The sequence below is a fragment of the Stegostoma tigrinum genome, chromosome 5, assembly GCF_030684315.1.
Source record: "Stegostoma tigrinum isolate sSteTig4 chromosome 5, sSteTig4.hap1, whole genome shotgun sequence".
In the NCBI taxonomy this organism is placed as follows: Eukaryota; Metazoa; Chordata; class Chondrichthyes; order Orectolobiformes; family Stegostomatidae; genus Stegostoma; species Stegostoma tigrinum.
In genome coordinates this window covers 87,304,785-87,376,873 of record NC_081358.1, presented here as the reverse complement: position 1 = coordinate 87,376,873, position 72,089 = coordinate 87,304,785, and the positions used below count along the sequence as shown (strand labels likewise).

Below are 72,089 nucleotides of genomic sequence, written 5' to 3'. Positions count from 1 at the left end.
CTTTGTAACAGATGGTACAACTGATATAATGTTGAAGCTTGACAGCTGCTGAAAAGAGAGACATTTTGCAGAAGGTTTTAGAATCGTAGCATCCATACAGTGTAGAAGCAGGCCATTCAGCCCATCTAGTCCACACTAACCTACTAAAGAGCATCCCACACAAACCTAATCCCCTACCTATAATCCTGAATTTCCCATGGCTAACCCACCTAGCATGCACATCCCTGGATGCTATGGGCGATTTTGCATGGCCAATCCACCTAACCTACACATCTTTGGATAGTGGGAGGCAACCAGAGCACCCTGAGGAAACCCACGTTGATACAAGGAGAATGTACAAACTCCACTCAGATAGGGGCCTGATGGTGGAATTAAACCTAGGTTGCTGATGCTGTGAGGCAGCAATGCTAACCACTGAGCCACCATGCCACCCCTTTAGGCTTGTACCCATCAGGACAAACACAAGAATGCCACATTCTAATCACAGAAAACTATGCAGATTAATTGGCAATTAGTGAGTTTAATTATCCAAGGTATTTGCATAGAGAAGACAACCGGGAATCAGTCATGTATCATATCTAAAATGGACATTTTGTTTTGGATTTTGTGAATTTGGGCCAATGAAGTCCACACTGCCTATAACAAACAAGCAAAGGAAAATGAAATTTGATTCAATCAGTTAATCATTTGGATGTACTGCTAACATATCTGACACTGCACCATCTACCTGTTAAATGTGATACTGGGATTGGAAAGTACTTGCTGAGCAATCCTGAATATATTAATGACGATACAAACAATAAATTTAAGCTAATCAGATGAGGTCATGATGTGGCTCATTTATGCTCACCAGAAGTGACAGCAAGGTGAATATGTTAAAAGTGAGGAAGTTAGACAGCTATGAAGACAAGGCTAGAGAGTGGAACCAGTTGGGTACCTCTTTTGGAAGCCAGTGCAGAATCAATGGATCACATTCTGTACTTCAAAATACAAAAAATCCATGATTATGGTCAATCATGTGCCCTTTGAGTTACCCTGGCACTTGAAGCCTATCATTTCTTTTTGTTTATTCCACAGAAAGTGAAACTTAGCATCCTTGCATTTGAGAGACATATGCGAGATTAAAAAAAAATTAACCACATATTTCTCTGTTTAGTGAGTTCCATACCACCAAGCAAATAGAGTCACAGAGATATGTAGCACAGAAACAGATCCTTCAGTCCAACTGGACCATGCCAACCAGATATCCAGAACTTACCTGGTCCCATTGCCAGCATTTGGTCCATATCCGTCTAAATCCTTCTTATTCATATAGCCACCTAGATGCTTTTTAAATGATGTAATTGTACCCAATTCCATCACCTCCGATGGCAGCTCATTTCATTTATGCATCATCCTCTGCATGAAAAAGTTGCCCCTCAAATCCTTTTAAATCTTTTACATCTCACCTTAAACCTGCCCCCTCTTGTTTTGGATTCTGCCACCCTGGAGAAAGGACCTTGGCTGTTCACCCTATCCATGTCCTTCATGATTTTATAAACCTCTATAAGGTCACCCCTCAGCCTCAGATGCTACGCGTTTTGGGGTGGGGGGGGGTGGTGGTCGTTGTACAAAAGGCCCAGCCTATTCAGCTGCTCCCTATAGCTCTAATCCTACAATCCCAGAAATGTCCTTGCAAATCTTTTCTAAACCCTTTCAAGTTTAACAAAATCTTTCCTAAAGCAGAACTGAATTCAGAATTCTAAAAGTGGCCTCACCAATGTCCTGCACAGCTGCAACTTGACATCCCATGCCTATACACAATGCACTGACCAATGAAGACAAGTGTGCCAAATGCCACCTTTAGCACCCTGTCTCCCTGTGACTTCACTTTCAAGGAACTATGCATCTGCACCCTCTGGGTCTCTTTGTTCAGCCACACCCCCCCCCCAGGGCCCTACCAGTCAATACAAAAGACCCGCCTTGATTTGCTTTACCAAAATGCAAACCTCACATTTTTCAAAATCAAGCTCCATGCGCCACTCCTCGGTCTATTGGCCCATCTGCTCAAGGTCCAGCTGTGCTCTGAGGTAACCTTCCTCACTGTCCACTGTACCATCATTTTTGGTGTCATCTGCAAACTTACTAACTATACCTCCAGTATTCACATCAAAATAATTTATATGGATGATGAAAAGCTGTGGACCCAGCACTAATCCTTGCAGCACAACACTGGTCACAGGCCTTCAGTCAGAAGAACAACCCTCCACCACTACCCTTTTGTCTCCTACCTTCAAGCCAATTTTGTATCTAATTGGCTAGCTCCCCCCGGATTCCATATGTTCTAATCTTACTAGCCAGCTGACCATGCAGAAACTTATTGAATGCCTTGCTAAAGTCCATATAGACAACAATCTGCCACTCTGCCTTCATCAGCCTTCTTTGTCACTTCTTTCACAAACTCAAGTTAGTGAGACATGATTTCCCACACACAGCCATGTTGACTATGCCCAGTCAGTCCTTGCCTTTCCAAATGTGTGTAAATCCTGTCCCCTAGAATCCCCTCCAACAACTTACCCACCCTTGACTTTTGTTCATCTATCTATAGTTCCCTGGTTTTTCCTTACCATCTTTCTTAAATAATGACACCACATTAGCCAATCTCCAGTTTTTCAGCATCTCGCCCATGGCTATTGATGATGCATATAACTCAGCTAGGGGCCCAACAATCTCTTCCCTAGCTTCCCGCACAGTTCTGGGATACAACAGTTCAGGTCCGGGGATTTATCCACCTCTATGCATTTTAAGACGTCTAGCACCACCTCTTCTGTGTACGGACACTTTTCAAGATATCATTATTTATTTCCCTAAGTTTTCTAGGTTCCATGTCCTCCACTGTAAATACTGATGTGAAATAATGATTTAGTAACTTACCAATCCCTTGTGATTTCACAAGTAGATATCCTTGTTGATCTTTAAGGGACCTTTTTCTCTCCCTAGTTACTCTTTTGACCTTAACATATTTGTAGAATCTCTTTGCATTCTCCTTAACCCTATTTGTCAAAGCTATCTCATGTTCTGTTTTTGCCCTCCTGATTTCTCTTGTAAGTGTACTCCTACTGCCATTATACTCCTCTAGGGATTCAATTGATCCCATCTGTCTGTATCTGACATATGCCTCCTTCTTTTTCTTGATGAGAGTCTCAATTTCTCAAGTCATCCAGCATTCCCTACACCTACCTGCCTTGCCCTTCAGATTACCAGGAACATACTGTCTATGAAATCTTGTTATCTTACTTTTGAAGGCCTCCCACTTTTCAGCCATCTCTTTACCTACAAACAGCCTCTTCCAATCAACTTTTGAAAGTTCATGCCAAATACCGTCAAAATTGGTTTTACTTCAATTTCGGACTTCAACTTTTAGATCAGGTCTATCCTTTTCCATAACTATCTTAAAACCAACCGAATTATGATCACTCACCCCAAAGTGAACCCCTACCATTGACACCTGAGTCACTTGCCCTGCCTTATTTCCCAAGAGAAGTCAAGTATTGCTCCTTTTCGCGTCAGTACATTCACATATTGAGTAAAAGAGTTTTCTTGTACACACTTAACACATTTCTCTCCATCCAAGCCCTTAACACTATGGCAGTCCCAGCCTATATTTGTAGAGTTAAAATCCTCTACCATTACAACCCTATTATTCTTACAGATATCTGAGATCTCCTTACACATTTGCTTCTCAATTTCCTGCTCACTACTCATCCCAATAAGGTGATGGTCATTTCTCAGTTCTACCAATATAACTTCACTGGATGCTCTTCCAGGAATATCTTCCCTAAGTACAACCATAGTGTTATCCCTAATCAAAAAAAGCCACTCCCCCTCCTCTCTTGCCAGCAAAGCCCCCCAACCTGTTTCTGTCTTTCCTGTAGCATGTAAACTCCGGAACATCAAGTTGCCAGTCCCTCCCTTCTCCAAATAACAATTCTGTAATGCCTATGATATCCCATTCCCACATTCCCAATCATGCCCTGAGTTCATCTGCCTTACCTGTCAGGCCTCATGCACTGAAATAAATGCAGCGTAACTTATCCATCTTACCTCATTCTCTGCCATGCTCTTACCTGCCTTGATTATTTAACTTGCTCCTCTTCTCTGCTGTAACATCATTAGACTTATATCTTCTCATTATCTCTTTGAGTCCCATTAAATTATCTTACAATCTGGCTGGGGACAAGTAACTTCTGTTTAAAATAGTTAAAGTTTGAAAGTCCAAGTATTGACCAAGAGAATAAAGTCACAAGTTTCCAAGAGTTTATAAACATGCATAATACACTTTATTGTATACAGTTAGAAAAGTAGAACAATCTACAAACATAAACAACACACATCTGGACTTGACATGAAGTATGTATTGGTTAACAGCCAAACTGACGTCAGACGTCTCGCAGATTACGTCAAATAGCAGATGTGGTCCATTCAGATCTCAGATTTCTTTGCAACCTTGCCAGATGTTGGTGACACTGTGGATTATCTGATCTCATTAAAACCTCAACTCTCTTATAAGTTATCATTTCTTTATCTTTGAGTATCCAACCTTTTGAACTCCTGCAAAGCTATTCATAGTACCTCAATGATTATTCACCCTTGCCCGCTGTGCACTGACCCTTGATATCAGGCAGGAACATCTTGTATCTTGAATTTCATAGTTTTCCAACTTACAGAGCCATATGCATGCAAAAATCATGGATTTTATTGCAAGTGTGAAAATACCATATCTACAGACTGATCGGAAGTGACCATAATTCCTCAAGCTGTGGCAAGTTTTGACAGTTATTAACCCTAAAAGTAGGAGAAGAACAGCATCTCATACAGCTCATTTTAGGCAGTTCAGAGAACCACTGGCAATACTTGAGACAATGTTCTCATTACTTTTTAGTAATCAGGTGGGGTGAACAATGATTTGAGTCACATAGTCTTACAGCACAGAAACAGGCCTAAGCAGTCTATGCCGAACTCAAAACTAGAGATAATAGGAACTGCTGTTGCTGAAGAATCTGAGATAACACGGTGCGAAGCTGGATGAACACAGCAGGCAAGCAGCATCAGAGGAGCAGGAAAGTTTGACGTTTCTGAAGAAGGGTCTTGACCCAAAACGTCAAACTTTCTTGCTCCCCTGATGCTGCTTGGCCTGCTGTGTTCATCCAGCTTCATACTGTGTAATCTCAAACTAACCTAGTTCCACCTGCCTGCCCCTGGCCCATATCCCTCTAAACCTTTTCTGTTCATGTACTTATATAAGTGATTTTTAAATGTTGTAACTGCTCCCACAGCCACCACTTCCTCAAGAAGTTCATTCCACATGGAAACCACCCTCTGTGGCAAAAAAAGCCCAACATATCTTTTACAAATCTCTCTCCTCTCAGTTTAAAATATGTCCCCTAGACTTGAAATCTCCCATCCTAGGGAAAAGACACCTAACATTAACCCTGCCTATACCCCTCATGATTTTATAATCTTTTATAACATCACCTCTCAACCTCCTACATTCCAGTGAAAAAGGTCCCAGCCTACCCAGCCTTTTTTTACAGCTGAAACCTTCCATGCCCAGCATCCTGGTAAATCTCATCTGAACCCTCTCCGGCTTAATAATCTCCTTTCTATAATGGGGCTGAACCAGAAATGAAGACAGTACTCCAGAAGAGACTTCACCTCAACAATCTCAACATGACTTCCCAACTCCTACATCAAAGGAATGAGCAATGAAGGCAACCATGCTAAACCTTTTTTTTTACCCACCCTGTCTATATGTGATGCAAACTTCAAAGAATTATGTACTTGAATCCCTAGGTCCCTCTGCTCTCCAGTACTGAATGAGGCCCTACGTTTAATATAAATTCTGTCTTTGTTCATTGTACCAAAATGCAATGTCTCACACTTATCCAAATTGGACTCTCTCTGCCATTCCTTTGAAATTCCTTAAAGCCCCTCACTAGAAAATGTCACAATAGTTGTTTGTAGCTACATTAATTGGATGTTTTTTTTACCATAGGGTTATTGTTACAAAAAGAAGGTAGCTCTGCTGTATTTCCGCTTTGTGGAGGAGTTTTTAATTTAGAAGCTTTAAAGGTTTTTAAAAGAAACAATTACAACTAAAACAAAATAGTAAAATTACATCTGTTAAAATCATGAAATGCACAGTCAATCATTCAAAATGCACAATTACATTTTGAGTGCGCACTCTTTCTTATTAACTTGCTTCAAGCTTGAGGTAGGTGCCAAGCTACTTTTAAACAAATGGTCCATGTGACATCTTCAATCTCGGTACAGTAACTGAAATCAGGCAATCCAAAAACCTGACATCTGAAAACCGAAACGACTTGTTGGTCTAGTTATGATGATTGCTGGTCATTTTTAGTTTCAAGCTCTGTGTTATCATTCTTTTTTTCTGTCTAAATCCTTCAGATTGTGTTCAGAGAGTGAGTTCCTGGTATGAAGCAGAATTATTTTCCCAATCTTCCTGGGGAATTCTTACTTTGGGCTTTCCTCAATCTTGCTTTCCGACAATGAAGTACTGGTCAAATGTGAGTTAGCAGATGGAAATGGGGGCTAAAAGAAACACAGGAAAGCTGAAGAGAATACAATGTGGCTCTGTCAACCTCAGGGTTAGTATTCGCATCTGCAGAAAGAGCCATTAAGCTCCTGGGACTGCTTCTTCATTTGCAATATGACATCTCTGATGAGGTCTGTCCTGGGTCCAAGAGAGCATAAGACATCAGCATTTGCTCTCGGTTTAACTTAAATCCCTGGTATTTGCTTCAGGATCTTTACTATTTTTAGACACTGTCCTAATAGGATATACAAAGCATGAAAAATCTGAATTCTACCTTCAACCACGAGATTGCCAGATTTAGCGTACTGCAAGACCCATGAGATGTAAGAGCAGAAGTATGACATTCTGCACATCGAATCTGTTCCATCTTTCAGTGAGACAATGGCTGATCTGAATTCTCAACTTCGCTTTCTTGTCTTATCCCCAGACCCGTGGATTCCCTTACTGATTAAAACTCTGTCTTTCTTAGCCTTGAATAGACTCAATGGCTCAGTCTCCAAAAAACCTTCTACAGTAAACAATTCTGCAGATTCAACACATTCTGAGAGAAGAATGTCTTAATTGGGTGACTTTTCACTCTATTTGTGCCATCTGGTCTTGGACACTCTCACAAGGAAAAATAAAACTTCTCTGCATTAATTCATTCAAGCCCCATAAGAACCTCCTGTGATTCAATATGGTCATCTCTCATTCTTCAAAATTCTAATGTATGCAAGGCCAATCAACTCAACTTCTCTTCATATGAAAATGCCCCTCTAAATGAAATAAACTTAGTGTTTTTTTGTGGATGCCTCGAGTGCCAATACAATTCTCCCTGAATAAGGTAACCAAAACCATAACACGTGATCTGGCCAGTGCCTTGGGTATTTTTAACATAACCCCTTTATTAGTATACTTTATTCCCTTGTAAATGAAAGCTAACATTCCATCTGCCTTCCACATTACCAGGTGAAGTTTGTAATTCACACACAAGGATCCCCAAATCCTGGTACTGCTGCCTTCTGCAGAACTTCCCTACTTAAATAATTTTCAGGTCTTCTATTCTTCCTGGAAAAGTACATAACCTCACAATTTCCCACATTATATCCTATCTGCCAAGTTTCTTCCCACTTACCCAACATGTTTGTATCCCTCAGTAGGTACTCGTGTCATCCTAAGTATCTGCCTTCCTACTTCTTTGTGTCATCCACAAACTTGGTAACATATCATTCACCTCAGTCATCCAAATCGGTAACATAATGTAAATAATTGTGACCAACCACTTATTCCTGTAGCACTCCACTACTTACAGGTTGTCATTCTGAATATGCTTACTTTATTCTAATTCTGTCATCTACTAGTTAGCCAATCTGCGACCCATGCTAATATACTACCTCCAACACGTTGGCTACTCATTCTATCACATAGCTTTATCAGCTGTATCTTATCAAATGCCTTTTGGAAATTCAACTATATTGCATAAACTAGTTTCTCTTTATCTAACCTGAATCTTACCTCCTCAAATAATAATGGCATGATTTCCCTCTCTTGGAGCCATGTTGACTCTGCTTCATTACTTTACATATTTCTAAATGCTCTGCTTATACATCCTTCAAATAGACTTTAAAATTTTCCACATGACATGTGTAAGCTTAATTATGCACTTTATTTATGCCACACATCATGAGAAATCTAGAACTAGTGCACACAAATTCAAAAAGGCAGTTTCTCATTCAAGATGGAGATGAGGATTTCTTCTTTCAGAGGATCATTAGTGTTTGGAATAGACAACTCCAGAAAACATTGGAGGTTAGATCATTGAATATATTCAATGGCGAGCTGGAGAGATTTTTGATCAACAGAGAGTCAAATGTGATAGGGTCAGACAGGAAAGGGCAGATTAAACCACAGTCAGATCAGCCATGATCTTATACAAAAGCAGAGTAAAGTTAAAAGGTCTTGCTAACAATTATCGAAATCCAACAGCCGTTGTTGAATGGTTTAGGAGGTGATGCAAGAACTGTTGCTTGTTTCGCTGTCACTTTGAAATTTCCAAGAAAATGATCAGAATAGCCTAACTTATTCAAAAACTTAAAAACCCCAACATTTATGGAAGTTATCTGCAAAAGAATGTCTTAAGATGTAGAATGTAATTGAAAAATTAATTACAAAGATTTCCATAGTAGTACCTCAATTTATTATTATTTATTTGAAGATCTTTTGCTAAATTGCCTCCAAGTAGATCTAAATGCCCCACAGCTCTACTACTGTGACACATCCCTGCAATTAAAATACAATTAAGGTAAGCATTCATCTTTGATCCACATTTTCCTCCTTGTTATGGTTACATTATCCCCTTGTGTAGCTCCTAAGGCAACTGTGATAAACCCATTATTACATCAAACCAGAAAGGTGAGTCCAGTTCAGTTTTGGGTGTGTGTGTGTAATTCACCTAGAATAATCATTTACCACTTTCAAAAGGCTTTTGACAAGGTCCCATACAAGAAATTAGTAAGCGAAATTAAGGCTCGCGTTATCAAAGGTAATATGTTGACATGGATAGAGAACTGGTTAGCAGGCAGGAAGCAGAGAGCTGGAATAAACGGGTCCTTTTCAGATTAGCAGGCAGGGGTGCTGCAGGGTTCAGTGCTAGGATTCCAGCTGTTCACAATATACATTGACAACTTGGACAAAGGAATTAAATGTAATGTCTCCAAATTTGCAGACTAAGCTGGGTGGCAGGGTGTGGGCTGTGAAGAGTCTGCAGGGTGGCTTGGACAGACTGGATGAGGGGGTAAATACTTGGCAAATGCAATATTATGTGAATAGAGTGAGGTTATCCACTTTGGTGGCAAAAACAGGAAGGCAGATTATCATCTGAGCGGTGCAATGAGACCCTCAGTGTCATGGTGGAAAAGTCACTGAAGGTGCAGCAAACTCCAAGGAAAGCTAATTGTACGCTGGCCTTCATAGTGAGAGGATTTGAGTATGTCTTGGGATATTGTGCTGCAGTTATACAGGGCCTTGGTGAGGCCATACCTTGAACACAGTATGCAGTTTTGGTCTGTATGAGGAAGAACATTCTTGCTATTGAGGGAGTCCAGCAAACATTCACCAGACTGATTCCTGGGACGGCAGGACTAACATATGAGAAAAGATTTGGATTGACTGGGCTCATACTCACTGGAAATTTGGAAGAATAAAGTGTGAGAGGGGAAATCTCAGAAACATAAAAAAACCCTGATGGGACTGGACAGGCTAGATGTGGGAAGAATGTTCCCGATGCTGGGGAAGCCCAAAACTAGGGGTCACAGTCTAAGAATAAGGGATGAGCCATTCAGGACAGAGAAGAATTTCTTCACTCCGAATTGTGAACCTGTGGAATTCTCTGCTACAGAGATCTATTGCAGCCAGTTTGTTAGATATATTCAAGAGGGAGCTGGATGTGGCCCCATGGGCTAAACGGATGAAAAGGCATGGAGAAAAAGTTGGAATGGGATTCTGAAATTGCATGATTAACCATGATCCTATCGAATGGTGGTGAATGCTCATAAGGGCCAAATAGCCTACTCCTGCACATAATTTCTTTGTTACTAAATACAATCAAATGACAAATCAGCATTTATATTGCTTAACAGGAACACTGGGGCCAAATCTGTCATTAGTTCCATGAAACTCAGTGTTAAAATTATCAAGATTTTGGGAAAGTCAGGTTTTCTAACATATACTGATTATTGCTGAGTTTTACATTGCACTCCATATCCTGGTTTCACTTCCTTGGCTCACTAAACTGAACTTTGACATAGTACACAAACCCAATGAAACAAATTACATCTGTGGGCACCCTGCATTTAGCACTTCCTCTATGATCAATTTCATAGAATCCGTACGGCGAGGAAATAGGCCCTTCAGCCCAACAAGTCCACATTGACCATTATTAGTGCAAAGCCTAACAAGACAATTGTGGAGCAGTGTGTTTCATGATAGCAGCAGGAAAATACTCAAATCCATTATTAGCTAACTTGAGTAAACAGTTTTCCAACATGGAATGAGCAGTATTTCCTCCAGTTTTTTTAAAATTCAGTTATGGGACATTGCTGTTGCTGGCTGGACTGTCATTTATTGCCCATTCCTAGTTGTTCAGAGGGCAGTTAACAGTGTTAGCTGAGGACTGATTTGGATTAGCTGTCTATCTCTGCATTCCTGATACTGTAAAATTAAACCAAAAACCCCAAATGATTACCCCAAGCAGCTCCTAATCTGTTTTAGGCATAATTGGTTTCAGAAACTGCTCTGTATCTCAAACAAAGAATTCACTATTTATTTATTACACAATAGCTTTAGCAGAGGAAAAATGAAACATTAAGTTATAGCTGATTAACATCTATTCTTTAAACCTGAAATTTTGTTTTCAGTCCCTAGTCGCACAAAGACAGGCTAATAAACACAATTAATGGACAAATAAACAAAGTGGCAAGATTACTTCAATAGATTTCATGATATGCTGTTTCACAGACAAAAGATGTGGGCTCCTTGGTCCCTCTTCTGAAATATTGATCAGGGTCACCTTCTCACATCATCTAGGCAAAGGCAGCAATACTTCTAATTGAGCTTTCTACTCATTGTGCTGTGGAAGCTGGTGTAACAGATTCAGCAGGGAACTTTCAAATCTTCAGGTTGTCTTGGCAACAGCCATAAACCATCATCTTTGAAAACACAGATCAAGAAATCAACTTCAATTTTGGTTTCACTCTGATAGGCTAATAATCTCTTCCAGAAATCTTAATGACCATTCAATCACTGCCAGCTGCTTGAACCTAGGATCTCTTCAACACTCACCAGGACCAATTCCCAGGTACTGATCTTGTTAATAAGAAACCCCTGATTCCTGTTTAAACACAATACTCTTACCGGGGCCACTGTGTCTGTTAGAACTCTTTTAACCAAGATTTAGCCTACAATTACTTTTCAGGCCTGGCCTCACAAACAAGCAAAGCCTGTTTGCTCTGTTCTTTTGTAAGTTGTGAGCAGAAGGTCACCATGCCTCAAGCAAGGGGAAAGGTTGAGATGTCAAACCTCCAGGGTGTCCTCAGTCAGTATGGGAAGTAAAGCTGTGCTGTTGGCACTACTCTGCCTCTCAAGTCAATCGTCCATCCCACTGAGCTGACTGAGCAACAAATTTCTGTCTATTTTGAAAGCTTCCCCTGCACTAATTGAGTATCTGGTCCAAAAAATCTTGAACTTTAAAATCAAATATTTTTAAACAGATAATAAATAGCATTCTATTGTTATACCGAAGAACAATTTTCAATGTATACACTTAAGTTCTTCCTGTCGTGCCTTGACATGAGGAGCACATTGATCACAAAGTACAGCATCAAGCAAGAACCTATGCATGGAGTTCCTTTTAATATGAGGGTGCACTGTAGCTACTGCTCAGTTCTGAATCAGAAGACTCTCATCCTTGCTGTCTATCATGGGAATGATTTGAACACTGTGTAACCACAACTTGAGCACAGCTTTTATGACATTTTAGTCCTGGAATGGACATCAACCCAGTGCTTCTGTCACAAACCCTTCATTACATTTGAATGAACTGTAACAAAACAGGATACGTGTTACTCTGCAACACTTCTGGTCTTCTTTACTGTGGTAGTGGCAGAGTCCAGATTTCCCTCTGAACGTCAAAACTCCCTATTGTGCAACAGTCTAAGAATGAAAATAAGTAGCATTCCCAACATATTTTTTAGAAATTGAATTTGTTGAAATGAAAAATTGGATAAGTTAGCTTAAAAATTGCTCTCACTCCCTTATTTCAAGCCTATCAACTTTAAGGACAGTGGTCAAAATCAGAATTTAGGATCAATTTGGAAAATGGATACATGAAAACTGATCAAAATTGAGATGGCCAAATTGGCAAGTATCCCAATTTATTTTATTTTAGATACCCACTAGGAACAAATAAAGCTGTTGTAAAAGGTATGCTTCATCACACATTAGAGGGCTCACTTGCAAGTTAGGTAACTGGAATATAGCATTGAAGATTCCATAAATCACATTGATAAGTACAGTATTGGCAAAGGGTCCTAGTTTGTTATATTATCAAAATACACTTCTCCATCAAGCACTGGCAGACCTATTGTGGGCCTATTGACGTAGAAAGCTAACCATTCAGTATTTATCTTCCAGGTGCTAAGCGGATGTTCAATATTTCTGTAGTGAGCTTAAAGCATATTGTAAGCAAGAAATGTGCTGCCTGCTATATGGCAGAAAACAAAAAAACGATCAGCTAAACTTCTTGCATATAGGAAAATGAGGCTTTCAGGCAGCCTAAACTTCCTCAGGATATCTTGCTCTTTTGTCCAACTGACAGTATATTTTAGTTAAGTATGGAAGTACATTCTTTGTTTCTATTCATTTGTGGGATGTGGGTGTCGCTGACTAACCAGCATTTCTTGCCCATCCCTAGTTGTCCTTGAGAAGGTGGTGGTGAGTTGCCTTCTTGAACTGCTGTAGTCCTCCTGCCGTGGGTTGATCCACAATGCCATTAAGGTGGGAATTCCAGGATTTTGACCGAGAAAAAGTGAAGGAATGGCGATATATTTCCAAGTTAGGATGGTAAGTGACTTGGAGGGGATCTTGGAGGTGGTGGTGATCCCATTTGTCTGATGCCCTTCTCCTTTTCAATGAAAGTGGTTGTGGTTTTGGAAGGAGCTGTCTGAGGATCTTTGGTGAATTTCTGCAGTGCATCTTGTTGATAGTACACACTGCTGCTACTGAGCTTCGGTGGTGGAGGGTGGATGCTTGTGGATGCAGTGTCAATCAAGCGAGTTGCTTTGTCCTGGATGGTATCAAGCTTCTTGAGTGTTGTTGGGGCTGCACTCATCCAGGCAAGTGGGGAGTATTCCATCACACTCCTGACTTATGCCTTGTAGACAGTGGACAGGCTTTGAGGTGTTAGGAGGTGAGATACTTGCCGCAGTATTCCTAGCTTCTGGCCTGCTCTTGTTGCCACTGTGCTAATGTGGTGAGTCCAGTTGAGCTTTTGGTCAATGGTAACCCACAGGAAGTTGATAGTGTGGGATTCAGTGACGGTAACACCATTGAATGTCAAGGGATGGTGGTTAGATTGTCTCTTCCTGGTGATGGTCATAGCCTGGCATTTGTGTGGCACAAATGTCATTTGCCACTTGTCAGCCCAAGCCTGGATATTGTCCAGATCTTGTTGCATGTGAACATGGACTGCTTCAGTATTTGAGCAGTCATGTATGGTGCTGAATATTGCACAATAATCAGTGTACATCCCCACTTCTGATTTTATGATGGAGGGAAGGTCATTGATGAAACCTCATGGATGCCCAGTCTTGAGTTTCTAGATCTGGGAGATGTCTGTCTGTCCCATTTAGCACAGTGATAGTGCCACTCAACACGATGGAGGTTGTTCTCAATGTGAAGGCAGGACTTTGTCTCCACAAGGACTGTGTGATGGTCACTCTTACTGACACTGTTATGGACAGATGCAACTGCAGCTGGCAGATTAGTAAGGATGAAGTCAAGTATGTTTTTCCTTCTTGTTGGTTCCCTCACCACCTGCCACAGATCCAGTGTAGCTGCTATGTCCTTTAGGACCCAACCAGCTCGATCAGTATTGCTGCTGCTGAGTCACTTTCGGTGGTGGACATTGAAATCCACCCCCAAGAGGGCATTTTGTGCCCTTGCCATCCTCAGTGCTTCCTCTGAGTGTTGTTCAACATGGAGGAGTACAGATTCACCAGCTGAGGGAGGACGGTATGTGGTAATCAGCAGGAGGGTTCTTTGCCCATGTTTAACCTGAAGCCATGAGACCTCATGGGGTCTGGAGTCAATGTTGAGGCCTCCTACAGCAACACCCTCACGACTGTGTACCACTGCGCCGTCCCCTCTGCTGGGCCTGTCCTGCTGGTGAGACAGGACATATCCAGGGCTGGTGATGGTGGTGCCTGGGAGACTGTCTATAAAATATGATTCTGTGAGTACGACAATGTCAGGCTGTTGCTTAACTAGTCTGTGAGGCAGCTCTCCCTGAGTTGGCATAACCCCCAGATGTTAGTGTGAAGAGCTTTGCAGGGTTGACAGGCTTTTGTGCTGTTGTCTTTTCCGGTGCCTAGGTTGATGCCAGGTCATCAATCCAGTTTCATTTACTTTGTCGTGATTGGTACAGCTTAGTGGCTTGCCAAGCCATTTTAGAGGGGAGTTGAGAGTCAACCACGTTTCTGTGGGTCTGGAGTCACAAGTAGGCCAGACCAAGTGAGGATGGCAGATTTCCTCCCCTGAAGGCCATTAGTGAACCAGTGGGGTTTTATGACAATGGGCAATGATTTCATGATGACTAGTGGATTTTTAATTTGCATCATGCCTACCGTCTGGCAGGAGGAGCAGCCATCGTTGGAGAGGCGTCGCTCAGGAATCCGCACTTCCACAATTGTGGGTTGGAGTGGCTGGTCGGGGCAAGGGCTCCAGCTGCGTGGGTGACGAAGCTGGGGGACATGCTGGGTGACAGGGCCCTGGGCTGGATGCTGCCGTAAGAACTGGCACACAGGGTGGCAGTAAACATCCGCTCACAACCACAGTCACCCAATGCCTTAAAATGGCGGTGCTCAGACCTGACATTGTGCTCTCGTTAGAGGATGCAGTGCAATCCCGTCTGAGCATAGCCCTGCTTGGACAGAATTTCACATTGGCCCCAGGATCCCATACCTCCCCCCGGAAGCCTGTGCCCCACAACCTTAACCACCTCCAGGACATATTGTGTATGGACTTTAGAGGGCCGATGGCGGGCCCTGCACACCATCCATTTCTTGTCCTTCACCCGCTGCACAGACACACTGTGTCCCCAGTGGAGGGCTTTCTACATGGGGGAAAACAGAGGGCATTGCACACAGCAGTCCTGTGCAACTGCAGGTTGTGGTGGTTCACGGACTCCCAGCCTGTTTGTTTGTTTTGTGTCGCTGTGGATCATGTGTATTTTTGGGTGTGGGCATTTGTACCCCCTGTTTGATATCTCAAAGACCTTCTCTTCTGCTTTTGGCTGGACTTCATCCCTACGGTCCTGATCTTCAGGCAGCCAACGCAGAGGGGAGCAGCCAAGTCAGAGGATCTACTTGTGGGTCTGCACCTGGGCCTGGCTAAGTTGGCCATTAACTAATCCAGGCAGCGGGCTGTGTTTCCCCTTCAAATTCTATTTTGATTTGATCCCTACCCTCCCCTTCACACTTTTTGTATAAGATTTGCTCGTTACTGGTTCACTAGCCACATGAGCATTTTCCTGGAAATGTTGTCGAAAATTATATTGCACTTGGCGTTCTACTTCCTCTCGCACTTACACACACACACATACAACATGGGTGCTGTGGGGAAAACATAAGCTCTACTGCTGTAATACAGTAACTGTAGGGGTATGAAAACAAAATATAACCAAAGAGTTGGAATCTCTGCAGTTCAAGCGACTGACTCCAAGCTCGCTGGCCACAGCCTATGTACTGGGCGCAAAATTTAAAGGGTGACTTGGTGCTGGGGTACCAGCCTCTCTGCAGTTACTTCAAGCAGCTTCACAAAGATCAAGATAGTTTGGGAGACAAAGCGTATGGAACTAAGTTTCTAAAGGCAGCTTAGTTGTATCATTACATTTAGACTATACTTCATTTTTAAAAAAAAAGTAGTTACATATAAAACACTAGTTCCTAAATTTTCCATTTAACATTATTACAGCAGTATTCAACTCAGAGCACTACTGGTATCAAAGTCGGGAAATCTAGGTTTTTTTTGAGTGATCCTTGTGTGTGAATTGAGCGGAATGAGGTTCTTAAGTAAAGTCCAACTAAACTCTCTATGTAGTGTGATTTATTAGTAAGGCTTTCTTTACTGATATTACAGCAGTGTTGCAAATCATGCCAGCATGAATTGACTAATAAATAATTAAACCACTATGAAATAGAAGGTCAAACAAACAATTTATGGAATTCATGTTCTCGGTTTATATGAATCAGTAGAACCAAGATGTGGGCAAGTTTGAAATAAAACGTCTTGCAGGTTTTTAAACCAAATTCTAAAGCTGTAAAAGAACATCTTTCATAAAATCATAAAACAATTTCTATGACAAAAAGTGCATTCAAATCACTTTACAGATTTTACATTACATACAAAACTGGCACTCGCTCAGTGGATAGTTAACATAGTCTGTAATGTAAAAATCCAGAGTATCAATACAGCTTTGTAATCATTATTTGTTTTAGCTTGGTTGAATTGTTCCCAGATTAGAGCAACTGAAGAGATTACAACAGAAGCTTTGGTGATAGGAACAGTGAAAAAAACCAGTATGTTAAGAAATACATAGCTTAGTGGCAAGAAATCTATCCCACTTACAGCAAAGAACTTCACCCTAAATCCTTCTTTTAATAAAAACACTGTAGCATATCAAGTTATAATTCTCTTAAAGCATCACCCTTTAAGTACTTATCTAAATTAATAAATAAAAATGCTTAATAGATTACATTTTAACAGTGCAAACTACAAATCTCTTTCAGGCTCATGAAGGGATTAGCAGCTCTCATCACTATAGAAAAATATTGAAAAAAGATCACACCGCAATGCAAACACTTCAGGATTTAATTAAGGGATAAGTCCAGTGTCAATCATGAAGCTGTTCAACCTCTAAAAGGAAACAGAATAGAGGAAGATACTTAAACATAGCCAAATTTGTACTTACAGTCTACTGAGTTTCTGTTTTACTAATCAAATCCCAGATACCCTCTCCTCACCACAAGACTACACATTTTTTCAACTTAGAAAGTCAAGGGAGGCTATTCAAGGTCTCATTCACATGTGTTCAAAGTTTTTTTTTCTGTTTCCAGCACAATTAATATTGCCGTCTCTGATTGGAATTCCCTTTTGAGGAGCTCGGAGAAAAGGAGGGTCAACAGATGGATACCGAGTTATCGAAGAGATGGTTTATTCTATTATACTCAGCCACTTCTGCAAGCAACTTCTTTTTCTGCAAGCAACTTCTTTCTCTGACAAGCCATTAATTTGGGCAGAGATCTTGGGATCTGGCACCATGGATCCAAGTCACCACTAAGGTATATTACTGCCTGAATAGCATAATATTGGGTCCCGTGACAAAACATACTCTTTCTCTGTTCTCTTTCAGCTCCATTCACATCACTAGGTCCGGGATGAAGGAAACTTAAACAGAATTATACATGGAATCAAAATATCAGTTCTGCTTGAGCTAAACGAAATGTCCTTCATAAATACAAAGGTTGATTCAAAGTGTCAACCTGCCAGTGTTGTTATATTCAATGAGAAACACTTCTGCTATTGCCTGGGATTGTCTATAGCCAAAATTAATGAATGTTGAACAAAAAATAGAAATGGCTGGGAAAGCTCAGCAGGTCTGCCAGCATCTGTGGAGAGAAATCAGAATTAATATTTCAGGTCGAGTGACCTTCGGGTCAGAATGAGGAAGGGTCACTTGACCCAAAACGTTAACTGATTTCGCCCCACATATGCTGCCAGGCCTGCTGAGCTTTTCCAGCAATTTCTGTTTTTGTTTCTGATTTACAGCCATTCTTTCTGTGTTTTGTTAATTAATGTTGTTTGTTCTAATGAAATAAATTAGTTGCTTTTGTTTCAGGTGCATTGCCAAGCCACAAATCGATACATGAATACCAGTCTCCAAATCTGACTGATTACTCTGTTTGAGGATTCAAATAGCTGGAGAGGGCCATTGATTGTCTGAAGTCCACTAGGTCAAACAGTCAGGGGGAATCTTTGCCTCTTACAGAACTACAGTCCAGTTACAGTACTGAAGAGGTGTCAGGTGCAGAGTAAGACTGCACAGAACATCCATTCCTGGGCTACACCGCTGTGCAAAATCTAAACATTGTGAAACATTATAAATGTCCCTCTAACTCTAACCCTGTTGTAGCTCCTCTTGCACCATGCTCACCTGTTCCACTTCATGTCCTGTAACCACATCTGGGCACTCAGGCGCTCCATGCCAATCAATGCCCCCCTACTCACCTCCATAACCCTTCACGTCAACCTATGACCTTGTACCCACTCTGTAATCTCTTATAGCCTTCATGTCAACCAACTTCCCGGACGCATCCATTATGCCCTCTATAACATTTACTGCCAACACTTGGCAACATGTGTCTCACCCATTAATCTTTGATCAAATACCTGCATCAACTTACCCTTGAGTCATCAAGGGCAGAGCTCAGGATTCATATACAGATGAGACAAATAATTATCTTATAGAGGGTGCCAGCTATGAAGAACGGTTGAGGAGATAAGGATTATTTTCATTAGAAAGACGCAGATTGAGGGGGGACCTGATTGAGGTGGACAGCAAGAAGCTTTTTCCCCCCAGAGTGGGGGACTCAATTACTTGGGGTCATGTGTTCAAAGTGAAAGGAAGGAAGTTTAAGGGAGATATGCGTGGAAAGTTCTTTACGCTGAGGGTGGTGGGTGCCTGGAACGTGTTGCCAGCGGAGGTGGTAGACACAGGCACGATAGTGTCTTTTAAGATGTATCTGGACAGGTACATGGATGGGCGGGGAGCAAATGGACACAGACCCTTAGAAAATAGATGGCAGGTTAGTCAGAGGATCTTGATTGGCGCAGGCTTGGAGGGCCAAACGGCCTGTTCCTGTGCTGTAATTTTCTTTGTTCTTTGAACCTCATTTTAAGTACTTATTACAAACTTTAGACTGTACTGAAAATCCTAAAAAAAAAGTTGCTACATTTACCTTTCTTCATTGATAAAATGCCGGACAGTTGCACTCAACAGCTCTATCCTTTAAACAGGCTTTGGAATTCATAGTGCCTTTTCAAAGCATCTGGAGCTGCTTGTAGTGGTCAAACTGTGAAATAACACTTGGCAGTGCGATAAGCAATGGTTGTTAAATCAATTGTGCAAGTTAATTCAGTAACGAAAGCTCTCAGGTGTATGGCAACAGACGATGTCAAACAGAACAATGAGTTTTTTTTTAAAACCAGTCCAGACTTTTCTTCAAATGTATAAAAAGGGGTCTTTTAAATGCTTGACAGCTCCCTTTGACAGTTGTTTCTGACAGGTCCTCCCGACACTTCCAATGTATGCCTTAAGAATTTTGACTGATCATTTTGACAAGTTTTCTGACATTTCCAATCAGTCTGACAGTTCCCAAGTTAGTGCATTTCATACACATTTAAGGCGTGTTTTTGTCGATTACATAGGGTAACCGAAAACTGTGTTACCTTCCCAAAACTGTCCAGGGACCATATCAGTACAGGTACCTTACTTCCACAAAGGGGCATCCTGGCTACCCAAAGAAATGCACGAGGATCGTTCTTCTAGATCTACACTGCATACTTCATGCTTCACATTCCTGGGCTCCAAAAGCTGACTTGAGTGGAGCCAGCTGCTGATTGAAATGGCTAACTCCACTGGGAGCTATGACGATGAAGATGGGCAGTACTGGAATTCTCTAGCCCATCCGCCATTTTCACCATAATCGACAGCCTCTCTGTTGTGGCAAAAATGCTATGAGTGTAGTTCGCTTGTGAGATTGATCAGTGGGTCTTTATCAGAGATCGTTCTTACAAAGTAGTCTAATGGTATGACATAATCCACTCACAGGATGCCATGTTTTTAACGGTGCTGCCAGTCTTATGAACAGGCAGTCTGGCATGACTGGTCATACCTGCCAAGGCATTACCAACTATTTGTGCTGTCTCTAACAACCACAGGGACATATCTTCACAGGAGCAAGATCAGAATGCCAAATGCAGAGTTGCGCCATTAAATTCAGGAGTAAACACTGGAATAAGTTCAAGCTCTTGAAGGGCATTTTACCATGCTGATGCGAATGGCACCATGAGGTGACAAGCAGGACTATCCTACACTACGACTGCCACTTCAGGAAGCAAGTCAGAGTTTGAGTGCCCAACAAGACCTCTCATCTGCAAACTCCCCTTCCATCTTGTTTTCTTCTATCTTCAGTTTTGTCTGTTCCCCTTTTGACTCGCCTTTAGTCTTAACAAATCTTTTTAAAGGATTGAGTTGACAATTAAGTGTTCCTGAAAGCCTTTTGAAAACCACTATTTTAAATGTCCCCATTCCATTTAAAGGCAATTTTTCCCCTCAAGCCATGAGTGTGCTCTCCAAATTAACCCATATCTATAGTTTTTGTGCAAAAGATAATAAGGATCTCGCTCTTAGCAACTGGTAGAAAGCAACATGTTTCAATTTTAGTCCTTCTAAAATGTATTTCTGATTATTGTGTAAAGATAATATTCATTCAACAAGGATGTGGGTCATCTCACATTAGGCAATCAATGGAGTTTAGTGAGGAAACACAAACAATAAAAGCCTCTATTCCCTTCGAGGTGAGACATTCTACATTATTCAATGTAACAGTTTGGTAAAGGTACATCAGCATTCACAAAAGGAAGTCTAGACAACCATAAACATTGACAACAGTGTGGAGCAGTCACCTGACTACATGGATGCTGTGATAAAATTCACAGTTCCTGGGTTGAAGGAAAAGCACACCAACTTCTAAAACATTCAATGCGTCCAGCCTTCAGTACAGTATAGAGACAATTGACATTAAATCCCCCATGACATTTCTTAAATGACCCAAGACAACAAAAGATTTGAGGGAAAAACACCCGAATAACAGTCTCAGAATACTCAGCAGACGTCATTGACCTGAAAACATTAACTGTATCCATAGATCCCATCTCATCTGCTGAGCATTTCCAGCATTCTCTTTATTTCAGCTTTTCCAGGATGGGCAGCATTCGGCTTCGACTGAATCATAGTCATTTGATTTTGAGTTGAGTTGACATCAGGCTCAAGAAGGAGGATGGACTGGATATTGTAGACAGTTCTGGATAAGGTTGAAGTCCCATCTGTTTATTGTCTTTTAACTTCTGAACAATAACTCTGGAAAAGTCTTCTCCCTGGTTGTCACTAGTGTCCAGGAGTTGTCGGACTTTTGCTGTTCTTGTGGGTTTGGTGCTGATGAGCTCATAATCCTCTTTCATTACTAAGTCACGGGAAATCAGGGCATCCAGGGCTTGATTCAGACATGCTTCTGTCATCTGATTGATAATATCCTCCCTTTTGCTTTGAATCCAATGGTGAGCCACACCGTGAGACACATTCTCTGTGATGAAACCTGTAGGCAAGGCATTGGCCAATAAATGATTGACAATACAAACACGAGTGATGCAAGGATCAGAGTACTAGCATTGTAGTTGTTCGCTCAAGTGTCAGTTAATGGTAGTGTCTGGCACATTTTTACGGTTTGTGCTTTTTTGTAGCAGAAACCAATGTCCAAATGTGTCAGTGTAGACTCGACTAGGGTTCAAAAGTATAAAGAACTCAAGTCTATGATGGAATACCATGGTCAGAATTAGTATTAGCTCCTCAGTCTCTTCCCTATTTACCCTCACCCTACCCTCCTCCGATTTAAATGTTTCTATGGATTGGAATTATGTACCTCCATTGGTGATTTTCTCACTACTTACCATGAAAACTAGACAAATGTTATACATATCAAGGATGTCTAATGTTCTTGCAATGACCATGGTTAAGCCCACAGGCTTGTTTACAAAGGGACCAGCATTTCAAAGGCAAGAAAGCACCATGTTTGAATATTTCATCAACTTGCTTGTATTTTTCTGAGGGATGTGGGTGTTACTGGCTGGTCAGCAGAGCCTCATTGTCCTTTATGTTCTGGCGGTGGTGGTGAGCTGCTCTCTTGAATTGCTTCAAGCCATGTGCTGTAGGGAGACTCACAATGCCATTAGAGAGGTAATTGCAGGATTTTGACCCCGCAACAGTGAAGGAATGACAATATATTTCTGGGTCAGGATGGTGAGCGACTTGGAAGGGAACTTGCTGTTCTCATGTATTTGCTGCCCTTGTCCTTCTAGGTGAAAGTGGTGATGAGTTTGGAAGATGCTGTCAAAGGATCTTTGGTGAATTTCTGCAGTGCATCTTATAGATAGTACACATTGCTGTTACAGAGTTTTAGTGGTGGATGGAGTGGATTCTTGTGGATGTGGTACCAATCTAACGAGCTACTGTGCCCTGTATGGCATCAAGCTTGAATGTTTTTGGAGCTGCATCCATCCAGGCAAGTGGGGGGGTATTCTGTTACACTTCTGACCTGTGCCAGTTCGATGGTGGGCAAGCTTTGGGGAGTCGGGAAGTGAGCTATTCGCCACAGTATTCCTAGCTTCTAGCCTGCTCTTGTAGCCACCATATTTATATGGTGGGTCCAGTTGTATTTCTGATCAATGGTAACCTCAGGATGTTTAAAAGGGGAATTCAATGATGGCAACACCATTGAATATCAGGAGGCCATTGTTAGATTGTCTCTTATTGGAGATGGTCATTGCCTGGCATTTGTGTATGATGCGAATGTTATTTGCCACTTTTCAACCCAAGTCTGGGTACTGTCTAGATCTTGAACAAAAACCATTTTGCTGGAAAAGCTCAGCAGGTCTAGCAGCATCCGTGAAGGAAAAAACAGAGTTAACGTTTTGGGTTCAGTGATCCTTCCTCAGAACACACGGAGGATCATCGGACCTGAAACTCTGTTTTTTCCTTCATAGATGTTGCCAGACCTGCTGAGCTTTTCCAGCTAATTTGTTTTTGTTCCTGGCTTAGAACATCTACAGTTTTTGCTGTCTAGATTTTGTTGCATTTGAACACTGACTGCTTCAGCATCTGAGGAGTCATGAATGATGCTGAACATAGTGCAATCATCAGCATACATCCTCATTTCTGATCTTATGTTGGAGGGAACATCCTTGATGGATCGACTTAAGATGTTTGGGCCTCGGACATGAGGAGCTCCTGGGGAGATGCCCTGGAGCTGAGACGACTGACCGCCAACAACCACAACCATCTTCCGATGTCAGGTCTGACTCCATCCCATGGAGAGTTTTCCCTGTGTTCCCCAATAATTCCAGTAATCCATTTACGTTGCAGCCAAGTTTACTGCCAAATCTCGTTGCTAATTAAGTGGGCACCCTAAACACAGTACTTTATTGTTGAAATGTGCCAGCCCCCCTGGATTTAAGATGCTACAAGTGGAAGCTCCATTCTAATCCAGATGGGATCCAAAAAGCTCTCCAGAGGCACTGTAGACCAAATTTGTTTAACTCTTGCTGATCATCAATTTGAGGGAAACTCCAATCAAAATTGGGAACAATTTTCATTTGTTTGATGCAGGGTATGGAGTGTTTAGTCCAGGAATTCTGCAGTGTATGAAAAGGTTATTGATCATTCCACTTTGAATGGCTGATTTAACAATTTCAGAGGAAATTAGGGAGAAAATTCTACAAGTACAAGATTGCATATCTACAGATGTTCAAAAACTACGTTTGCAGATGATTGCTGATGTGCTTAAGCTCTACAGCCCATATGAAATTTGCATTGGCAAAGTTCCAAAAAAAAATCACAAGGATAAGAAGCAAACCTTCACCTGTCAGTCATTTTAAAGGTACTGAATTCAAAATTTCTATTCTGAAAATACCTTTCATGTTTATGAATGTGATCAGATGATAATGTCCACTAAGACAATATTGAATCAGAACACGATAAATATCCAATGACTTAATGGAATAGTAATGTACGCTGAAATCAATTCATTAGGCAATGTTAATACAAACTAATACATTACAGTTACCATAATCAAACATTTTTAATCCAGGAATTTACAAATATATGAATATACAGAATAAGACCATGTGGCACTTTGAGTCTGCCTTGCCATTCACGAATGTCATTGCTGTTTTCACATTCCTATTTACCTTCAATAATCTTTGATTCCTCTGCGTAACAAGAATCTTTCAATATTTGCTTAAAATAATTCAATGAAAACAACCTCCCAACAAGCTCTGTCTTCTAGTGCCTTCTGAGTTCCAATGTCACACAATCCTATGAGTGGGGGCAGCAAATCTGATCTCCATCCTAAAAAGGTGATATCTAATTTTAAAAACAGTACCCTTCCTAGAAATAGATTCACCCATAACAGGAAACATTCTTTTCATAACCTTATCAAGACCATTTGGATCTCGTACACTTCAATCAAATTGCCCCTTATTTTCCTAAACTCCAGCCTGTTCAACCTATTCACAAAAGATAGCTCACTCATTTCAGGTATCAATCTCGGAATGCACCCCTCAACTATCTCCAAATGTTTCACAAACTGAATAAAGTAGATAACATAACTCCCTACTTGTATATTCAATTCCTCTCAATCAAATATTGCATTCCATTAGCCTTCTTAATTTTCATGCTGTACTTGCATACTAACCTTTTGTGGCTCATGCAGTAGACCACCTAACTTCTCCAAAACACACCAAACTTCCATAGTTGTTCTTCATTTAAGTAATACCCCTTTTTCATTTTTCCAGCTAAAGTGAACAACGTGACATTTTTCCGCCAGCCTGTGAATATTTCACTTCATATTGTATCTTGTAAAATATTAAGTACTATGACAGCCCATACCAGCCTTTTGAAGGTCATCATCTCTCTAAAAAGTAAATTGTAGACTGCCAGGTGGAAAATCCCCTGCCAAGTGGCCTTCCCACTCTCCGTTCCATTTCACAGCCCAGTCATTTCTAACAGTCTCTCTGCTTTCACACTGTTCTGATTAATTATACATAAAATGAAGTGAAAGCACAGTTTGTAGCAATATAAACTTTTGAAGACTAGTATGAAGCAGAAATGCATTTTACATTTAGCTGCAATTTTCTTGCAATGCAAAAATTCAGTATCTTCGATCAAGGTTGCATAGATTAAGTTCTACATGTTGAATTACTGTATATCTGTACTCACTCGTGGAAGGTTGGAACATTATCAAACCTTGTCCGCTCTCCGGTTCACTTTCAGAAAATGCCTTTTTAGGTATAAATGTGTCATCTGGTTGGCATATCATAGTCTGAGGCAAATTGTCTTCTTCACTGGGTGTGACTAAAGATGGTGTGAACAATTCTTCATCTTGACATTTTAAACTGGACAGAACATTTTCATCTGTGCTTCCTACGAGAAGATATCCAGAAAATGCAGGACAAGGTTATGTGCACAGGTTAAAATGCTTTACTTCTTATTTTGTATTTTTTTTGAAAGTTATTAGAAGCTTCTACAAATACAGACCACATCCTTTGGAAGTTTGCAGAAGTAAATGGAATGGCATGGGAAAAGCATTAAGATAATATTTAAGATAACAAGGTGTAGAGCTGGATGAACACAGCAGGCCAAGCAGCCTTCCTGCTCCTGTGATGCTGCTTGGCCTGCTGTGTTCATCCAGCTCTACACCTTGTTATCTCAGATTCTCCAGCATTTGCAGTTCCTGCTACCTCTAAGCTAATATTTAAGATGTGATCTAATTTTGAACCATGCCAGGCATTAATTAGACTGAAACATGAAGAAAACCAACATTTGAAAGGCCTGGATTTAAATGATAATGGTGCACCAACAAATAGCAATCTACGTCAGCTACACTGCATTAGCGGACTTGGAACTATATTGCCTTTCCTTCACTGTTGCTACATCAAAATCCTGGAACTCCCTTCCATTTAGCATTGTAGGTTTACCTACATAAGATACACTACAAAGTGTTTCAAGAAGTTAACTCATCACCACTTTTCAAGGACAACTAGGAATGGATAAATATTAGCTTTCCCAGTGATCGCTTTATTTCACTCGCTACATCCTCAAAAAAGCTCCAATAAACTTGTCAAACAATATTTTACTTTGGGTTGCTTTGTTCTAATCATACTATGCTTTTCTCAATGTATTGTTATGACTTCCCTACTAAATCCTACTTTCTTGAAAAGCGACTTTATATTTACCAACTTCCAGTTTTACTTTCAATCAAATTTGTACTAATCCCGAACAAAAAGAAGAGATTTGGAAAATCGTATTCAATGCATCCATTAGCTTAACTTTTGGCCCTATTATGTAGGCCATCAGTTCCCAAGTTCTGTCTACATCTGAAGAGCTGATAAACAATATTATTGTTTATATCCAAGGTCATAATTTAATTGTTTCAGAGGCATAACATTTAAAGATCAATTTCTAAAACTAAAACAGCATGTCCTGTCCAGAAAAACACAAGCTTTGGTAAACACCTAGAGGCTGGAAAAAAAATTAAGATTTAAAATATTATTTAAATATTATGCAAGATATTTACCAGTCAAAAGGTAACTAACTTTTTGTTTGTAACTAGATCTCTATAACGGTAATTAAATTTAAACCATTAACTTTTGTGACACAAATTTATCTATTATTGTGGATCATTCAATCAGATGGAGACTCTCATTTCATACAGCCCTGCGTGGACCTTACTCAATAATTTCCAAGTACTAGGAAACTCCCTGTCCATCTCTGTTTGTCTTTACCCACATTGCTACTTGATTCTACATGAGTGACTCTCTAAACTACTTATCCAATGCCAATTGGCACTTTGCAAATGACATAAAGACAATTAACTGTGCTGTTTGGTGGTTTAGCTTGGACATTAACTCAAAATTTGTCAGCAGAACATTATTCCTGATTCTTCTTTTGATCTAGGTTCATACACGGACAACAACTGAAACTTCCCACTCCCACTCCAGGTTATCGCCACTCCTGAGGGGATTCTCGGACCTGATTCTTAGTAGGGAGCAATTGATCGTGGCTCCAGGGAACAGTATCTGTCCTGCTGTTAATTCCGTCCCCTATCACTACCACATTCCTCCTGCTTGTCTTCACTAGACTATCCTCTGCACCTTACTTTTTGATCCAAACTTCACACCTTCTCTTTTTGCACACAGGTTTCATGCGTCACTGTAAGGGCCATTAGGTCAGGTGATTATGGAACTTGTTTTTGTTGGCAGCTTTAAATTTTACAATTTTGACGAAGAGAAAGCTCTGACAGGACATAGCAGATGGATAGAAAGGTTAGAACTGCATATTCAGCTTGAGTGATTTGTCAGGATGCTAGTTGGATTTGTCTTGTCCAAATGGCAGAACGAACACCACACAGTACCAGTGGCCGTTCAATGTCACAATCTGCCCATGTCAGGATTAGCTGACGTATTCTCAGTTCAGTAGAGGCTACAACAGTAATTTTGAAAGCCTCTGTTATTAGATCTGAGCATGAAGACTATTAAAAAAATTACTCTCAGCAATTTAGCTTTATATTTTCTAGTCAACTTGTTTAGAGATATTATTACACAGCTGTGGAGCAGTTGGGACTTGAACCCAGGTCTCCTGGCTCAAAGATGGAGACACTACAGCATGAGTGAAGTGAGAGATAGAGATAGAGATAGAGATAGGAGATATAGAGATAGAGAGAATGTGTGTGCACATGAGGAATCACATGACTGGTATGGGGCTAACTATTTTGCCTGTTGAGCTGAATTCAGGATTAGATTGGGTGTGGGGGTGAGAGCCTTGGAATGGTATTAACAGACTCCTTGAAATTTTTTGCAAGCCCTCTGCTTGAGAATCCCCATCTAAATAGCTACTCCACTTGCAAACATTCGCTCAGAAATTCCTGACTTTCAAGTGACCGATGAAACAATAAATCTTAGATACCTTCCTTGTGTTTTCAAATTTCCTTTAGAGTGACAGTTTTTTTTCTCACTCCAATCCCCTCGGTAACACCACAAATTAATCTTGTAGATGGAACATATTCTAAAATCCCTGGATCATCTCACTACACTGTTGTTCCCAAAATGCTCACTATTTCTCAAAGTGACCCACTTACTGCCTCTTCCTTCCTCAGGCTGCGCATGCCTGGTCACCCCTCTGTTGGTTTTAATGACTTGCTTTAACACCAGCAACACAGCAAGCAATAAATCAACCCTACTTACTGATATCACTGTTTTCTGATACTGAAGGCATTATGTTGTATGAAGGAAGTGAGGGAGCTGTAGGAAACTGATGGAGAACTCCCGCTGACTGCTGAAAGGAGATATCTTCCTGATGCGAGGATAAGGAATGTGGCTTCAGATTCATAGCCTGGCACACAACAAAATCAAATTAAACAGAAGAACAAAAGACAGAAAACATGATTTAAACAGAAACCAAATCACATTAATATTAGTGAACAGTGAACGATTTGAAGTGCAAAAACATTATCTACCAATTTAAGTAATGTTTCATGACAATAAAACTGCCTCTGGTAGCAAACAGGTATCCTTTTAATTGGACTGTTGACAGATTAGTGATCTAGCAGCTAGAAAGGCTAGAAAGACATTTGTGGCTACTTCTCTGTTGATCAGTGGGAAAGAATCATTCATACATCACGCGACAGGAAGCCAACGCTCTCCGAACACTTTATTTATAGCAGCTTTGTAAATTAAACAATTATAATCATAGAGTCATACAACATGGAAACAGTCCCTTCAGTCCAACCAGTCCATGCCAAACATCATCCTAAGATAAACTAGTCCCACCTGCTCTACTCCTGACAGATATCCTTCTAAACCTTTCCTATTCATGTATCTATCCAAATATCTTTTAAACATTGTAATTGTAGCCGCATCCACCACTTCCTCAGGAAATTCACTCCACATGTGAACCACCCAGTGTGTAAAATTTGCATCTTAGGCCTTTTTTAAAAAATCTCTCTCCTCTCACTTTCAAAACGTGCTTGCAGTCTTGAAATTCCCCTATTCTTGGGAAAAGAGAACTACCATTAACGCCATCTATACTTCTCAATATTTTATAAACTTCTTTCAGATTGCCTTTCAACTCCTTTCGCCCCAGTGAAAGGAGTTCCAGCCGACCCAGCCTTTCTTTATACCTCAAATCTCCCACACCCATCGACATCTCTTCTGCAGCCTCTCCTGCTTGTTATGCTCACAAAGCAAACAAGGAATGTAATAAATACAAAGTATCAAATGTCAGCAAATCTGAAATGCACAGCTGCTTAGACAGAACACAATAGGTAGAAATATAAATTGAAGGAAACAGATATGGGACCAGAATCAGTCAAGAAAAGAGACAATTAGAGACAATTTAAGAGGGGTTTATGACAAGGTTGTGTACTGTTGTGTACTATTCAATCAGTACACAGAACAAATATTCAGAGAATTAGATATACTTCCAGGAGTAAAAATTCAGAGATGTGAACCATTAATCTGTGACACATTAATATGGAGTGCTACTTGTGAAATCAGAAGAAGCTCTGACAAAACACCGCACAGCAAATAAATCCTAAACATTTAGAATATGGGTTGAATATGAACACCAAAAGTAAATGTTGATGAGAAAGAACGTACAAAAAACCTAAATGAAGATTGCAGTGGATAGGGGCACACTGGAACAAGTCAATATGTTTGTCTATGTAGGGCAAATGATCAGACAACATGACTGGTATAATGCAGAACTTAAAAGATGAATAGAGATAGCCAGGAATTATTTTGCGAAGATAAAGATTGTGCAAACAACAAGGAAACTCGAGCTTGCAACGAAGAATAAAAAAAAACTGATAAGATACTGCATTCTATTCATTTTTCTGTACATATTAGAAACATGGACAATAAGTAAACTTTTATGGACCATTGGCAAATTAAGAGGTATTTAAAACCGCAGAACCAAAAAAAACTGAAAACATTCAGAAAAGAAAACAGCAGTACTTTGGCCATTTGATCAGAACCACCGATGTCCTCCAGGAGACAAAGTAGATGGTGGCAGAAAGACCTAGGAATAGTTGGATTTTGGGTGTCACAAAGTAGCTGCAGATGAGCTAAGGTGAACGTGTGAGGGTTTTGTTTCCCCTCGAGTAGTTTACTGAGAACATGGCGCTCTTTTAGGTAAATACTGGTTTGCCCTCCTCGGTGGTGCGAGAGAGCTGATGATGACTTAATTCTCGCCCATATCAACTGCACCCTTACCTAATTAGAAAAAACACAAACTTAGGGATGTTTCCACATACAGTTTTCCTTCAGTACTGAAGGAGCATCACAATTGTTTTATTATTTTCTCACGCGGGTTCTTTGGGTGTTGCCACAAGGTCAGGCCTGATGACTTCGTAATTGTTAAACTATGTTTGTTGCTTCAGCATATACCAGTGTAAGGTCACAGAGCAACATACTCTATGTTATGCAGGGTCCAACTTCAGTACAACACAAACACTTATCTACTGAGGTCACATGACAATATAGCTCGCCTCAGAGCTTCATTATTCATTAAATCACTACAACATCTTCACCCATAATAATTCCCTTTAACTGCACCAATAAACTGGAGAACCGAGCTTGCGGAAATCAGCATATTATGACACAGAGGCATCATTCACTTCTGGTACATGCCATAAAATACTGTAGTTTCATTACTTAACTTCTCCAGTCACGTTTACAGCTTTTCATAACCTAGTATCGTAGCTTCTATAATATGGAAAAAAATTGCAACTGGGCCAATTGTTTCCTCAATATTAAATACTTCGTTCGTTTGGGCAAAACAAGGCCCACAATAATATGGTCCATTCTCCTGCAATTTCCACTTTTTAATGATAAGAATAGATCCTTCTATGAACTTAACAAAATTACTTCAGGTTCACTACACCATTTTACACAGCAATTCTGGGGATAAAGTAAATGCTTATTACCTGTACTGGTATATTAAGGGACTTCAAGTCTCCGTTGACTTTTTCATAAGATGGTGGAAAAATGTTTGAATTACAATTCACCTACAATTGCAAAAGAAAAATTAAGAACTAAATATAGTCTCAAAAATAATTTTATCAGATTACTAAATAATAAAATCAGGAGGCAACAGGCTAGTGATACTAATCATCAGCCTGTAAATCCAGAGAGTCATGTAATGTTCTGGGGATCCAAGTGCAAATTCTGTCACGGCAGACAGTGACATGTGAATTCAATAAAAATCTGGAATGAAGAGCTTAAGTGACGACTATTGTCAATTATTGGGAAAAAGCCATCTGGTTCACGAATGACCTTTGGAGGAAACTTCCATCCTCACCTGACCTGGCCTACATGTGACTCCAGACTGACAACAATGTGGTTGACACTTAATTGCCCAGAGGGCAGTTAGGGATGGGCAATAAATGCTGGCCCAGCCAATGCTGCCCTCAACCCATGAATGAATTAAAAAAAAAACATATTGACAGTAGGTTCGTGATTCACACTGGCATCAGTAACTGAGATAGAACATAGAACATTACAGAGCAGTACAGGCCCTTTGGCCCTCGATGTTGTGCCGACCTGTCATACCGATCTCAAGCCCATCTAACCTACACCATTCCGTTATCATCCATACGTTTATCCAATGACCATTTAAATGCCCTTAAAGTTGGTGAGTCTACTACTGTTGCAGGCAGGGCATTCCATGCCCTAACAACCCACTGAGTAAAGAATCTACCTCTGAAATCTGTCCTATATCTATCAGCCCTCAATTTAAAGCTATGTCCCTTCGTGCTAGCCATCGCCATCCGAGGAAAAAGTCTCTCACTGTCCACCCTATCTAATCCTCTAATCATCTTGTACGTCTCTATTAAGTCACCTCTTAACCTTCTTCTCTCTAACAAAAACAGCCTCAAGTCCCTCTGCCTTTCTTCATAAGACCTTCCCTCCATACCAGGCAACATCCTGGTAAATCTCCTCTGCACCCTTTCCAATGCTTCCACATCCTTCCTATAACGCGGTGACCCAAACTGTACGCAATACTCCAAGTGTGGCCGCACCAGAGTTTTGTACAGCTGCAACATGACCTATGGCTCCGAAACTCAACCCCTCTACCAATAAAACCTAACACACTGTACACCCTCTTAACAACCCTATCAACCCAGGTGGCAACTTTCAGGGATCTATGCACATGGACACCAAGATCTCTCTGCTCATCCACACAACCAAGCATCTTACCATTAGCCCAGTACTCAGTATTCCTGTTACTCCTTCCAAAGTCAATCGCCTCATACTTTTCCACATTAAATGCCATTTGCCACCTCTCAGCCCAGCTCTACAGTTTATCTATGTCCTTCTGTAACCTGCAACATCCTTCTGCACTATCCACAACTCCAGCGACTTTATTGTCATCCGCAAATTCACTAATGCATCCTTCTATGCCCTCATCCAGGTCATTTATAAAAAATGACAAACAGCAGTGGCCCCAAAACAGATCCTTGCAGTACACCACTAGTAAGAACTCCAGAATGAACATTTCTCATGAACCACCACCCTCTGTCTTCTTCCAGCTAGCCAATTTCTCATCCAAACCACTAAATCACCCTCAGTCCCATGCCTCTGTATTGTTGGCAATAGCCTACCGTGGGGAACCTTAACAAACACTTTCCTGGAATCCACATACACCACATCTACTGCTTTACCCTCACCCACCTGTTTGGTCACGTTCTCAAAGAACTCAGTAAGGTTTGTGAGGCATGACCTACCCTTCATAAAACCGTGTTGATTATCCCAATCAAATTATTCCTTTCTAGATTATTATAAATCCTATCTCTTACAATCCTCTCCAGCACTTTACCCACAACTGAAGTAAAGCTCACTGGTCTATAATTACCAGGGTTGTCTCTACTCCCCTTCTTGAACAAGGGGACAACAGTTGCTATCCTCCAGTCTTCTGACACTTTTCCTGTAGACAATGACAACATAAAGATCAAAGCCAAAGGCTCTGCAATCTCCTCCCTAACTTCCCAGAGAATCCTAGGATAAATCCCATCCAGCCCAGGGGTCTTAACTATTTTCACACTTTCCAGAATTGCTAACACCTCCTCCTTATGAACCTCAATCTCATCTAGTCTAATAGCCTGTACCTCAGTCTTCTCCTCCACAACACTGTCTTTTTCTTGTGTGAATACTGATGGAAAATATTCATTTAGCGCCTCTCCGATCTCTTCGGACCCCACACACACACACAACTTCCCACTACTGTCCTTGACTGGCCCTAATCTTACTCTAGTCATTCTTTTATTCCTGACATACCTATAAAAAGCTTTCAGGTTTTCCTTGATCCTACCTGCCAAAGACTTCTCCTGTCCCCTCCTAGCTCTTCTTAGCTCTCTCTTTAGGTCCTTCCTGGCTAACTTGTAACTCTCAAGCGCCCTAACTGAGTCTCCATGCCTCATCTTTACATAAGACTCCTTCTTCCTCTTGACAAGAGATTCAACTTCTTTAGTAAGCCACGGTTCCCTCACTCGACCACTTCCTCCCTGACTGACAGGTACATGCTTACCAAGGACACGCTGTAGCAGTTCCTTGAACAAGCTCCACATTTCAATTTTGCCCAGCCCCTGCAGTTTCCTTCCCCATCCTGTGCATCCTAAATCTTACCTAATTGCCTCATAACTGCCTTTCCCCCAGCTATAACTCTTGCCTTGCGGTATACACCTATCCCTTTCCTTCGCTAAAGTAAATGTAACTGAAGAGGTGAAAAGTAATACAATTTTAAATGTGTATTGGATTAGATTAAATCTTTATTCTGATGCTGTGCCCAGCTTTCATCCAAGGTATTAGACATGCAGCCCTCGACTAACTTTTACGCTGCTTTAAAATGCATCGGGAAGTATAACTCCATTCACAAGACTGCACCGGGTTACAATATAATTACAAATGAGTAAAGCGATTCAGCCATCTTGCTTTCACAATCTACAAATAACTATTTCTAATCTACTAGACTGAACTGTTTCTAAAAGCACGCCTGTTTTTTGCCTCCATTGTATTAAATGGATTCACTGAGCAAAGGAGAATCTCCTGCTGCGTTAGCTTTTATCATGATAATCTGTGTATCCTTTAGCTCCATTCTTTTAATTCAGAGTATCCAAATTTACTTTTCCTTCACCCTTCTCAAAAAACACCTCTTGGACACCTCCTATCAAAATTGCAACGTCATATCTCACCATAGGGCTCTATCTGCCACCTCTCCCCCAACCACGGGGAAATATATACATTACTTGTTCTAATATTTTAGTGCATTGAGCAAAGTAACACAAGCTGCTGATTCAAGTTGATACAGCACTAATTACATGTTATCTACAATTGTCAACATGAAACCTAATTATAACCCTTGGGTCTCGTGACACTGTGATCATGTCTCTACCTCTGGGCCTGAAGGTCTGGGTTCAAGTCAAATCTGCCGTGGAGATGTGTTATGAAACATTCGAACTAGTTCATTTAAAAAAACTTAACCTAAAAAATGTAATTGTAGCAGAGGATACATTCCCCACCTCTGGGCAGCAAGATTCAAGCTGAAGCTCAAGTCCAACTTGGAATCTGATTGCCACAAGGGTTAATTAGCAGGGGTTAATTAAAAAAAAACTAACTGTTCCTTCCTCATTCTGGCAATTAACATAGAAGCGCATTCCACTTTTAAAAATAGATCAGAATGAAAAAAAATGCAAAATCTACTTACTTTTACTCTTTTAAGGTATAAAACATCTTCAAGTACAGTCAGTTCATTAAATGCTCGAACCACTGGTTCCAATTCCATGAGACATTCTTTATAAACACAAAGACGTTTCAGATTAATGAGTATTCATTTTGTCTTAAAATCTTGAAACCTAATATTAAATCAAAATCTTGTTTACTGGACTAGAGATATTCTCCTGGACACAATTACAGAGGTATGAGATAGGAAGAGATTGCAATAGTTTAATTGAGAGCAATTCATCTGAAATCATCTGCACCTGAGTAAAGTGAAAGAATTTCCCCATGTATATTCTATTTAAGCAATGACATTTCTATCATCTTTCGTTGGTTTAAAAGCCTTGCACTAAAAGCCAGATCATTTGCAGCCACTCGCCTGCCAAGTGTCCAATCTTGTCTGCACTCGTGTCTTTGTGTGCGCACGTGTCAATATATCAGAAGGTGAGCTAACTCTTTCTTATTTCTCCTGAGGTTGAAATAATTGCAGCCCAGGCAGAAATATGATCTCAACTAATCATTTAACAGTTTCAATTTGTGGGTGGATGGAAAGGTTGAGCTTGAGCCTTCCTGTTTAGAACTTAATTCTGTGGAAGTAGGCAGGTAGTTGGCAAGGTCTGGGATGCCACCACTCTGCAAAATTAAAATTGCCTTCCCATTTCCAGATTATCACCCTCTGGGACTGAAGGCAGGGAACTCCAGACCTTGGGGATAAGCACAGCCAACAGTAGAGTGAAAGTGATCAGAGGCGCTCTTTATAGAGGGAGGTGAAAATTGGGATGTGGACTTAATTCAAAACATTGCTTGATGAGTACAGCGGTGATGGGTGAACGAGGCATGCAGCAAAGTTTAACGCCATTTCAGAGGTGGGGAGGTCTGTGACAGTGGGTGGGACAGTGCTGAATGGAGATCCCACTGCCTTCCAGCCCCTCTCTAACTAGACTTGGCTGCGATTGTAGTCAACACTTGCCACCCAGAGACCAACCAGCGGGCGTGGTGTTGGATTTCCACCTGCCTAGGTGCTTAATTCAGAAGGCTCCTCCTATGCTGGCCAGCTAGTTCATCTCATTGTATAAAGAAGGGTAGGATATGAGCAGAGTCTTGGATGGCCTCCATTCTACGCTGGAAAAGCACAGCAGGTCAGGTTTCAATGTGAAATGTTGACTTTCCTGCTCTTCAGATGCTGTCTGACCTGCTGTACTTTTCCAGCTCCACAGTTACTGACTCTGACTTCCAGCATCAGCAGCCCTTACTGTCTCTATTCTGTGAAGGGTAGGCTTTAGGAGCCCAGTCAGGAGAACTGAATCCTCTCAAGATAACAGATGATCAAACAAAGGATTCAGCAGATGAGCTGAGGCAGGGATGAAGTCAGGCAATGCTACGCAGCTTGAAATAGATAATCTTAGCGACAAAGCGGGTAGCGGGAGACTTTCTTTTGGTGAATATACCATAATCAGAAATAGATTTCATTTCCCGAGGCTTTGACACTATAGGTTTGGAAACATGCACTTAAAAAATAAACAACTTTGTAAGAGAACTTCTAAATAGTACAAAAAAAAGGAGGGAATGTTTGCAATTGTTATCAGCAACACTTCAGGCTATGCTGACCAGATAACCGCAAGTTCTGTAATGTCTGCGGTTCAACTTCCCTAATATAGAGAAGGCTAAGTTTTCCCATATGAAAAAAATGACATTTTAATCACAATGCAAACAAAAAAAAAGCAGCCTATAAATTAAATAATATTTTCCACAGATCTTGGTTAAGTGCTGCTGCATAACTGATTCCATTTTCTACCCAGTTTAGTGATAGAGCGCTCAGGAATGTTTGTTTCAGCTGATTTAATCACTAGTAGGAACACAAATATTCAGAAGGCTTTTTTCCCAAATATGCAGCAAAATGTATGACTAGGAAAACAAGTCTTTAATAAAATCAAATGTGACTATGCCACCTTTTTCAAAAAAAAACTTTCAATCATGACATTGCATTAAATCAACGTATTTTGGAATCATAGCTTGATGACTCAGGTTACAGGAAATTGTAGTTATTAGATTGGTCTGACAAGGACAAGAGTAATAACTGAGTGATGTATTTGGATTTGAGAGAGACAACTTCAGGAGGAAGTGGCTTTTCTGCCTCAAAGGATAATAGAAATGTGCTGGGCAAAGAAATTTTAAAGCAAGTGAAATCAGGAAGATATTTATTTTTAATTTGAAAGTTGTAAAACATCATAGAATTGTCGGATTGAACACAATCTAAAGTTGACATCTAAAGTGAGGTTCAGTGGGCATGAAAGATATCACACAGGAGGCAATGAAGGGCAACTTAGCTGATATTTGTAATGTGAAAATGGTTCACTAGTTGTTTTAAAACATCAGGGAGGGGAACGAGAAAAATTCTGCAACTTTAGAGGATGGCGATTGGCTGGATGCAGAAATGCTGAAAAAGGAAAGCTATCATAGGCACAGCAACAGAGTCAGAGTCAGAGTCAATCTGGTGATGGAGCAATGTCACTTTTGGTATGCAGTGGAAGTATATAGTGGAAAGGGTAGTGGACTTGATACCTGAGCAAGATTTGAGCTAATTTTGTCAGGCTCCGGTTGCAACAGGGTTAGCCAGGTTATATTCATAGATGGGAAAGCCCTTGCTCGCAAGGTAAACCTCATTCTGGAGAACGAGTGATTGAAGGTTGGCTGCAGGGTGTCCATCAGACCTTTCACAGTTTTAGTAAGACTTCCCTACTTTTATACTTCAACCTCCTTGAAATAAGTGCTAGCATTCCATTCGCCTTCCTGATCACCTGCTGCATCTGTGTCCTAGCTTTCTGTGTTTCGAGCACAAGTATCGTCAAGTCCCTTTGTGTTTCAGCTTTCTAAAGATTCCCGCAAATTAAATAATTTTCCGCTCTTTTGATCACCCTTCCCAAAAGGGACAACTTCACATTTTTCTACATTATACTCCATTTGTCAACTTTTTGACCACTCACTTAACCTCTCTTACTGAACCTTGCCCCCTCACCTGAGCAATGGTCACCCTCAGGTTACAGCACCACCAGTCATCTTTGTCTCTCTAATGAGAGAACAGCTCTCTGGAACTATGGTGACTTCACTATATTTTATAAATGAGAAGGCTAACAAAGTTAATAATATAAAAGAAAAGGATATTCACTGTGAAAAGGAGGGGGCAGTTTGGCTTCTGACACAACAGAACTAGTCACCAATTCCACAGGAGGAGTATTATGGTTTTGTTTTGCTGCAGAAGTGAATTTTATTGCAACACAATGCTACCAGGGTTTACCAGGAGCCACATCAAGTGTCTACAATTTAGTAGAAGTGGAATATTGTTTAAACTAATACAATAACAATGCCACAACTAACAATGTGAACCCGCTGTGGCTGAATCAGGCAAGAGTTGAAGAATGGCAGCTGATTGTGATTTAAGGACCCTACATTGGGGCCATGTTATTGTAATCACTCAACAATGTTTTACTTTCCCCTCACAAATTGCACATTTGCAACAACTTACTAATAAAGGAAGGCCGTTCATTGGGGTTTTGAGACCAGCCGCTAGTCATTAGCCGAAGTAGTGTTTCCCGGTTGGGGATGTCCAATGGTAAGCTCGCCTCACTGGTATCAGGTCGGGAACCCTGCAGCACGCTAAACATGACCTGCACTGGGTTTGTAGCATCTGGGGGAGAGACAATTACTTAGATGAAGCTTGAGTCATAGCGTAAGCTAACACTTTTTCATATCCATTGAAATTTTCAGCATCTTAACATTAGCTAAAGGAAAAGAAATTACATTCAAAATGTGAAAAAGTTACACAACGGGGAAAAAGTGTAATTGCAAAATCACATTTCTCTTACAGTATAAATACTCTGTACTGGATAGAAGTTGTCTTTTGCAAACATTTCATTTAAATTATCAACAACATAATTCAGTGATTGAAAAGTTCACTGTTACCAAAATACACGATAAAGCATCAAATGGTCATTGTTACACTTAGGTCAGAAATACTGCAATTAAACAATGCAATTTTTTAAACTACCTCAAATAACAAGAACGAAGTTAATGAATAGCACAATTGCACTTTTCAGATTTCCAAAGCACTTACAGCAAATGAGGTAGTTAAAACATTTAAAAATTCACTGGTGTAATGCAGCAGTCAATTTGCACATAGTGAGATCTCTTAAATGGGAATAAAAAAAATTGCACAATTTGTTTTGGGTGTTGTCGACTTGGGGACAAACATTAGCCTGAACACTGGGAGAAAAGCGTGGGAGGCATTTGAGGGCATGGACTAGGCTTTGGCTTAACACCTCATCTGAAAGACAACACTTCCTTCAATACTTTGCTGAAATGTTGGCCGAGACTATACACTCAAGTCTCCAGCAGCAGGGGACAACCTTTCAGCATCACCCTAGTCAAAACACACCGAATCTATGTTTAAAATGAGATTATGTCGCATTCTCCCAAAATTCAGAGCACAGAAAAAGCATATTCCATCTCTCCTTTTAGGTCAACTGTCTTATATCCAGAAGGAGATGAGTGAATCTTTGTTGCACCTCCTTGAAGATAAGTATATCTTTCCTTATGTATAGAGGCTAAAGCTGCACATTGTAATTCAGGTGAGGACACACCAAAGTCTTATATAACTGTCGCAAGACTTCTCTACTTTTGCATTCCAATCCCTAGTAATAAAAGTTCAACAATTGTCTTGTTATAACAAGGTGTAGAGCTGGATGAACGCAGCAGGCCAAGCAGCATCAGAGGAGCAGGAAAGCTGACGTTTCAGGCCTAGACCCTTCTTCAGAAATTTCTGAAGGGTCTCGACCTGAAATGTCAGCTTTCTCAATCCTCCGATGCTGTTTGACCTGCTGTGTTCATCCAGTTCTACACCATGTTATCTTAGATTCTCCAGCATCGGCAGTTCCTACTATCTCTGCAACAATTGTCTTGTTAATTGCTTTCGATTCCTTTATATTAATTGTGTTCTGTATAAATGGATATTCAATCTTATTGCATAACAATTTACAAATTTATAAACTTTTTCATCATTTACCAAAATATTCTGTTTCTAGTGTATCAAAGCGAATGACCTCACATCTCCTTACACAATATTCTATCTCATTTTCTTATTCATTCACTCATGTAACACATCTATAACACTTTCCAAATTGCAAACTCACATTATTTTCACATCTTTTGTTATAACAGCAAACTTGGACACATTTTATTTCATCCCTTCCTCAAAGTCATTAACAGATTGTAAATTATTTACTCTCTGCACTGATACTAGCAGCCTGATAATAGCCTGAAACCTGAAGGTAACTGGCTTGTTGCTACTGTGTTTACTGACCTTTAAATCAATCCTCTATCTATGCAAACAAAGAACTCTGACCCATGGGCATTTATCCTGTGCAATTGCTTTTCTATGGAACATTACTGAATGCCAAACAATAATTTAAAAATACTCCTTCCTCCTTAAACTGTTAATAACTTCCTCAAAAAAAAACTGGCATATACCTCTGGAGTCAATAGGATTGAACCTGGGTTTCCAGTATCAGATGTAAGGATACTACCTTTGTGCCACAACAGCCATCTTAGTTTCTGCTCCCATTCCTTACTGATGTGCTCCAGCTTTCTCTAAATTACTGATTTCAGGCTGACGGGCCTATGGTTCCAATTGTTTTCCCTTTCCTCCTGATAATTAAACACGCTGATTCCTAGAAATTGGTGGATTCAAATGTATCAAGTACAGTTTTAGAGCATAAAGTCAGCAGAAGGCCTGAAATGAAAACTGAATGGAACAAACCTTCAAATGGCTGTTTTCTTGAAAGGACTTCCCACATTATTATTGAATAGCTACAAAAGGGAACAAAGCATATTTAAGCACAGGCTTTACAAACCAACAGTACAAATATTATCTCCTTTTGTTACTTGTGTAATAATCTCTCTGCATGTGCTCTTCCTGAAGCAATTTAATATGCAGAATTACAGCAAAATATTTAAAAAAAAATAAATTTCTTCAGTAACACTGTGATGGTAAAACGTTTAAAAAGTTCAGCACATTTGAAATGCTTAAAACGCATATTTCCAGTTTCAAAAGTCAAGGTCAGTTACAAAAATAGAACTTGAATATTGCTCAAAAAGAGGCATGTTGCAAAAGCTTTTCATCCTGTACTTATCTAGCAATTTTTGTGATGACTGCAAGACAACACATTTCAGCAAAACCTCCCTCTCTTCAGCAATATCCAAAATTTAAAGTGATCAGTTTTGTTACGGGCTTGATAAGAATTGAGCTGATGTGGCTATGAGGACTTGCTAGGTAGTCTTGGGCAGCTATCAGACTTTACCCATCCCTACTACATTTTAGCCTTGTTTGAAAAGAGATTGAGGAGGTTGGGTTGGGAGGCTGCATTATATCTGGATGAGCTCAACAGGACCAAGGGGCTCTTCTCTTGCTCCTTCTCACGGAATGTGTGATCACAAAAATGCAAATAAGAAGAGGGAAGCCTGGTCAAACTTAAATCACAAGGCATAGCGTTTTCTTCTGTTGCTTCCTGTTCCACTGACGGAAGATACTACATGTAGGGAATGTTAACCGGTAAATGGGAAGGGATCAATTGCAGCTGGACAGTAACCTGATGACAGGCTCCAAGAGAAGGATTCCTGTGCTTTCCACTTTCCACATCAAGCAGATGTTCACCTGCATATCTGCCAATGTGGTACACTGCATCCGTTGTACCCGTTATGGCCTCCTCTACATCGGGGAAACCAAGTGGAGGCTTGGGGACCGCTTTGCAGAACACTTCCACTCAGTTCGCAATAAACAACTGCACCTCCCCAGTTGCGAACCATTTCAACTCTCCCTCCCATTCCACAGACGACATGTCCATCCTGGGCCTCTTGCAGTGCCACAATGATGCCACCCGAAGGTTGCAGGAACAGCACCTCATATTCCGCTTGGGAACCCTGCAGCCCAATGGTATCAATGTGGATTTCCACAAGCTTCAAAATCTCACTTCTCTCCACTGCATTCCAAAACAAGCCCAGTTCGTCCTCGCCTCCCTAACCTGTTCTTCCTCTCACCTATACCCTCCTCCCACCTCAAGCCGCACCTCCATTTCCTACCTACTAATCTCATCCCGCCCCCTTGTCCGTCCTCCCTGGACTGACCTATCCCCTCCCTATCTCCCCACCCACACTCACCTCTACTGGCTCCATCCCCACCCCTTCAACTTGTCTGTCTCCTCTCCACCTATCTTCTCCTCTATCTATCTATCTTCGATCCACCTCCCCCTCTCTCCCTATTTATTTCAGAACCCTCTCCCCCTCCCCCTTTTCTGTTGAAGGGACTAGGCCTGAAACGTCAGCTTTTGTGCTCCTAAGATGCTGCTTGGCCTGCTGTGTTCATCCAGCTCCACACTTTGTTATCTCAGATTCTCCATCATCTGCAGTTGCCATTATTCCTGTGCCCCTCCTGGCCCATAAGCATGTTGACAAAGCACTCACTGACTGGATCGGCCTGCTTCAACTTTCTTTTTAGCTGCTGCGGTTCCTAAGCCTTGGGGATCCTAGCCCGTAGCCACTAATTTCAAATGGCTTCTAAAATTAAAGGAACAGAGCCTCATTAAAATTAGGATATTTCCAGACTTGTCTGGCCAGAACAGGTTACTCAAGACCCCTCCAAACTTGCCGTGGTTGAACATGATGCAAGTGCATTTGTAAGAGGTCAGAATTGGTTTTGTACATTCATTGAATTAACACAACACTGGAAGGCAGTGGCATCATGGTAATTTCACTCAGTCAGTAATCGAGAGCCCCAGACTAATCTTCGGAGCCCATCAGTTCAAACTCCCCAATGGCAGATCATTGACAAATTCAGTAAGTGTCTGGAAATAAATTGCTGGCCTAATGGTGACCATGTAACAACTGTTGATTGTTGTAGACGCCTTTCTAGTTCACTCATGTCCTGGATAGGATGTCAGACCATAGCCCTGTGGCTGCCTCTCAACTGCCCACTGAGCAATTAGAGAGGGGATCCTATGAATGGCATTTTTAAAAATCCCCTCTATTGTGTTAAAAGGTCTTAGGATGCATCATTACATTGATTCAGAGTAAGCTTTTAGCTAAATGGTTGCATTCCTATCGCTTAGCGATAAAATACACTATTTGAACCCTTCTCCCGATTATTCCTAGTGACCAGTGATCTGAACTCTGAATCTCAGTTCTAGGCAACATCTTTTGGGATCCTCCTGACTGACAGCTGTGATTGGCCATTTCTTATCATATATGTCACAGCAGCCCATAAAGTCCCAAAGTGTAAAACCACCATCATTCTACTGCTGGTATAAAAAAAGTTATGATCGTGGAAAATGTGTTCACGTCATTGCAAATACACTTCCCTATTCAAAAACACCACTTTATACTTTTGAAGATTTGACTATTGCCTAATTTACAGATTCATAGTTACACATTTTTACTTCAACTGGAAGCACAGCTGCAGCTACAAGAAGTCGGAAAGTCTCAACACAAGCAATGCTGTTGAAACGGTAAACAATTTAAAAGTCATTTCTGAAAGCATAACTTTGGCTACGTACGTCTCAGCTTGTCAAGCAGAGCAAACTACTGGACCTCTTCCAAAATGTACCAAACTGCAAACACTAATGAGGAACCTAAAATCATAATGGCATTAAATGATGCCAATTTCACTAACCGTCTCCAACTGGGGAATTGTACCTTACTGTGGGATTTAGATCTGACATGACTCAGAAATTAAGTTTTTTTTTCCTACTTTCTGTTTCACCTGTCCCAGGAGGTTGCACGGCCATATGGGGATGGAAGGAAACACTTTTCATGTCAGGATGTGAGTCTCAATTGAATGGTTCATTTTTTTCCTACCCTTATTTCTAGGCTCATATGTGTATGTGTTCGAGATGGTTAGAATCTAGAAAACAGTCAGACAGACAGAAAAAGAATCCAAGGGAGATTTAAACCATAAGTTAAGAAGGAACTGGATAAACACTTAAGAAGTAAATCATTGCAGAGCCTTGTGAATTAGGGGGTCTGCTGTGTTGAGCTGTGATGCTTTTTAGAGGGCTAACATGGACACAGAATCTCAGAACTCTTACAGAACAGAAGGTTTAAATCTCCCTTGGATTCTTTTTCTGTCTGTCTGACTGTTTTCTAGATTCTAACCATCTCGAACACATACACATATGAGCCTAGAAATAAGGGTTGGAAAAAAATGAACCATTCAATGGAGACTCACATCCTGACATGAAAAGTGCTTCCTTCCACCCCCACATGGCCGTGCAACCTCCTGGGACATTCAGTCCATCATGGCAATACATGTCTTCCAAATTAAAAATTCACATAGCGTTGTTTCCTGACCACAGGTTGAATGCCTTCTCTATGCTGTAACTATACTGGAATGATGTTTCCTTTGACACATGAACACAGTACACCCTTTAGGAAAGGTCAGTTGGTCTGTGAGAGGAGGGGGTTCTAAGACGCATTTGGGCTGCTGACTGGAAATGATTGGGCTCCTTTGTGACTGAACACAGCTGGTGATTCCCACAAAACTAGTGTGGGAAGAGATTAAGCTTGAAGTTGCCTGAGGGGTGTACATCTTCATCTCTTGGTCCACAGGGAGTACAGAGAGAGAAAGAGAGGAAAAAAAAAGGCATTTTGAAGATTTACTCTGACCTCTCGCCACTGTAGTTTGATCAGCAAGTAGTGAACAATGCGGACCTCCTAATGTCTTGACATTAATATTACAGTCTGGTGCTGAAGAAGTCAATAATCCAGGGCTTTTGCATTAGAATATTCTGCATGGTTTACCAAGAACTTAATCAATTGCATGAATCTTGCTTGTAGTATGTTGGTGGCAAGATTCAATACAAAATTTTAAAGCAAATTTTCCTCGCTGTCCAGGATTGAGCAGTGGAGTGACGATTAACTCTTAGGCAAACCCATGCAAATTACGACAAACATAAAAGATCAGAAGGAATTAATACAATCTTACTTGCCTCCAATTGTAAACCATCTGCTAGCAAATTCTTTCCAAGAAAATAAATGCTTCAAGTCAGAATATGGTGGTGTTAAAATATTAATTAGATAGTACATTAAAATTTACCTAATATTAGGGGGCTTTGAACTAGGAGAAGAGAAACGGAACCGCACGCCAAATTTTCAAACGTTTCAGTCGTATACAGGTAATAATAATGAGTAAATCATTCAAAACAAATATTTTAATCAGTTTCTAAGTGTTAAGAAACCATCTAACCATACCTGTACATGTCATGTTTTACATCTGCACGCTTTGCTTTGTTAGGCTCATACTGCTCTGGGGCCATGTAGATAACAGTTCCTCCTGCTGTGGGAGATTTAAGGCCTGAAGATTTACTCAGAGTTAAACGCCGCCATTTTGACATCCCAAAGTCTGCAATCTAAACAAAGAATAAAAATCCATCTCTGAATTCAGCTAACCAAGCATGCTGCCATTTTTATCACCAAATCAAATAATCATTCATTGTTTAAATGGACGAAAATCACAAGGTGAACTTGTGATATGACTTAAGAGCATAGGGATATCAGATCATGTAAAGATTGTAAAAAGGGATATGAAGAAAATGAAAAAGTCATTTCATTGATTTTTTTTAAGTCCAGTCATTAATGGGACATTGGTATTGCTGATAAGGCCAGCATTCAGTATATAATCTTAATTGTCCTTGAGAATATGAGCTAGTTTCTTGAATGACTGCAGTCCATGTGCTAAAGATTCCCTCAGTTGTTACAGGTAGTTCTTGAATTATTGTCCAATAATGACAAAGGAACAATGATACATTTCTAAATAAAAAACAGTGAGTGACTTAGGAGGGAAAGTTTGGAGTTAGTGGTTCCAATGCAGCTGAAATGTTTGTCCTGCTAGGAGTGAGGCTGTGATTTGCAAGATGTTGTGGCAGATGTTTTAGCAAGGTGCTGTGTGAAACCTAGTAGATAATACACCCTTCAAGCAAGTTATATCAGTAGTACATTGTGTGAATTTTGAAGGTGAAGTGCTAATCAACCGGTCTATTTGATAGTGCTGAGTTTCTGGGCCCATTTTGGAGGTGCATTCATTCAGGCAAACAGACAGCAGTGCCTCACCTACCTGGCTTGTGCCTTGCAGATGGTGGACTGGTCTTGGTAAGTTATTCACTTTAGGGTTCCATGGCTTGGGCTTATGTTTTTAATGACAGTGTTTATGAAGCTGGTCCACTTCAGTTTCTGCTCAATGGTGATCCCCCAGGAAGCTGTAGTTGGGGTTTTAATGTTGGCAATGACATTGAATATTGTGCAGTACAACTCCAGCTAATGAAGCAGCTCCGTCTGTTTCCCCAAGGACCACAAACTTACTGGAGTTCTTACATGGTCAAATGGGTAGCCATTTCATTTTAAGTCCAGAATTTTCAAACTCAAAAGAAGTAGAGAAGGACTGATTTGAGTTAACAACCAAGCTAGATGCTAGTGAGAGTTTTTTTTCCCCCTATTCAAAAAGGGAACAGAATAGATGGAGTACCTGGAGATATTAAAGAACTGGGAGTCACCAAGGTAGGCCTTGCTGGTGAAAGCTGGATCTAGAAAACTTGGGCTAGGTGGAGTAATCCACACAAATAGTCCTCTCCTCACTCACAAAAGAATTGTCTTGCCATCCAACTTGAATGGAAAATGGGGCCTTTTGATTGAGGTATTGGTAAGGTCCTTAGTGGACAACTTACTGCATTGTTCCAAATTTCATGTCATGGCCTATGTTGCTCCGGGGGGGGATGGTGTGAGAAATTTCTACCTATTATGTTATTTAATTAAAACTGGTTAAATGTTCAACTTTAATTGATCACAAGAAATACAATCAGGCAGAAACAAGAATAATTTGACAAATGAGGCCATAATATTAAAAAAAAACTTAAAGTATAATCTCATCTTCTGAAGAAGAATTTTCTAGGGTCTAGGCCCAAAACGTCAGTCTTCCTGCTCCTCTGATGCTGCTTGGTCTGCTGTGTTCATCCAGCTCTACACCTCGTTATCTTAGATTCTCCAGCATCTGCAGTTCCTACTATCTCATCTCATCTTTGCTGACCTTTAACTGAAATTGCTCATGTTTGCAAACACCCATTGCACCATCATGTTATGGCCCATTACAGTGATGTTGGGAAATCGCTGAATCATTGTTTTCAATGAGATCAAAGATAGCATTTCAGCTGAATTTTCACAATGGACGCAGGAAACGGGAAAATGCTTTGTTTAAAGGTTTTTGCAAAGATTTGTAGCTCCGGTCATTGGTGATGTTGTTGACTTGCCCATTGAGCTGATGTGTTTTCGTTCAGATGTTTTGTTGCCGTGCAAGGTAACATCAATGAGGCCTCCGATGAAGCGGACGTGGTTGTTCTACTCTGCTTGGAATTTATACTGTCCGTATGGATTCCAAGCGGAGTACAACATCGCATCATCGAGCCCTCACTGATGGCGTTGCCTAGCATGGCAATGAAACATCTGAATGAAAACACGCCAGCTCGGTGAGCAAGTCAGCGACCTCAAAATGTTTTGTTTTCAGGTCAGGAACCCATCTCTGAGAAACGGCTTTAAGTCGTGAGTCTCATGGAGCCTAGCTCTTAGTTGATATGGCGATAAATTCCACAACCAGTTAGAGCTTGCTGGGGTACAAACAGAACCAGGAGAGAGAAAGTGTAGGACTGATTTACCTTGCCCACAGCAACCACTACTAAGGCTGTTTGTTGTTCCCTTCAAAGTCCCACTAACTAGCTCTTAATGAGCATGAGAGTTGGCCTTAATTGGAAGGCACAAAGAATCACTGTTCCAGCCTCCCCCAAACTGGTGTGAGGAACAACATCTCTCCGCTGACACCACACTGATAATGATGAACCCTGCTGCCAACAGTGGACAGGTGGGTTATGTGTGGTCATTCTTCAACAGTACCCTTCAGGAAAAAGCAACATATGGCAGGATTTGTGATTTTAGTCAAGCAGCCCAATAGGATAGGGCAGGATGGCGCATGGTGATAAGATTGGTTAGTTCAGTGACACTGAACCAGATGGTGCATTCTGCGATCCAGAAACAAACAATCCAAAAGAGATACATGAGGCAAGGTAAAATACCACCAGAATTGGTAAGAATGGACAATCTAATATTTAAAGATTATTAAAATACTCTTCTTATTTAGCGAGGACATCACAATGAAGTTTTTATTATTACTGCACAGTACTCAATTTTGATTGAATAGCAATTTCTTACCTTTACATGAAATTCACCATCCAACAGAATATTTTGTGCCTTCAGATCATGATGCAGTAATGGTGGGTTCATGTTGTGAAGGAAATTCACTCCCAGTGCAATTTCATACAATATGCGAAGTCTCAGTGACCAAGGAAGTGTTGGATATGTATCTTTCTGCATCACGAAATGTACAAGTCTGCATTAGAACAGAACTAATCTGCAAAGCTAACTTATTATGCACTTGATTGTACATAATCCAACACCAAGTAGTTCAAACAGGGAAGCTGTTAACAGTTAGTCCACCCACAAAGCATCCAGGTCATTAAAATGTTCGATTGTAAACATACAGTTGAAGGATTTTTTGATATTGACTAACATAGGCATGTATTCCACCTCCAAAGTTCACTGATGGTACACAAGACTTTTTCCAAGTATTTTTCAAGCTTGTGGGATTGAATGGCTGACTACGGCTCCTTGTTTGTAGCTTTCATCCACGCATTTGTCAATAAGGGCTGTTGTGCAATTTGCTCCCAAAAGTCCAGCCGATTCTTGGAAGGAGGAGTACAGATATACATTTCCTCTTCAAGCGCATCCAGTGTACACTTGAACACTCACCATAATAAAGTGAAACCTGTGGCAAGGAGGAGGAGGATACTCAATCCTGTACTCAGCAACTTTATTGCGGAGTCTGTTGTAACATCTGTACTCTCACTGCTCTCATATGAGTTAAATTGGAGTGCTCCATCAAAATACAAATTTTGGTAGCATCTGATTTTTTTTTTGTTACTGTTGAAAAAAATGTAGTCCATCTGGAAGAACAGAGTTTTGGACCCACTCAAGAGATTAGACTTATTATTCAATGGAATTTTGAAATAGGGTAAAGGCAGATAATTTTCCTCTCCAGACTATCTAACAAACTGTTGAATTAACTTGATCATTCATTTAGTTAACAGCATGTATAAACCCAGTCACAAGATTAAATAAATTGGATCTAAAACATTCAATGGTCAAGATTTAAACTCACTTCTGATTAAGCAGATTAAATGCCACGTTTCTCATAAATTAGCCAATTATGTTGGACACAATTACTAGGTTTGCATACTTCCTAATTTGCTTGAATGCATTTTAAAAGTTTTAAATTGATTGTAAAGTGCTTCCTGAGGTAATGGAGGAAGTTACTGCGCAAACCTTATAAAATTATTTCTTTTTGAGGTTTACTACAATAAAATTTATGAACAGTGTGCAGTACAATGATGGCAAAAGTAAAAGCAGAAAATGTTGGAGATACTCAGCAGGTCTGGCAGTATCTGTAGAAAGAGAAACAAATTTAATATTTCAAGCCTGGCATCATACTAGACTCAAAACTTTAATTCTGTTTCTCTATCCACAGATGCTGTTGGACCTGCTGAGTTTCTCTTGCGTTCTCTGTGCTTGTTTCAGATTTCCAGCATTCATCATAATTTGCCTTTAACAAAGATAGCAACATCTATAAATCAATCACAATACCTGATAAAGCAGTTGGTCCAAAGACCCATTGCTCATGTATTCCGTGACAATCCCCATAAATTCAGGTTCATTGCAAATACCATAAATTTGGATTATGTGGGAAAATCTGGCTCTGTGCAAAACCTCTGCTTCCTTCAACAGACTGTTCCTTTCCCTTTGGGAACAAAAATGAAAGAAAAAATATTGAATATGATTCACATGAAGCATTTTTGGCACTTTTAAGAGAGTGACGACCTAGAGGGCTACTTTTTTTCCAAAACAGTGAGATTTTTAAAAAATTAAATAATCAGGTTTATAGCATTTATAACTTTTCCACTCTTAGTACCACCTTGTGATTAGAGCATGCTTTGTAAATCTGTGGACAAGATACCAGAAGCAGCACCGGGAAGGTATCACTACACAACTGTCTGCACTATTAAGGGTAATCACATTGAGTAGATTGACTTGCAAAAAATCTTGCAAGTGTTTCAATATTTCAATTTGGAGTATAAATGGTTCTACAGAATATGCTTTCAACAAATACAAGCTTTTGAGGAATATCAAAATAATTCTACCAAACTAGGTTGAAGCTGTTTGGTAATGTATGAAAATTTATTTAGCACGTTACCATCATCCTCCAAGTCAGAAAGTACTGGTTCAAGCAACATTCTGAGCAGGTAATCTAGTATCGCAGCTTTCAAAGGATCATAAGATGACCTCAGAGAATAGATTTTAATGTGACTTGATCACATACAGTCTATCATTATATTATAATAATTGCAGTAGACTAACAGGGGCAGGATGCCATTTCGTACTGATATTTATACACATAAACTATTTCACACTTTGCAACTCATAACCGTGAATGTGAATAAAAAATCTTGCATGCATTAATTAATGGTCAATACATAAATAGCAATCAGCCAAACAATTGACCAAATCGTGCATATTAAGTTGTAATTAATCACATAATTTCTTATAATTAAGACTGATTTTAAGGATTGAGTTTACAAATAGCAATTTGCTGCAGTAAGATCCATCTTTTGTATGATTATCATACAGATATTATGCAGCAAACTCAGAAACACCTCTGCTATCTCAAAAGACCAGGACAGACAACAGACAATTGTACAAAGTTAGATTTTTAAAAAATGGCACTGCAGAAAACACATTGTTCCTTTAAATACCTGTGGGCACTATCCACACGAACTACCCAACAAATAAACTGACCAAGAATGGTCCTGCAGAGGGGTCACTGGATCCGAAATGTTAACTCTGATTTCTCTCCACAGATGCTGCCAGACTGGCTGAGATTTTCCAGCAATTTCTGCTTTTCTTTCTGATTTCCAGCATCTGCAGTTCTTTCATTTTTCTTTAAATAAATTGACCAGTTCTGACATTGCTCAAACATGGTCAGAGATGGTGCTAACTTAGGGCTCCAAGTGATATCTTTGCTAGCCAATCACATACTGGATGCTCCGAAAGCAGAATTTGACAAAATTGCTATCCAAGGTCCTTGAGGAAGTTCTGCAACTTTGAATTGACCTGATCACCTGACTGAAGTTGGGACAGTCTGTCTGGTATCACGTTTATTTATCCTTTGTTTAAAAAAAACTCTAATTGTCTTTGCTTTATGCTTTTGTTTTTGCCTTTGCCTTGTCTGAATTTTTACAATTGGATGAAAGGACTGAATGTAAATCTTTTGATTCAACTTGTTGAGGTGCACTGAAATACATTTAAGGTGGGTCTTCAACCCTAACCTTCTGGTCTAGAGGCAAGGACAGTACCACTGTGCTGCAAGAACCCTCAGACACTGAATGTATGTGTCGTTATTGTAATAAGGTCAGCCAGTTGACCGCACAGAACATGAGTTGGCTGATTGGAGATGTTAATCTGGTCAGGAGTAAACAGGAAGCTCAGAGATTCTGTTCACCCTGTGGAAACTATGTATAAATAAAGGGTGACTTGGTGACAGGAAACCATGCTCTGTGGAGTTATTTCACTAGGTTTAATAACTTTGCTGATGGCACAAATGTAGGTAGGAAAGTAAGTTATGAAATGGGCAGAACGAGATTGCAAACTGCCATAGACAGGTTAAGTCAGGGGCAAAAATTTGGCAGATAAACTATAATATGGGGAAATGTGAACTTATCTACTTTGATATAAAAATAGAAAAGCAATAAATTATTTAAAGAGAGAGCGATCAATACTTTTTCTTTACTTTTTCATGGATGTATGCATTGCTGGCAAGCACAGCACTCATCACCTCAACTGCTTTGAACTGAATGCTTTGATGGACCATTTCAGAGTCAACCACATTACTGAAGATCTGAAGACACATAGGCCAAACCAGATTAGGGTGACATTTCTTTCACTACAGGATTTTAGGGAGCTTGATGGGCTCTCATGACAAATCGGTGATCGTTGTCATGGTAACAAGCACTGAGACAAATTTAATATTCCGATGTCAATTATCTGAATTTAAATCTCACCAGCCTCTGTGGTGGGATTTGAACCAGTTTTCAGAGTGACAGCCTGGGCCTCTAGATTAATAATAATAGTGATATTATTATTACACCATAGTCTCTCCACAAGATGTGAAGAATGTAAGAATGCAGACATAGCAACTGATTAGGAAGGCCAATGGAATGTTGGTGTTTAATACAATGAAAATGGAAAATATCAGTGGTGATGATGTTTTGCTACTGTTGTAGAGGGCATTGGTGAGACCATATCTGGAGGACTGTGTACAGTTATAACCTCCTTATTTAAGAATGAACAAGAACTGCATCTGACATATTTCAGAGAACATTCACTCAACTGATTCCTCGGGTGTGGTTGTTACTTTATGAAGGATGGTTGGGCAAGTTTGGTCGATATTCAGAGTTCAGTGGCCTTATTTGAAAACAGCAACCACTCTTGTGGTTAAGCCTCCTCAGGACTTACTGAAAGGATGTGTCCACATTTCGAGACATGGGAACTAGGAATTATGGATTAAGAATAAGAGTCTCCGATTTAAGATTAGATGTGAGGAGAATTCTGTTTTGCTCTCAGAAGTGTAATGTCTCCCTGGGATATCATATTGGAAACCAGGCCTCATTATTCCTCAAGTCTCCACAAAAGTTAAAAGAACTTAAGAAGTACAAAGAATTCCCAATTTTCCTGACTGTCAGACCCAGGTTGGCAGAGACCTTGGACTAGGTTTCTATACCTAAGAATGACTATTTGTAAGCAATTAGAGTCTAGTTGCAGTAAACAATTAATAACAATTGACATGTAACTTGACTTATTAAAATCCCCTTAAACCCCTTACAAACTCCCCATTATAATGTCAGTGTTCTCTGAATACTTTCACCAATTGGCTGGAGACAAAGTGGCTATTCACACTTCTAGCTGGGTCTCTGACTTATTAATTGAAAGTCACAGCTTCTGGTAATTACTGAAGGAAACTCAAAAATCGACAGCTCCTGGGCTAGTGGATCTGAGGGCTTCTCATTATATTATTCACAGCCCCAAGCTGTTTAATCACCAGACAACCAATCACATTGTTGTTGGCAGGCAGATGTTCTTTGCCACCGCTAGCTGGTCACTAGTCCACAGCCCAATCAGCTACTTGTCGCCAGTGAAAGCTCCATTTGTAGACACCCTTGGCTCCAGCTTGTCATCTCCCACTACTGCTTGAAACTGTGTAAAGAGTGCTTACAATGAGTATCAAGTTACTTGTGCTAAACAAACTGCAGTAACCATTGGTTTTAAAACAATTTTCATTTCAGTCCAGAGTCAAAAATACGGTAAAACAAAAGTACAGTCTTTACAAAAGAGTTGACAGGCTGGAACACTCATCCCAGAGATCAGTGGAGTGGGGATAATTGAATATTTTTAAGGAAGATTCTTGACAAACAAGAGACTCAAAGGGTACAAGAGTGTAGCCAGGAGAATCGGCCAAGTCCACAGTCAGATCAGCTACGATTTTAAGCTATAGGCAGGTACTTGCCCCACAGATTAACTAGCTTACTCTTCTTCTCAAGCCATATTTGTACAAACATACATTTCATCAATTTGTATTGGGTTACTTTACAGTCTGACAATTGAACAATTAACAAAAACAGAAATTGTTGGAGAAAATTCAGCAAGTCTGGCTGTATCTGTGGAGACAGAACAAAGTTAATGATTCGGGCCCAATGAACCTTCTTCAGAACTGGTAGTTGCTTGGAAAAGGTTGGTATTGATGCAGATGGTGTGGAGATAGGGGAGGGTTGGGGTCGAATGAATAAACGATAAGTGGAGACAGAGCCCAAAAAGAGAGAGGACACAGTCAAAAGAAGTGAATAAAGTTGAGCCTAGGAGAATGAAGAGTTGCAAATGGGGATGATTTGTAGCTGACAATGGGCTCTGTGTGGTAGCAGTCCACATGATGACAAGGCCTGTTGTGTCAGAGTAGGGGAAAGGAATTGGGAAAGTTGCTCAAGCCCTAAAATTATTGAGCCCAATATTGAATCCTGAAGGCTGCAATGTTCCCTAAGCAAAAAGTAAGCTGCTGTTCTTTCAAATTGCACTGAGCTTCTCTGTAGCAAGCCTGAGAAAAAGAGATGTTGACCAGGCAACATCTGCACTGTGTATTGAAGTGGCAGGCAACTGGAAGTTCAGGCTCTTTGCAGACAGAATGTAGGTGTTCAGCAAAGTGCAGCCAGTGTGTACTTTGTTTCCCTAATGTAGAGGAGACCACATTGTGAGCAGCAAATACTGTTGTTTAGATTGAGTGAAGTGCCGGTAAATCGCAGCCTCACCTGGAAGGGGTCTTTGGGGTTGTGGATTGTGAGAAGGCAGGAAGTTAGGGCCAGGTGTTACACCTTCTGGGATTGCAGAGGGAGGTGCCATGGGGGTACGGAGATGTGTTGGGAGTGGAGCAGGATGTCCCAGACAGAACAATCCACAGCAAAGCCTGCTTCTACTGCCTTCCCAAAATCTACAAACAGTATTGCCTGGGCAGACCCATTGTTTCTGCCTGTTCTTGCCCCACAGAATTCATCTCTTCTGACCTCAGCTCCTCTAGTCCCTCCCCATGTAAATACATGATTCCTCTGTGCTTTATGTAAGTTCCAGAATTTCTAGTTTGCAGACTCTGACCACCTCGTCTTTACCATGGATGGGCAATCCTGAGACCAGGGTGGTCTCAGCTCTCTGCTTCTTCCACGAACAAAAGCCTGGACTGTCCCCATTCACCACCACCATCCTCCGTCCGGCCCACTCCTCTCTCTGAACACGTTCTCCTTTAGTTCTTCTCACTTTCTTCAAGTCAAAGGGACGGCCATGGGTACCTGCACAGGCCCTAATTATCCCTGCCTTTTTTTGTGGGGTACTTGAAACATTTCTTGTTCCAATCATAATCCAGCCTCCAACCACAACTCCTTCTCTGGTATATCGAAGAGATCAGTGTGGCTTCCGTTTCTCATCCGGAATTGGAGTAGTTTATTGATTTCACTTCTAATTTCCACCCTGCTCTAACCTTCACCCTGGTCCACCTCTGACTCCACCCTTCCCTTCCTCGAAATCTCAGCTTCCATTTCTGGGCTTAGACTGGTCACCATTATCCACTACAAACCAACCAGCTCCCACTGATACCTTGACTATACGTTCTCATACCCTGCTTCCTGTAAAGGCTCTGTTCCATTGCCCCAGTCCTTCCATGTCCAAGACGTCTGTTGATGATGACACCAACTACAACAAGGGGACCTCCAAAATGATCAACTTCTTCCTCAACCGAGGATTTCTCAGCACCTTAGTTGATAGTGCCCACACCCGGGCCTGACCCATCTCCTGTGCTTCAGCCCTCGCCCCTCTCTTCCCTCCCACAACAGAGATAGGGTTCGCTTTATCCTCACCTACTAACCCACCAGCATTCAAATCCATAGAATCATTAGCCATCATTTCTTCCACCTCCAGTGGGATGCTATCACAGACAATTAATACCTTACCCTCTCGTTAGCCTTCTGCAGGGACCATTTCCTCTGGGACACCCTGGTCCACTCCTCCTTCACTCCCTCACCCCCAAGGCACCTTCCCCAGCAACTGCAGAAAGTGTAACACATGCCCGTTTACTTTCTCCCTCCTCAGTATTCAAGGTCTCAAACACACCTTCAAGTTGTAGCAGCACTTTACCTGCACTTCAGTCAATCTAGTCAACTGCATTCGCTGCTCAAAACGTGGTCTCCTCCACATTTCGGGAAATGAAGGACAAATTGGGTGACTGCTTCTCAAAACACCCACCATCTGTCCGCAAATAAGACCCTGAGCTTCCAGGTGCCTACCAATATCATACACCACCATGTTCCCTGGACAATATCTCGGTTTCACTCTTTTAGGGCATACGGGCTCATGGAACTATAGTTCAGGAAACTAGTTCTAAACTGACAGTGGTGCCACTAAAGGAAGTTGAAACAGCTCAGATCACGGAGTGGTCCTGAGATTTTAATCAACTGTATAGCTCAGATTTGCCCAGATCATATGCTTAATGACTGAGCAATCAACAACAACAGCATTCCTACATTCAACCAATTTGCCTTAGCCCAGCAAGCACAGGAATTTCCGTACACCTCAGCCTGGCTGGAAACGTCGCGATGAATTATAAAAAGGGGAAATAAAGGGGATTTCCCCAATGGGTTCCGTATGATCTGTCTGGAGCTAATAACATGGGTTCAACACATTTCAAACTTCTGGCGAAAGTTATTTGAGTTTGTGTTGTGAAAATGGAATGAATAACAAATAGGATTGATAATTTGCATTATTTAAAGGAATTTTTTTTCTAATAGCTAAGCGGAATGAAGCAACTCTGTTCACAAAAAAAAAGTGGGATAATCCGTTGATTGTCCACACATTTACTGTAAGCAGTCTGTGACCCTGTGGAGCAATCAGGCCAGTTTGCTGGCTGTCTGATTTACTTGGTGCCACTCCCTCAACATTTCCCTTAATCGTGCACATTTATCCTTTTCAGATAACAAAATATTTCCCTTTTAAATGCCTCAATTAAACCCGCTTCCACCACACACACTCAATCAACACATTGCAGATTGTAACCAGTGTTACCAATGTTTTGTGAAAACTCAATTACTTTAAGTTTGTGCCCTCTTATTCTCTATCCTTCCAACCCACTGACATTGTCCAGATCTTTCATGATTTTATACACATCTATTCAATCTCTTTTCAATGAACAGCTGTAGGACAATCTTTTCGGGAAGGCTGAACAACCAGAGGTCACGGTTCACAGTGACCATAGTTGGAAATGAGCAATGAGGTGACTGAAAGCAGAGTTTAGGGAACTAGCCAAGTACTGAAAAATAAGACCTCTAATGCACTAATCTTAGGGTTAGATCCAGAACCAGGTCCCGAGTGCAATAAAAGGAAGATCGGGCAAATGAGCATGCAACAGGAAAAATGGTGTAGGATGAAGGCTTCAGATTTCTTAGGCAGTCAAAACCTGTACGAGTTATGTGTTAGCAGGGCTGAGGGTAAATATCGTCAAGGGAGATTAAATCAGATTGTCAGAGGAATGGAAGCCAGAGATGGAATTCAGATGCCAGGAAAATAAAATTGGTTATGAGAACTGGAAAGGCTGCAGAGGAAAATGGAAGGGCACAAGAAATAAAACACCAATATGAAAGAAAAGGAGGCAGATGTCAGAACTATCCTCTACTAATACTGGGAATAGGTGGGTTGTCTCCCAAAGAAAGATTGGACAGGCTCAGCTTGTATCCAGTGAGGTTTGGAAAGGTAAGAGACAACTTGATTGAAACAAAGATCCTGATGGTGCTTGTCAGGGAGATAGAACCATAAAAATGATAATAGCACAGAAGGGGGCCATTCTGTCATCTTGTCCATGCTGACGCAGATGTGGAGAAGACATTTATTCTTAAAGGGTGAATCTAAAGATAGGGTGTCACTTGAAAAATAAGAAGACACTTTAAAACCGAGATTAGGGGAATTATTTTCTCAAACCATGGCCTTCATCATAGCAGCATTGAAGTACGGGAGTAAAGATGTGCACTTCAACTGTATAGATGCTTGGTGACAGTGCACCACAAATATTGTGTACAGTTTTGGTCTCCTTGCCCAAGTAAAGGTGTAAGTTCAGGACTGGTGTGCAACACAGTTTCAGCAGAACAATTCTTAGGATACACTGTCCCAAAAGAGGATCGGCCATGCTAAATTGCCCGTAGTGTTCAGGGGTGTGTGGGTTATAGGGGGATGGGTCTAGGTGGGATGCTTCGAGGGGCGGTGTGGACTTGTTGGGCCGAAAGGCCTGTTTCCACACTGTAGGTAATCTAATCTAATCTAATCTTCTTCTACTCTCAAGATATTAAAAGGATGTGAGGTGATCTCACTGAAACATATGAAGTTCCTAAAAAAGGGACAGACAGGGGAGATGCAACAATATTTCCCTTGGCTGGGAGCTCAAGAACCAGCAGACAGTCTCAGAATTAGAGAGAAAGCTAGTTAGAACTGCAATGAGGATGAATTTCTTCACTCAAAGAAAGTACCGAGTCTTTGGAATTCTCGACATCAAATGGCCTCCAAAGCTCCATCACTGAGTATGTCCAGGATAGCATCTAGAAATCTGGTGATCACCAATGATACCAAAAAGGATAGCAGAGGAAAATTATGAGGGGTAGATAATTGGCCTAGATTTAGGCCAATTACGCCTACTCCTGCTCCTTTGTTCTTCCTGCTTTTCTCCAAGAGAAACAGTTCCAATCTTTCTATCCAACTCAATTTCCTCATCCCTGCAACTATTCTAGTCTGTGCTCCAGATTAGCTGGGCCTCAGTAAAAGCTATTCCCCAACAGCTTTAACACTAGTATCCATCCAACACTAAAAATTGTCCAGGTTTGTCCTGCCACTAAAAGCAGGACAAATGCAATCCCAGCCTATTACACACTGATGATCAGCAAAGTGACACCATATTTGTATGATTCTTCTGTGGGGAGAACCTGCTCACCAATGCTCAGTTTAGGTTCCACCAAGTTCATTCTGCTCTTGACCTGAATGTGGACAAAACAGCGAAACTCAAGAGGGGAAAGTGGCTGCCCTTGACATGAAAAGGAGCACTTAGATGTGTATCGCATTCAGGAACCTGAGGAAAATTCAACTCAACGGGAACCGAAAAGAAAATTCTCCACTTGCTAGAGTCATACGCAGCATGAAGGAAACCAAAAGAACACAGTGCTGAGGAAGGGTCACCGGGCCCGAAACATTAACTCTGATTTTTTTTTCTTTACAGATGCTGCCAGACCTGCTGAGCTTTTCCAGCAACTTCGGTTTTAGTTCCAAAGGAAATAGATGTTCTGCTTGGCAGCCAATAATGCCATCAGGAGTTCCTCACAGTAATGTGTGTGGCCCACTTACCTTCAACTGCAGCACCAATAACCTGACCTCAACTGTCAGGTTAGAATGTGTGGTGGTTGTGGGGTTGGGGGTGGGACGTTTTTGAATGGTTATCTTCTATGCTATGCCATCCGTGTCTCCTCAGTTGCTGATGCAGTCTGGGTCCATGTGCAGCAAGACCTGGACAACACTTTGACTCAGGCTGATAAGTGGCAAATAACATTTGATCTACACAAATGCGATGCAATGACCACCTCCAAAAAGAAAGAGAGAATCTAACCATTCCCCTTGATTTTCAATGGCATTTCCACTGCTGAATCTCCAATTACCAACATTCTAGGGATTATCATTGACCAAAAACTGAACTGGACTAGTTATATTAACAGTGCGGCAGCAAGAGCAGGCCTGAGGCTAAGAATTCTATAGTGAGTAAATCACCTCCTTTCTCTCCAATTTCTGTTCACCACCTACAGACACAAGTTAGGATTGTGATGTAATATTCTCTGTTTGCGTGATGGCTGCAGCTCCAAAGTGCTCAAAAAGCTCAACATAATCCAGGATAACAAAGTGTGGAGCTGGATGAACACAGCAGGCCAAGCATCATCTCAGGAGCACAAAAGCTGACGTTTCGGGCCTAGACCCTTCATCGGAGAGGGGGATGGGGGGAGGGTTCTGGAATAAATAGGGAGAGAGGGGGAGGTGGACCGAAGATGGAGCGAAAAGATAGGTGGAAAGGAGAATATAGGTGGGGAGGTAGGGAGAGGACAGGTCAGTCCAGGGAAGACAGACAGGTCAAGGAGGCGGGATGAGGTTGTAGGTAGGAAATGGAGGTGTGGCTTGAGGTGGGAGGAGGGGATGGGTGAGAGGAAGAACAGGTTAGGGAGGCGGAGGCAGGCTGGGCTGGTTTTGGGATGCAGTGGGGGGGAGGGGCACCGTATCACAAAATCAGCCCAGCTCGTCCCCTTCCCCCACTGCATCCCAAAACGAACCCAACCTGCCTCCGCCTCCCTAACCTGCTCTTCCTCTCACTCATCTTTTCCTCCCATCTCAAGCCGCACCCCCGTTTCCTACCTACTACTCATCCCACCTCCTTGACCTGTCCGTCTTCCCTGGACTGACCTATCCCCTCCCTATCTCCCCACCTATACTCTCCTCTCCACCTATCTTCTTTTCTCTCCATCTTTGGTCCATCTCCCCCTCTCTCCCTATTTATTCCAGAACCCTCTCCCCATCCCCCTCTCTGATGAAGGGTCTAGACCTGAAACATCAGCTTTTGTGCTCCTGAGATGCTGCTTGGCCTGCTGTGTTCATCCAGCTCCACACTTTGTTATCTTGGATTCTCCAGCATCTGCAGTTCCCATTATCACTGATACATAATCCAGGATAAATTTACTGACACCCTGTGTACAACCTTCAACATTCACTCCCTTTCCCACTGACATACATTGGCAGCAGTATGTGCCATTTACAAGATGCACTACAGTAACTCATTAACAACAGTGTGGAGCTGGAGGAACACAGCAGGCCAGGCAGCAGAGGAACAGGAAAACTGTCGTTTAGAGTCAGGAGAGATTTCTGAAGAAGGGTCCCGACCCGAAACGTTAGCCTTCCTGTTCCTCTGATGCTGCCTGACCTGCTGTGTTTTTCCAGCTCCACACAGTGTTATCTCTGACTCCAGCAGCGGCAGTCCTCAGTATCTCAGTGACTCATTAGTGCTCTTTGAACAGCTCATTTGAAATCCATGACCTCTAACATGTAGAAAGATGAGGGCAGCAGATGTATAAGAACACCATCACCCAGACGTTCCCCTCCAAGCCATGTACCATCCTGAACTAGAAATACATCACTGTTCCTTTAATGATGCTGGTTCAAAATCCAATTAATAGAATGCGAGTGTAACTATATGCCAAAGACTGAAGTGGTTCAAGAAGGCAGCTCACCACTTTCATGATGTAATTAAGTGTGGACAACAAACGTTGGTCTGGCCAGCAATGCACACAAGCCAAGAAAAGAATTGTTAAAAATATGGCTTGGCAGATTTTGCATGATGATGTTTCTATGAAGTGGCTTGGAATGTTTTGTATTTATAATCACACTCTAAACAATGACATTTTATTGGTACCTGAAAGAAAGGACACTGGATTTATAACATCCACCTAAACAGACAAATGATGTTTCAGATTTATGGCATTAGAACGTAAGAAGTCGTTATTTGTGAACATTGAATGCCTCCCTCAGTACTGCATTCACTTGTTAGTTTAGTTGATGTGCTCATGCTAGACCAAGCTGATACTTTTAAAGACTATAGCCAACCCATTAAAATTTAGATTTTTAAAGGTATGGGTAATAAATTCTAGAAAGACCATACTGGAAGCAAATTTTACATCCATACAGGCAATTTAGGTTAAACTTTAAACCAGGCAATTCACCTCATCTAGAAAAATCAAGATAACTTATGGTGGAACCTACCAATTACCTTCTTCCTTTTGTAAGCAGAAGTCAAAATGTCGGATGTGCGCCAACGGAACCACATGCTTATAATTTAGGATCCAGACAGACAATCTTATTTAATGTAAAAGCATGCCAATATTATTCAAGAATAAAAGACATAACCACTTTTTAAAACATTTCAATGTCAAATACTGTCAAATCAACTCACAATCCAATTCGAATTCCAAATTTAAGCATTACAGATTTGAAGGCACAATCTCAGCTGATGCTGCAAAACATCATAGACAGAACGATAATAAAATGTGAGGCTGGATGAACACAGCAGGCCAAGCAGCATCTCAGGAGCACAAAAGCTGACGTTTCGGGCCTAGACCCTTCATCAGAGAGGGGGATGGGGAGAGGGAACTGGAATAAATAGGGAGAGAGGGGGAGGCGGACCGAAGATGGAGAGTTACAAGAGAGTTGCAATGGGAGAGAGATTCCCTGAGGTTGGTCCGGAGGGAGGAGGGTAACTTCTTCAGGTTAGGCATCCCTGGAAGAGGCTTCGCAGTGAGGTTAAAATGGTATCAGAGATAATGGGAACTGCAGATGCTGGAGAATTCCAAGATAATAAAATGTGAGGCTGGATGAACACAGCAGGCCAAGCAGCATCTCAGGAGCACAAAAGCTGACGTTTTGTGCTCCTGAGATGCTGCTTGGCCTGCTGTGTTCATCCAGCCTCACATTTTATTATCTTGGAATTCTCCAGCATCTGCAGTTCCCATTATCTCTGATAGACAGAACGATACCCACTTTGAAACAATATCTTGTAGATGAAGTTCAAGTCCAATATCATTAGCATGATTTAGTATTAGTGCCAAACCAAGGTTCTTCTCAACCAATGCTGGCACTTTTGTTTGGAATTTGGCAATTGTCCTTGTCAATATAACACAAGTGGCTATAATTCACTATTGGAATGGTACTCCACCATTTGATCATTTACACAAAAATATTTTTCCCAGAAATCTGCCTTTTTTTGGCACAACGTGATTGGGAGGAAGAAATATGAAGGGTAGTAAGAATGATGAGTTCTTTTTTGATACAGTAATTGCCGTAGCTATTAGTTTAATTTTGATCGCTGCATCTGATCATTTGTAACCCAAAATATATTAAGAAGTGGCATTTCTTTTGAAATAAAAAAGGTTAAAGGCTTTTTATTCATCATGATTTGGCATTCCCATTGGTCCTAAAATTCAGGTTAGCAGAGTGGGTTTACAGCACTAGTCTGGTGAAGTGCAGAATTTGGGACAGAAAAGACACCAAAGATAAACAACGTGCCATCAATGTATAATAACTCTAAGCAAGTTCTCATAACACTACAGAGAACACTACTGCTATATGCACCCATCGTGCCATGTATCTCTATTTAAAGCAATGCTGCTTTAGACTGAATAATTACTGGTGCAGAAATTTTCCCATTCCTTGGCATTCAGACAATAACAACATTAGAGGAAGATGAGCTTATGCTTGATTTCCTGAATGCTGACAAGCCCACATTTGACAGAACATGTGATTAACTACATTCTTCTCTGCAGTTCAAAGCATTACACATGAATTCCATTGAAATTCCAATCGTTTTCCTTTGAGATCCATCTCTGAGCACCGACACCAGCTCTCCTAAAATCTGTCCTTGTCACTTTGTGTAATCCATCCATCCAGTTTGGCATGTATCACTACATAAATGTCCTCAGTCCCTCTCTCAGCTGTAACGATTTTAGTCCAGGGATGACTCAGCCATCAGATCTACGTCATGCAACACCCAATACATAACTAAACTTTTGCCTGCAGCCAAGAAGTACCATTATCTTCAACAATGCTTGGCTGTCAGCCAACCTCCTTCTCAAACTTTCTCTGCACTTGCTGTCATTTAGTCCACCCAATCTCAAGTTTACAGCATTTAATAAATCTTTGTCTGACCTTTCTGAATAAAACAGCACTGCATTCAATCCCTAACGAAGCCTCCATGAACAGCCTTACATTTCCTTCACACTTAAATGCCTACATTTGTTTTTATGGGCCATTTCCCCTGCAATAAAAGACTATTTGTCTTCACTCCACTTTGAATTCCTGCCTTAGCCCTCCTCTCCTCTTAATTATTTCTTTGAATCATTTCAGTTTTTCCATTAATTCACCCTGATTTCTCTCCAGGTTTGCAATGCTTTCTTCTTTCCAAGTGGAATCTCAGCACCATCATCAAATCTAAGAGACTGATGCTGTATGTTAGAAATTCCTTGAGTTTGAGGGTGAATGCCAATTCCTATCTTTTGGTTTAGGATTTCCTAATGAATAACGGGCCATAATTTCCCAAACTGATATCATGTCCTCTCAAGATATTCCCTCCACCATTATGACCGCCCCAAGCTTATAAAATCTTCTACCTCTACAAACTCTGCTCCCACATAAGCCAACGGAAAAAGTGATGTAAAGGGCAATTGGGTTGGGTTTTCAACAATAAACATTGAAGGTAAAGCAGAGCAGTTTAAGGAGGGAGTTCCTCAAAGAGAAAGCCGTGGAGGAACGAGGCATGACTGTCAATGGTAGGATTGAGAGATCAACAGGATAGAGAGTTAACATATTTGCTTGCAGTTCAATAGAACTATAGAAAAGATACAGCATGGAAGGAAACATTCAGACCACCTCATCTCTGCTGGCTAAACAAACTGGAAGCCCCCACCCCCGACTAATATTCTAATCCCATGTTCCAAGGCTGGTCCACAGCCTTGTAGGTTCAAGCACAGACCGAGGTTCCTATTAAATGTGTGAGGGCTTCTTCCTCAACCACCATTTGGACAGGAAACGGCAGGCACCCATCACCCTCTTGGCAAAAATGATTTCCCTCATGCGCCCTCTATTGCTTCGACCATTCAATTGTCCTCACTGCTACACCTCAATTAAGTCAGCTGTCAGCCTCCTCTAGTCTATCCTTCTCAATACCCCCCTGCTTACTGTGTATTGTCTTGTTTCAGTTGTCCTGCCCAAATGAATAACATGGTATTTCTCCAGATGGAATTCCATTTGCCACCTTTCCACTCAACCAAGCCATCCAGTAGTTGTCAGCCCCATCCTTCTTCACCATCAACTACCCAGCCAGGTTTCGTACTGTCTGAAAACTTTCCAGTCATGCCTTTCGTATGTAAGTCATTAGTAAGAACCACAAATAAGAAGGAACCCAAAGCTGAGACCTGTGAAACATCGGAAACAAGATAGTCTGAAACAGTAGTAAGGGAAAGAGATGGAGATGATGGTTAGGGCAGAAACATTGCCCTCGTTGCTATTGCCTGACCTTGCTTTTCTAAACGCTCACTGAGAAATGTACGTCAGAGGAGGTTAGACTATTTGAACACTGAATTTTTCTTTTCTGCCAGCCAATGAATCAACTTCACTGATTTGAAAACCAACTGAGACTCCAACTGCAGGAGGCCAGCTTAAATTTGAATGTTGCACCTTAACAGCTTCATTGATGCACAATGGAATTTTAATAATTGAGTTTGACAAACTCATGCCAAGTAATAGTGGAACCAAAGTACGACTCAGACAGTGGCCAGAAATAAACAAATGTTAAATTTTTAAAAAAATCACTTTTCTGCACAATGCACATATATCAGAAGAATGCTATAAAGTATCCTTGGCCAACCTCAGGCCTTCCTCGCCTCTCCCTTCCTGTGTCCTCGAGCTTAACCGTCCATGCAGTGATGTCGAGCACCTTGGATGCATCTTCAAATGTCAGATTTGCAAATACAAGGCACTGACAGAAGAATGATACTCCACCATCTCATCACTAATTACTACTTACATTTTCACTTACTGCACTTTTAGCTACTTCTAGATTTTCTATACTCAAAACGAGAGTTTAAGATGTATAGACGACGTGTGGAGCTGGAGGAACACAACAAGCCAGGCAGCATCAGAGGAGCAGGAAAATTGACGTTTCAGGTCAGGACCCTTCCGCAGAATTTAAGGGTTCTGACGCAAATTGTGAACTTTCCTGCTCCTCCGATGCTGCCTGGCCTGTTGTGTTCCTCCAGCTCCTCTCTTTGTTATCTCTAACTCCAAAATCTGCAATTCTTGCTATCTCAGATTAAAATGTATGACACTTTACAATTCTATTACCAAAGTTCAATGTTTAAACTTTCAAGATTTATATTTGGGGAGAAACTAATGAGTTTTCAGGTGACAAAACAAAAAAAAAGGACAGCTATTGATCTGTATTCATTCAGATAGAAGTTGGAAGAATAAAACTTCATCCCCGAATCCTGTGTTTTCATTCATTTCTGACGATTCTACTTGAATCATTACACTGCACTATTTCATCACAACAGTGAAAACACTCATTAGGAATATCATCTCTTGTATGCTACGAATCAATAAACATGACCAAAGTGTAAGTTAACAGTTGTAAATATCCCTGCCTGTAGATGGAGTTAATTTGCAGTGATGGAAGCAGAGTTTACCCATATTGCTTAGCATGAACAAAAATGCTGTATAATTTCATCATTAAATTGTAGTTTTGTTCTGAGTAAGCGCAACATCATCGTCATTGACATAAAATTGATGCTCACTTTGTGCTGTTGATGAAACTTCAGGGTTTTTTTCCCAAAAACACAGCTTGAATCATTAAACAAATTTTATACATTGTGGGGCTCAAAAATGAACAGCGTGATATAGTGTGGCAATTACCCAAGATTCAGAAATACATCTTTTTTCCCCTTCAATGTACTTGTAATATTTTACACACGAAAATAGTGCAAAACCAGGATTTGTTCCAATTATTTCTATGAAAACAACATTGTCCCAGTGATTCCCAGTAAATAGCCTCCCTGAACTTAAAAAAAGCTTCATAATGAAGACAAAACATTTGCTACTCCAGACTGGTCAGAAACATTAATGGCAAGTTAGAAAACAAGCTAACAGTTTAAGAAAAAAGTGCATTTTCCTAATCTTTAAGAGAAATCTGAAAAAAAAACTTTCAATTAGCTTTGAATTATGGCACAAACAAACTGATTAGTGCACTATCTTGCGCAAAATTGTGATCTCCAAACACTGATCACAAATATCTTTGGCTCCAATTTCAAATCAATTGATTTTTCAAACTCTTGATGTTAATTGCTGCAGATGTAGCAAAATATTGAATGCACAAAGTTATAACTTCAACAGTTGGCCACGAATGACTCAAAAAGGAATATGGGTTAGTAATCCAGAGATTCAGGCTTCAAATTCTACAATGGCAGCTGATGAAACTTCAAATTCAGTTCATAAGTTTGCAATATTCAAAGCTAGTCTCAGTAATGGTGGGCATGAGAATTATCAACAATTGTTTTAAAATCCAATTGGTTCGTAAATTTTCATGAGGCAAGGAAATCAACTATTCTCACCTGGTCATTCTTATATTTGAATCCAGATCCTCAGCAATCTTACTGACCTCTGAAATAGTCAAACACTCATTCAGTTTAATGACAATTAAGAATGAATGAGTGACACATATTGGCCTAGCCAGTGACATACACATCCTGTGAAAGCATAAATAATAATCGGTGGCGATTTCACATGGAATCGATGTGGCATCTTACAAATTGTATGCTTTCAATGCTTGACCAACTACTCATTCCACAATGTCTCATGCATCACAAAACACACGTTAAAAAAAAAATCAACGTTCGCATAAATTCACATCATATTTCAAACAATTCACAGAATCCTATTGCAGAAGGAGGTAGGTCAGCCTGTACCAACTCTACTACCAACATTCAGTTTTATTTATTCGTTTGTCACATGCCCTAAATGTAGGAATACATAATTACAGCAAAAAGTGTACAAAGATGCCATTCACCAGCACCCATTTGGTTACAGAAACCAGAATTAAAAGATTTTAACAAAAATAAAAAGGTAAGTAAGTGAAGAAGTCCAGATCTCAGAGTCCCATCTCCACAATGATGCAGGCACCGGTCCAATCGCTAGGGCACCCCGACTGCTTTCCTCTCACCAGCCCCACTCTCACCGCCGCCTACAACTTCACCGCCAAACCAGCCCATTCTTGGCCAGCCATCGCTGCAGGACATGACCTGAGCATTCCCAGTTGCGATCCGACTCCTCAGGTTGGTGGTTTAAAGTGCAGAGTCTCAGGGGCTAGAATTATAGCAGAGAGGAGAGAGAAGAGAAAAAGAAAGGAAAAGGAAAGAGAACTGGCGAGTAGAGTGGAGCTCCAAATGGAGCGACTTATGCTGTTGCCAACTTGCCAGTTGCAATCTCCTATCTCCTCCCCATATCCCTGCACAAAATTATGGCCCAAAAGATCCATCTAATACCCTCATGAATTCCCCAATTGTACCTGCCTCCTCCATGCTTCCAAACAATGCATTCCATACCGTAACTATTCACTGTATGAAAATGTCTTTTCCTCACATCGCTTTCACATCACTTGAAACCATTCCTCTCATTCTTGTTTCTCTTATAAAACAGCTTCACTGTTTCTACTCTATCCAGTTTGCCAATGATTTTGCTTCTCTCCAGAACAACAGTACCAGCATCTTCAATCTATCCCCATAGCTGAAATTTCTTATTCCTGAAACCATTCTAATCACATAGCCCCTACACACTCTCTAATGCATAAACATCTTTCCTATTATGTGGCACCCACAACTATTCACAATACTGCAGCTGAGATCTAACAAGTGTCTTGTACAAGTTCAACATCACCTCTCTGCTCTTGTACACTATGTGCCTTCTACCCTATTTTCTTTTATTAAATATACCATACTTTATTCTTAAAAAAAAATCTAGAAGTATGTACAAAGGGTCCTAAAACAGTTCCATACAGTCTTTGCAAAGAAAAAGGAACAAACATTACATTGGAAATTAACATTCCTCAGAGCTTCCCTGCAGTCGCAAAACAAAAGCCTTTTCTAAACACATAGGAAACTATTTACCTAATTTTGACAAAGGGTTATTATGGCACTGAATGGACCATCATTATAATTTGGCAGAAAGATGTCAGACAGTAGAGATTCCCCACTGCCTTGGAAGAAGCTGGCCCAAACTTGAGTGTGTCCCTCAGCACGTAGATCTGGGGCTTGGCACACACTGGTCTGCAACATTCTGTCAAGCCAATCTTTACACTAGAAGATCAACTAGTTTTGGGAAGACCAAAGAGCATCTTTCACTGAGTTGATGCTCCTCCACGCACACTTGACGTTTGTCTCAGTGCGCGTTCTGGAGAATAACTCACAGAACCCACAGTGGCTCAGCGGTTAGCACTGCTGCCTCACAGCTAGGAACTCAGGTTCGATTCCACCCTCAGGTGACTGTGTGGAGTTTGCACATTCTCCACGTGCGGGTCTCCCCCGGGTGCTCTGGTTTCCTTCCAAAGGTGTACAGTCTAGGTGGTTTGGCCATGCTAAATTGCCCGTAGTGTTCAGGGATGTATAGATTAGGTGGATTATGAGGGATGGATCTGGTTGGGATGCTCTGAGAGGTGGTGTGGACTCGTTGGGCCGAAGGGCCTGTTTCCACACTGTAGGGATTCTATAACCTACGAACACAGAGTTGTGTGTCATGGAACTGCTCGGGATGAACCTTGACAAAAATCACTGTATCTGTCTCCAGATCTTCTTTGCACGGGTACACTCCAGAGGAATAGGAGTGACTATGTTGTTCCATCTCTTTAACCACCCCTCAGGGTGGTGTGCAGTGGCACTGAGTCAGAGCCCACATAAAAAATCTCACAGGTAGTGCCTTTCTTCCCACATTGGGGCTTGTTGGAAAGTTCTGGCGATGAGGCATTCTGTCAAATGACTTTGACAGTCGACTCAGGGAACTATGCGACAGGATCACCTCCTTTTCCTGCTGAGTCTCGAGGATGCTAAATGCTGACCATTTTCTGACGGGCTTGTAGTCATTGGTGTTTTTCTTTGTAAGTTTTTCGCCATGAAACGCAGACGCTGTGGAACATTCCATGGCAACAAGGCCAGGCCCAGCCTTTGTAACACTGGGCACAGGTCGAACATCAGCACACAACGACATGTGGTGTTTGCGTACCGAGGGTCTACGCACGGCCTGATGCAGCTGCACACAAAAGGTGGTCATCAGGATGAGGGCAGTGTTGGGTACATCCATTTCGTGCCCCTTAGAGAGGTTTATACATTGTGTCCCTGTGGACACAATCCAACTTTCAGCTCCAAAAAAATAGAAGATGGCTCGGGTGCCCACTGAGGTGCAGGTTCTGCAAATGGGCCAGATCTGCACCAAATGCTACAACACCATGAGTGCCTCCCACCTGATTCCCAAGATTTTACCTGTAACGGATATGGAGTGGTGCTCACATCTGCCTAGTTTCTGCATCACCTTGGTGCTACACTCCTCTCAAGTTTTTGCACACACCCCAGCTCCTCCAAACACATTCCCACCACCTTCAGGTAACCTGAAATGAAGGCAAAGGGGATAAAGTTTCGAAAGAAAACAACCTCACTCTTGCCTCGATTTACCTTGGCTCCCAAGGCTAGTTCGAACTGGTCACTGATGCTCACAAGTCTACATGCTGACAGCTGATCTGAATAGAAAATGATCATGTTTGTACCCCCTACTCCCAGGCTGACATCCTTCCTGATGGATTTAGCAAAAGGCTCTATACAACAGACAAACAAGGCAGGAGACAATGGGCAGCCCTGCCTGACTTCCAATCTGATCAGGAAGCTTTCTGACTTCAACCCATCGATTGAGACTGTTTTACTTATGTTGATGTACAGCAGTCCAATCCAAGTGTGGATTCCCTCCCCAAAGTCCAATTTGGACAGCACATCCCACACATTCGTATGCAATATCCTGTCAAAGCCCTCTCCTGGTCCAGGGCTGACGAGGGAGAGGGTACCTTGAGATAGTCAATCTTATCTCTGAAGAGGCAGGAAGGGCAAGGCACCAGTACAGCATGAGGTTTGGTTGTTGTGAATCGTCAACCCCACAGCAGACAGCCTATTATTCACTGCTCTCTCCACCTGCCCTACCTTCTCCAATGCACATAGAAATGCAAATTTCTCAGCTCCTGTGCCCCCTTCAGTAATGCAAGCCCTACTTTATGTTCTTCGGACAAAGGTGCATCACAACACTTCTCTGCTTCCTTGTTAATACGTGTTGGTAAAGATATTATACAAACTATTTTCAAACTCGTGTAATTATAACTCTCCTCCATGCTCTCAAGTACCATCAATAGCATACCCTTCATCCATTGGAGAGTCGAACTGTAGACACTTGACTGCCACAGTCATCCTCCAGTCGCTGTGCTGGGCTCTGAACACCACGCCATAGCTTCCCTTGCTGATATAATGCAGATCCACCAACTTCTGATAGGGAACCACGTCCAGGATGGACGAAATACTCGAGAAACTGCTCCCCCTGGAAGACTCCATAACTGCTGAATCGCTCAGCGCTGTTTATTGCTCTCTATTTCTCCCTAGCTCTGTCTCAATGCAGTCTCAGATGTTTGCCCATTGCTGGAGAACAGCGTCAGCGCCAAAAGAAACTAAACATTTTCACAGGAGAACGCCCCCTCCCGCATAGCTCAACCTCGCGCACACAGTGCTGGAGCGAAAAGGTGTGTAAACACCACGGCAGAGAGAGAGAGAGAGAGAGAAAGCTGTTCCGTCTGTCACTTCCTCACAGGAATTCCCCAAATTTACGACTCTTCCGCCCTTCATGATCAGTCACTGCGCAGCCTAAACTCGGCTGGAAACCACGCCTTTTACGGGAAACACATAGGCTATCGTCAGTGCCGCTTCAACTCTTTATTTCTGAAAGAATCCACCGAGTAAAGACGTTTACGCAGTGTTCATGCTAATTGTGCAACTTGAGGTTCCGACAGTCATGGAAAAACTTGTTCTGCTCTAGATATATCTGAGAAAGTTACGCAAAGAATAAGTGATGGATACCGGCTACAGGACGTAGATGCGCGGTGCAATTTCACTGAAAGCGATTATCGGTTGCGTTTGTAATTACTATCCTAGTTCCACGAGAAACCAATCTTAACGAAGGAAGAGATAATGGGAACTGCAGATGCTGGAGAATCCGAGATAATAAAATGTGAGGCTGGATGAATACAGCAGGCCAAGCAGCATCTCAGGAGCACAAAAGCTGACGTTTCGGGCCTAGACCCTTCATCGGAGAGGGGGATGGGGTGAGGGTTCTGAAATAAATAGGGAGAGAGGGGGAGGCGGACCGAAGATGGAGAGAAAAGAAGATAGGTGGAGAGGAGAGTATAGGTGGGGAGGTAGGGAGGGGATAGGTCAGTCCAGGGAAGACGGACAGGTCAAGGAGGTGGGATGAGGTTAGTAGGTAGGAAATGGAGGTGCGGCTTGGGGTGGGAGGAAGGGATGGGTGAGAGGAAGAACACGTTAGGGAGGCAGAGACAGGTTGGACTGGTTTTGGGATGCGGTGGGGGGAGGGGATGAACTGGGCTGGTTTTGGG

At 41.2% G+C, this 72,089-nt stretch overlaps 1 protein-coding gene across 2 annotated transcripts; it reads right to left on the bottom strand.

Moving 5' to 3' along the window:
* Positions 1–16,556: 16,556 nt before the first annotated feature.
* Positions 16,557–71,318, bottom strand: ripk2 (receptor-interacting serine-threonine kinase 2). 2 transcript variants are annotated; one of them, XM_048528488.2, is made up of 12 exons: positions 70,844–70,921; positions 67,012–67,060; positions 49,793–49,946; positions 48,305–48,460; positions 45,305–45,462; positions 40,824–40,873; positions 38,535–38,696; positions 35,001–35,086; positions 31,225–31,305; positions 28,484–28,631; positions 25,461–25,664; positions 16,557–21,783 (listed from the first exon to the last, which is right to left on the bottom strand). In XM_048528488.2, exons 1-12 carry the CDS (start codon positions 70,848–70,850, stop codon positions 21,425–21,427), a joined length of 1,614 nt encoding a protein of 537 aa, XP_048384445.1. In that variant the 5' UTR covers positions 70,851–70,921; the 3' UTR covers positions 16,557–21,424. The 2 variants fall into 2 exon arrangements, with proteins under 2 accessions (XP_048384445.1, XP_048384444.1); XM_048528487.2 differs by lacking the exon at positions 67,012–67,060 and having other exon boundaries at positions 70,844–71,318.
* Positions 71,319–72,089: the final 771 nt, after the last annotated feature.

What these genes read in the sequence shown, in the direction of transcription:
- ripk2 (XM_048528487.2), bottom strand. Translation starts at nt 71,034, where the DNA reads ATGGAGTCTTCCAGGGGGAGCAGTTTCTCGAGTATTTCGTCCATCCTG. An exon ending in GTAAAACATGACATGTACAG is followed by an intron (nt 40,874 to 45,304) that starts GTATGGTTAGAT and finishes TCCCTTTTGTAG; the next exon opens with CTATTCAATAATAATGTGGG. An exon ending in TATACCTTAAAAGAGTAAAA is followed by an intron (nt 31,306 to 35,000) that starts GTAAGTAGATTT and finishes TTGCAATTGTAG; the next exon opens with GTGAATTGTAATTCAAACAT.